This window comes from Dipodomys spectabilis, unplaced genomic scaffold, assembly GCF_019054845.1.
Source record: "Dipodomys spectabilis isolate Male_0828 unplaced genomic scaffold, ASM1905484v1 ptg000054l, whole genome shotgun sequence".
Taxonomy (NCBI): Eukaryota; Metazoa; Chordata; class Mammalia; order Rodentia; family Heteromyidae; genus Dipodomys; species Dipodomys spectabilis.
In genome coordinates, this window is record NW_024870731.1 from 16854561 (window position 1) to 16925972 (window position 71412).

A 71412-nucleotide genomic window follows, 5' to 3' on the forward strand; every position below is an offset into this window, starting at 1 on the left:
AAGAGCGAAGAGGAAGTTTGAGGTAAAAATATTTGAGAAGTGCTAATCTATGGCAAAGCAGAGACAAACATTAAATGGCATGTGGGGCATTAGGAACTAGCAGGATTTATCAGGACATTGAACATTTGAAATTTTCAGTTCTGAATAAATTTAGAAATTGGACATTTTAAATGAGGAATTGGCCTGATCTTTAGGAAAATCTCATCTTTTTTCTCTTTTTTCCTAACACACCCTCTTTACCTATATCCTCACATTGTACTGTCTTACTTGATCTATTGTACTAGAATGTAGAGATAGCAATTTCTAACAGGTCATTCTCTCCTTTATCCACATCCAGATTGACCTGTCTTGTGTTATATGCTATTAGTTGCATATAAGAGCTAATGAAGGTAGCTTTCCCAGGAAATAGTTTCTTTTCCTTTTTTGAGGCAGTTGCCAAAAGATGGCCTTGAACTCCAACAATTCACCTGGCGCAGCTTTCTAACTAGCTGGGACTATAGTTGCATACTACAACTCATGGCTATAATGTAGATTTTAACAGATAACTTGTGAAGATAATTCATTCAGTAGCTATTTGGTCAAAAGAATAGGAGGTGAAAAGTTGAAACTGACCATAAGATGTCTGAGAATATCAACAGAGATTCTCATAGACACCACAGTATTAACAAATAGGGCTCCTTAGTGTGACAGCAGCAAAAAGCTACATCACAACTGATCAACTGATGCTGCCCGGCATCCTCCTACTGTCCTGAAGAGCACAAGTGGCTAAATGTGTGGCTGATGCCTGACCTGGGTTGTATGTAGTCCTATGTCCTCTGAGAGTCAATGCAGCCTCATAAGATGGAGGCAGTGTTCCTTCCTTCCTTTTGTCAGTCCTGGGGCTTGAACTCAGGGTCTGGGTGCTATTCCTGAGCTTTATTTTCCCTCAAGATTAGTGGAGCCACAGCTCCACTTCCGGCTTTTTGGTGATTAATTGGAGATAAGAGTCTTACAGAGTTTTCTACCTGGGCTGGCTTAGAACCTGGATTCTCAGATCTCTACTTCTTGAGTAGCTAGGATTACTGGTATGAGGCATTGGTGCCCAGATGGAAGTAGTCTTTAAAACCTTCCAGGCTCAGCTGGGTGCATATGTCTCATGCCTATATTTCTAGCCACTTGGGCTGAGACCAGGAGGATTGAGGTTTGAAGTCATCCATGGAAAGAAAAGTCAATGAAATACCATCTAAAGCAAGCAAGCAAACAAACCCTGAAGCTCACAGACAAAAATTTTATTTTATTTTTATCTTTTTGCGGTACTAGAGTTTAAACTCATCTGCTTTGCTAGGTAGATACTCTACCACTTGAGCCATACTTCAAGCCTGATATAAATCTCTCTCTCTCCCTTTCTCTACAAACATCCTTCCAAACTATTTTTATTAGCATATATTAGCTACTCAAGGGGGGGGGGGGGAATTTCACTGTAAACTTTCTACCCAGTCTGCCTTCCAGCCTTCATATTAACTTCATTTTATCTGTGTAGGAGATAGTGGGGTTGATACAGAAAATAGAAAACCAAACTACAATATATTCCAATTAATCTCTCCCATGATTCTCCTCTAGTCTTCCCTTTTCTTAATACGATGTCAACAGGTTCCATTTGTTCTATTTTCATACATGTCAACAATCTATTGTTGAAAGACAGCCACATTCATTCTTTTACCCTTTTTACCATCCCCAACGTAGATTTTATATACTTTATCATTGATGAGAAGGTATCATAGTGTGATTTTTAGATTCTTTTCAAATGTAGGTGGTGGACACATTATATTGTAAAATAGATTTTACTTTTTAGAAATTTTCAGTTCACAGAACTGAATGGTAACTATTTAAGAGTTCCCCCCTACCCCCTGTCACCACAAATGCACAACTTTCTTCACTTTCAAAATCCTGCTGCACAGTGGTACATTTTGTTATCATCTATGAATCTGCAGTGACACATCCTTATCACTCAAAGCCCATAGTTAACACTAACATTTGCTGCCCCTGGGACTGGATATTCTGTGGGTTTTGGTCAAGATATACACCCATATATTCAGCATTACTTATGGTATAATTTCTCTGCTCATCCCCCAAATTCTCTGTGCTGTGTAGTCTCTTCTAACACCTAGCAAGCACTGATCTTTTTTCTGTCACCAGTTTTGCCTTTTCAGAGAGGTCATATAGTTAGTATCAGAGTGCTTTCCATTTTTATGATTTGTTAAACTTCTTCCTTCCAGACTGTTCACATTAACTTCATTTTACCTGTGTAGAAAGAGACAGTGGGGTTGATACAGAAAATGGAAAACCAAACTACAAAGATGGCCTGGGAAACTCTTGAATTAGCGTCAAGTGTTTATAACCAGGTGAAAGCCTGAAACAGGGAAAAGCCCTGAAACAGGGAAGGAAAAAGGACTTTTTTGGATCTAAAAATAAACATACAAGTCAAAATATACAAATCTTCAGTGCATGTTTTGTGGGTTCTGACATATGCACATACCTATCTGGTCCTTAAACTGAGATGCAAGGGGGCATAATCACATTGGCTGCAGGATGTGGGAACTGAGTTTAGAGATGTTTAGAGATTGTGCCTTGAGTCCAGGCAGATTAGAGGAAGGGACTGGACATTTTCAAAGCGTCCTAGGAAGCCACTGGAAGGTTTTAAACAGAATAATCAGAACTCATTTACATTTTAAAGGTACCATCACACTGGGAAGAAGAGACCCAAGGAACAGGTTTTCAATTAGCAAACTAGTTCCTTTGCAAGAGGCAATGCTAATTGGCTGTCAGAGGGTAAAGGCAAAACTCTGAAGACCTGCCCCAGCTGGAAACATTTTGAAGGTAGAATAGCTCAGATTTGTTAATGGATTGGAGCATAAAAGGCAACGAGAGAGAAGTTAGAAACCTAACATTTGCTGGTTTCCAGAACAGATGGATTCACCAAAATAGTAAGGACTGATAATGGTGAAGGAACTTGTGTATCCATACGCAGATGTGGGTGGCATGGGGAAAGAAAGTACTGCACGTGTAAGTAACACGTCTTTTATGTGACACATTCCCCATTCTATACCGAAACATTTCAGAGCAAACTGGGATCATTTTACAGTGAACGTCCACCATCTAACGTTTGGTTCTTATTATGCATCAGTTCGTGCCCACTTTATTTTTTGGAGTGCATTTGAGTTGCCGAACTGAAAACACTTGCCCCTGAATTCACCACAGCACATTTTTCTTTTGATCTAAAGTTTACGTACAAGGTGAGATGCACAAACCTGAAAGTGCCTGGTCGGTGCAAGCGCACACTATTACATTGAGAGGCAGGGCTGTATTATCAGGCCAGCGGTTGGATGCGGGAATCTACAGAGATCAGAGAGGTCTCCCTTTAAAATAGAAATTTGGAAATCATCAAAACCCCAGTATTGAAAGCTATGAGAGGAGATGGAAAACCACCACCAACCACCACCAAAGAGATGGAGAGAAAAAGTGGGTGTTCCCGGAGACCAGAGTTTGGAGCGGTCAGTCGGGAGGAGCCGCGAGGTGGACCTGTCAATCACTGAGGTGACCCGGGGGAGTCACTGGGTGGCGGTCGGGACAGGGCCGGGCGGGGCGGGGCAGGACCAGGGCCTTAGGCGGGAAGGTCAGCTAGGAGGCGGCGGAGGCGGGGCAGGACACTGGGAGGCGGCGGAGGGCGGGGCCGGAGCGGGCGAGGGGGCGGGGCCCCCGGAGGGGCGGGGCGGCGGGCCAGCGCGGCGGGGAGGGCGGAGTCGCCGCAGCGGCCGGCCGCGGGGGGGTGGTGTGTGTGTGGGGGGGGGGGGGGGAGGCGCGCGGAGGGAGGGGGTGTGCGCGGGTCACGTGGCCGTCGCTGCCCTCCCCGTCAGCCGCCTTCGCCGCCGCGGTGCGCTGGCTGCAGGAAGCCGCCGCGCCGCCGCTTTTGTTGTCAGGGACCCCGCGAAGAACGCCGCTGTCCGCCCGCTCGCCGGGGGCACCCGCCCTCCGCTTCGGGGCCTGGGTCCCGGGCGCCCGCCCGCCCCACTCATGCCGGGGGCCCGCGAGCCCCGCTGCCTGCGGCCCGGGGCGGCGCGGCGCTGAGGGGGCGGCGGCGCTGCCCGTCTGCGGGGAGCGGGCGGCCTCGGCCCCCGTCTCGAGGGCGCCATGGAGGTGAATGCGGGTAAGCGCCGGCGGCCGCGGGGGGGGGGGGGCGGCGGGGGTGGGGAGGAGGGCGTCCGGAGCCGGCGGGGGGCGGCGCGGGGGGCGGCCGCGGGGCCGGCGGGTGGGCGGCTGCGCGCCGCGAGCCCGACGCCGGCGGGTGGTCCGTCGCCCCCCCGGGCTGCCCCGCGCCCGCCCTCCGGACGCCCCGCGACGCCGCAGCGCGGCCCGGCGGCGGCCGGCCCGGCCCCCCCCCTCACATGGCCCGGCCGCGCGAGCCACGTGCGCGCTGTGTTTACGTTCCGCGGCGCGCGGGCGCCGGTTGGCTGGGCGGGCGCGTGACGCGGCATTACATAATGGAGGCTGAGGCGGCGGCGGCGGGCGGGGACACGTGAGGCCGCTCGGCTCGGTGACCCACATTCCCCGGGGCCGCAGGGACACGTGGGGGCGGCTGCGCGCGCCGCCGGGGAGCGCCGCAGCCCGGGGAAGCCCCGCCCCCTCGGGGGGCCCTCCGGGCTGTGACGTCGCCGCGATTCCCTCCTCCCCCGCGGGCTTGCACACTGCGGAGGCCGGTGCGCGTGCGCGCCAGGATCCCGCGGCGGATCCCCGAGGCTCCGCGGCGGACGACCGCGCCGCACTGCGCGGACCGCCGTAACCCGGGCGCCCGGGCTGCCGCAGCCGCGCACCTAGCCGAGCCTGCGGAGGGGCCGAGGGCCCCGGGCGCTTCGCAGCGGTGCGGGTGTTTGGGGGAAGGTTGAGATTCCTCGAGGAAGACCCCGTGGGGGGGATCCCCGCAGGAGCCCCGAGGCGACCGGGACTAGGGCGAGACTGGACAGCACCCACCGATGGGATGCCGCCTCGGCCCTCCCGGGCTGGGATTTTTCTGTAAGCCTGTAAACTGGTTAAGTGGTCACAGGTGACTCCCAGACTTTTATACAGCCAGTCATTCTTTATTTACATTAAAGAACTTAAAATCGATGGCTCTCTGACCCTGTTCTTTCGATGTTTATATCTCTTACTACATTGCCAGCGACACTGTCACAGTATCACACTGTTCTTGCCCCCTAAAACGATCGCCCTTACCTGAAGCGAATGAAGCTTTTTTTTTTTTTTTTTAACATTTTGCACACCTCTACAAATCATACTCCAGTAACAAGTGTGTTGTGAATCTTCCATTAATGGTGATAAAAATCAAGTTTTCTATGGGCCCAAGTAGGAGCCTTTGAAGGTCTTTAAAAATAATGCAATAACTTTAGTGATTAGCAAGCTTTTGCTTCAGACTCTTTTTTTTTTTAAATTTTATTTTATTTGAGAACATACTGTACAGAGGGGTTACAATTACATGGGCAGGATAATGCATACATTCCTTACCAAGCATTGCAGCCTCCTCCTTTGTTTACCCTTCACCTCCCTTCCCAGCCTCCCCCCCCCCCCCCCCCCCCCCGACTCTTTTAATCCAGCCTTTGGCATGGTTTTGGAACTTCAGATGTGCCTTGGTTCTGGTGGGTTTTCTTCTGATTTGAGCCTGTTAATCTTGACTTTGGAGGCTAGCAATGGATGACTTGCCAACTCCTTCCCTCATCCTTTTCAGTTCAGTTTGCAGTTCCAACTATTGGTCCCAGCTTGCATTCCCCATCCGTTGTTTTTCCCTTTGGGATGCAAATAGCAGAAGTGAATAGTCTAGTGACCGGGCAACTACCAACTTCCAAGTTGTCCTCTTTTGTTTTGGACCCTGCTGCAAATGAATTCTCTGGCAGACATTATTTATTTAGTTAAATTCTGGCATGTTCCTTTGCTGACTCATAGTAAACTTGCAGTCACCTAGGACCTTTTCGTGTAAAGTATTCTGAGTCTACCTTATATCTATTGTGCAAATAATTGCTTGACTTGAAGAGTAGAAATTTGCTATTGGAATTTTTGAATGTTTTTCTTTTATTTCTGTGCAAGTACTGGGGCTTGAATACAGGACCGTGCTCCCATTTTTTTTTTTTTTTAAATCATGGCTCCCTGGCCCTTTACCACTTGAGCCAACACATTCAAAAAATTTTTTTTTTCTGGCTAATTGAAGATAAGAGTCTTTCGTATTTGTCTGCCTGGGATGGCTCTGATCCTCAAATCTCAGGCCCCAGAGTAGCTAGGGTTATAGGTCTGAGCCACTGGCACCTGGCTTCCTGAATTTTCTCATGTTCGTTTTTATCCCAAGTTTGTGCTGTCACCTATTAAACTATTTTCACCATCTATCAACCGATCAATCAGAGGATACTTTGATAAGAATTTCCATTTCCTTTAACTTATTCGGTGTTGTAAGCATTGACTAGGACACTTTCCTCGAGCTTTAATATCACTTGACACACATTAGTCAGTGATAACTTTGTTTTACTGCCCTATGATTCATGACACAGTGTCTACACTTCACCCTGACTAACACAGATGAGAAACTGACTACATTTATTTATTTATGGTTGTGTAAAACAAATTCCCTCAAGTGTAAGTTCATTAATTGTACATTCTATGAACAATGAATGGCTATAATTCACATTATAAAATTAAAGGAAAATATTCCTACACAGTCTATTCTTATGTTTATAGACTTGTATATTGTGTCTTGCCAAACATGCAGGAGAGAGAACTGGAAGGATATAAGGGCAGAGAAATCTTCAGTTGTGGGGCTGGGAAGGTGGCTCAGTGGTAGAGAGCTTGCCTTGCGTGCCTGAGGCCCTGGGTTGGATTCCTCAGCACCACATGAGCAAAAAAGAAAAAAGCCGCAAGTGGTGCTGTGGCTCAAGTGATAGAGCGCTAGCCTTGAGCTGAAGAGCTGAGGGACAGTGCCCAGGCCCAGAGTTCAGGCCCCACGACCGGACCCCCCCCCCAAAAAAAAAAGAAACCTTCAGTTGTAGAAATAGCAAAATAATGTGAAGAATCAAAAGGGAAGTAGGAAGATGCATGATTAATTAGAGGCTTACTGTATTCTGAAGGCAATATAGAGGTAAGCTACAGCCACTAGGCCTACATGACACATTAAAAATAAAGAAGACAGAATAGGGGTGTTGTATTTGAGCCATTCTGATTGAACTCTTTCAGTATAAAGATGGCAGAATAACAATCACAATATCAATTGAGTGTATTCCCTTAAATGTAGCTGGCACATAATTCTGTGAATGTGCTACTGTTAACATTTTAAAGATGAAGAGCTAATTGAAGTCAAGAAAACCCAGTAAGTGTAGGAGTAAGAATTTGACCACGAAGTTCTCTTGGAGAATATAAACTGAACTATTGTGTAAAAGATGTTAGCCTACAAAACATTTAAAAGTGAATGCACAAAAATGTGTGTGAAAATGGAACAACAGGAGTCCTTTACTCCCATTTTCTTGGCGGGCAGCCAGAAATGCTGTCCCTTTCTCCCCATTTCTCCTGCTTTATTCTGGTATGCTGAAATCCTTGCTAAAACTTGAAAAAGAAGGAAAAATACCGAATAGTGAATTTTGTTGAAGTTGATTTAGAAAGGGGCCAGAGGAAATGAAGGAGTGTAATGGGTGAGTTTGAGCTGGGTACATCGGATGCATAGGCCAAAGTGGAACTCTCTTACGCAGTAATTGATGCATGGGAGGGGAAAAGTGTATGCACAATTAGACTTGCTTCCCAGCCCTCCTGATAACCTCCATCTTAAAAAAAAAAATGCACAGTTTGGTCTGGTGTTAAGGTTGAAGGAGATCTGTTCAGGATTGTAGCTGGTGGAAAAGGGCAGGTGAAGAGCCTCTTAATCCCAGCACTTAGCCCTTTCTCATTTTTTCTCTTTCATTTTCTCTCATTCTCTCATCTTGATGTTAGTTGAGCTGTTCTGTTTCTAGATGTAGCTTATGCCTTGGCTTTCTAGCAATTTACATAGAAAAAACATTTGTTTTACAAATTAAGACCCCCTTCCTCTTTTTTTGGTGTGTGTGGAGGTGCTGGAACTCAGGGCATTGGTGCTGTTCCTGAGCTTTTTTTGCTCAAGGCTAGAGCTTTACCACTTTGAGCTACAGCTCAACTTCTGATTTTCTGGTGATTATTGGAAAAAAGAGTTTCAAGGACTTTCCTGCTTGTAGAGAGAGCTGGGAAAGAGAGGTGGGAAAGAAAGAGCTAGAAAAGAGGAGAGCTGGAAAAGAGAGAAAAGAGCTAGAAAAGAGCGCGTCTGGGCCTGGGCTAGGCCTTATCTAGGGTATGGATAGAGAAAGGTGTGGCCACATCAAATTCAGATGTGACCTCAGCAGATGCAGACCTCTTCCAGGTGTGCCAGTTGCCTAGGTAACTCAGGTACTGGGTGGAGACTTTGCTGCGAGGAGGGTGGAGTCTTCTCGCCATCCAGGAGAGGACCTTACATTTTAGCCTTTTAATAATCATGAAATAGGGCGCAGATTCTCTGGCTACTTCCTGCTGACAAGGGGCGTCGACATTAGGGGTAAAAGGCTGGAATTTGGTCCCCTCCCTGAGAAGGCAGCGAGCAGCAGCTGTCCTTTGATGGTGTGAGTCCTTCGATGAAGTCTGGAGAAGTCTCATGAGGCATTGAGGGGCTGGAAAAAATACTAGAGAGCAAATAAATGGCAAGAGGAAGGACTTGGGGCTGAAAATGTTGGTAGAAATGTCCCTAGCTACTTCTGACATTTGGCGACTAGGTAGAGAAGTCAGGTGACAAAGGCAAGAATATAAATTTCTGTTCAGTTAATAGATAGACAGGTATAGATGGATGGGCAGGCTTCTTACTTCCACTGACCTCCCGGCTCTGGTTAGTTTTGAAAGGGCAGGCACAAAGTGGCTGATGTGACATCATCTCCTCTTACTCCCCTCCATTGTCCCTTGTTCCCCAGACTGGCTGAGTCTAGGTGCTTGTTGCTGGGATAGCTTTTCCCAGTTAGTATTCAAGGAGGATTGAACTCAAGGCCTGAGCACTGTCCCTGAGCAGTTCCCTTTTTTTTTGGGGGGGGTCTGGTCGTGGGGCCTGAACTCTGGGTTTGGGCGCTGTCCCTCAGCTCTTCAGCTCAAGGCTAGTGCTCTACCACTTGAGCCACAGCACCACTTCTGTCTGGCTTTTTTCTTATGTGGTGCTGAGGAATCGAACCCAGGGCCTCATGCATGCAAGGCAAGCGCTCTACCACTGAGCCACCTTCCCAGCCCTCCCTGAGCACTTCTGCTCAAGGCTAGCACTCTACCACTTTGAGTTATAGTACCACTTGCAGTGTTTGCTGGTTAGAGATAAGAGTCTTGAGCCATGCTTCCAGCCTGGCTCTTTGCAGTTAGTTGGGAGATGTCAGTCTTGTGAGTGAAGGAGAGGTGACCAGGCAGAAGCAACATCCCGACTTCCCCCAGAGCCCTCTAGAGAGAAATGGCCAAGCCCCCAAAATCAAGTGTCTTCAGCTTCAGAGGTGGAGGTGACCGGCCTTTCAGCTAAAGGCCGTAGGAGCTCTCTGGCGTGGCGCCACATCTGGACAGAGACTGAGCAACAGAGAACCGTAGAGAGTAAGTTTTACTCACCAGAGTAGAGAAGTGGTGTGGACGTGGATGTGAAGGCAGCAATGGTATCGATGCGCTGTGTCCACAGCAGACAGACCGGTTCGCAAAAGACCGTCAGAACTGTGGGTATTCCTCAGAGCAAAAAGGGAAAAACAAAGAAAAAAGAGGAAAAAAAACTGGAGAGGAATCCCACCTATCCTGACTTTAAGCCTTTTATCCGAGTCATGGCACCATTTATGTGAGGGTTTTAAAGAGAGGTAGCTGAGTAAGAACAGCACCACGCACATGGTATTCTGTTAAGGGGTAGGTTTATTCATCGTTCTGGCTGGCACCAGGCCATGTTAGCCCTCCACGCGGCTGGGAAAGACCTGGGAAAGAGGTGGGAAAGAGCTGAGAAAAAGCTAGAAAAGAGAAGAGAGAGCTGGGAAAGAGAGGTGGGAAATAGAGCTAGAAAAGAGAAGAGAGAGTTGGGAAAGAGAGAGAAAAGAGCTAGAAAAGATGGTCACCTCATTTAAAAATACAGTTTCCTAAATAGTACAACATTTAATTATTTATGCATTCTTTAAAATTACTTTGGTCTTGTCACCTTCTCTGTGTTTACCCATCTTGATCTCTGCCCTCTATGTGATCCTCAGCATTTCAGTCTTTTGTGTAAAATACCACTTATATTAATGTAGACTTTTTAGAGAAGGGATCAAGCTGGTCTGTGAGCCCTATCCCCCCGGAGACAGTTGGAAAGTTAGTGCTTTTAGGTCTACCCTATCATAGTTAAAGAGGAATTATCCATAATCCTTTCAGATGAGAAAATGAAACCTGTGATAAATTGTTTTGTCTGAATCACAAGGCAAGAAAGTATGGTCATGAGTTGACATCAGATGTCCTTTCCAGGAATTTGGGCAAACCTGGGGCAAACCAGGGGGCAGAGTTCCCTTCTCCCCCTCCAGCAGTGCTCTCCAGCAGTATGAAGTGCATATTGACTTCTGGTTTGTCTGAAGTTGACTACTGGGTAAGCCCTATCCTGGGAGCTGGCCCTGCTCCACAGTCCCTTTGAACTAAAAATAGAGACTCTGCCTTAGCTAATTTTAGCTCCAGGCCTCTGAAGTTCATTCTGTGTTTCTGGAGGTGTTGGGACTTGCTGGTTTGGGGATTTTACCTTTCTTGCTTTATCATTAAAAAACTGCAGGAAACTCTTTAATTAGGAACAACATTTCATTTCAGTCTTGTGCTAACTACAAGATTTTCCCATTTTATAGAAGGATTAGGGACAAAAAGTGACAAGTGACTTGCTTGTTTAGGTTTTTAGTAAGAGTGACAGTCTAGCTGGGCATTGGTGGTTCATGCCTATAATGCTGGCTACTCAAGAGGCTAAGATCTAAGGATCACAGTTCAAAACTAGCCTGGGAAAGACAAATTTGAGATTCTCTTACCTTCAGTTAACCAGCAAAAAGCCAGAACTGGAGGTGTGGCTCATGTGGTAGGGCACCAGGTTGAGAGGCTTGAGTGAGAGCCCGAGGCCCTGAGTTCAAGCTTCAGCATTGTGTGTGTGTGTGTGTGTGTGTGTGTGTGTGTGTGTGTGTGTGTGTGTGTGTGTGTGTGTGTGTGTGTGTGTGTGTGTGTGTGTGTGTGTGTGTGTGTGTGTGTGTGTGTGTGTGTGTGTGTCACTTTGTATTCTGGCTTAGACAGCCATAACTCTCAGCTCTGGCCCTGCTCCTTAACCTCTAACCTCTTAAGCTCTCAGCTCATCTACAAAATGGGTCAGTAGAAGCTAGTTCACAGGATTCTTCTTACAAGGATGAAGTGTGACATGAAGTTGAATCATTTCATGGTTGGCATCTGGTAGGTGAGTAGTGACCTGTAATTTTACATCTTTGTCTTTAACTGGGTGGAGCAGCCACTGTAGGAATTTGTTATGTTCTAGGAAATTAAAATTTAACACTCTTGGGTTGCTAGCCATCCTGCTGGCACCGCTTTGTTTGGTACTAAGAGTAGATGTTAAAGACAGTTAACCTAGTGTTGAAGGTTTGCTAGGAGAAGGTATCTGCTTCTAGGGGAGTCATTTTTTATTCTGTGGTATGCTTGTACTTCCTTAAGATGAATTGGCTCTGATTTGAATTGGTAGTATATAGTAATTTTTCTTAGGTTTGATTTTGGAGCTGTTGCAGTTTTTACTTTTTATTTTTTTGGTAATTAATTACATTGCTTCTCATTATGTAGCCAGTGTTTTATTTTTTTTAATTTTTTTATTATAAAGATACTATACAGAGGGTTATAGTTACATGAGCAAGGTAATGCGTACACTTCCTATTGAGCATTGTTACCCCCTCCATTGTTCTCCCCCTACCATCCTTTCCTTCCCTCCCTTCCCCGAGGTTTTGTTTTTAATTGTGATTAAGTGATTACATAATTTCCCAAATTTCACAGTATTGTGGAATAATGATGCTCATTTAAAGTCACAAGTTCATTCTAACTTTCCTGGAGCAAATTGTCTATCACAGTCTATAACATATAACTGTGTACACATATACACCATACATGTGATCAGCAGCATGGGGATATTTAGTAGTGGTTCGACCAGATGAGTGGGAGTTCTTTGTTTCTTTTTTTTTTTGTCGGTCAGTGTCTTGTTTTTGCTAGATTGGCACAATTCTGAGGAGCCACAACTCTAGCTCTGTTTTCACTGGCTATTTGAAGATAGGGTTTTGCTTCCCACCAGGCTGGTTCCTCAGTTTTGCTTCTCCTGTCATAGGTTTCCTGTTGCTGGAATCACAGTTACATGCTCCTGCTTCCAGCTTCCCTTCCTTGGAGACATATCTTTTGTACTTTTCTACCCAGGCTGATCCTTCCATGATCCTTCAAATTTGAGCTCCCATGTAGTTTGGGATGATAGATGTACAGCATGGTGCTCAGCTATGGGTTGAGAAGGGGATTTTGTGTCTTTTTGCCTAAGCTAGCCTCCAACCATGATCACACACTATTTTTTTTTTTTTTTTTTGGTCACTATTGGGGCTTGAACTCAAGGCCTGGGCGCAGTCCTTGAGTCCCTTTATGCTCAGGGCTAGTGCTCTATTACTTGAGCCACAGCTGTTACTTCTAGGGTTTTCTTAGTTTTATTGAAGATAAGAGTCTCATAGACTTTTGTGCCCAAGGTGGCTTTGATCTGCAGTCCTTGGATCTCAGCCTCCTAAGTAGCTAGGGTTATAGATAAGAGTGCCTAATCTTCACACTACTTTAACTCACTAAAATGATAGGCCTGTCTTAAAAAAATTTGGAACAGTCTTGGTAACACTGACTAGCCTTAAAATTTCTATTCTAGAGCTGGGAAGGTGGCTCAGTGGTAGAGCGCTTGCCTTGCATTCCAGAGGCCCTGGGTTCGATTCCTCAGCACCACATAAGCAAAAAGAAAAAAAAAGCCGGAAGTAGTGCTGTGGCTCAAGTGGTAGAGCGCTAGCCTTGAGCTGAAGAGCTGAGGGACAGTGCCCAGGCCTAGAGTTCAGGCCCCACAACCGGACCCCCCAAAAAAAAAAAAAAAAATCTCGGGCTGGGAAGGTGGCTCAGTGGTAGAGCGCTTGCCTTGCATGCATGAGGTCCTGGGTTCTATTCCTCAGCACCACATAAGCAAAAAGAAAAAAGCCGGAAGTGGCGCTGTGGCTCAAGTGGTAGAGTGCTAGCCTTGAGCTGAATAGCTGAGGGACAGTGCCCAGGCCCAGAGTTCAGGCCTCACGATCGGACCCCCAAAAATAAAAATAAATAAAAAAAGTAAAGTAGGGGTAGATGAGCACTGCCCCTGAGTACTTCCTACAGATACAGTAATTGATTTATGGCAATGTTCCTCAATCTAGTGTGTGTCAGAATTTCCAGAAAGGCTCAGGAAAATTATAATGCAGAAGATCTGGAGGAACTCTGAGAATTGCCATTTCTTACAGATTTCTAGGAGATATGATGCTCCTAATCTATGGTCTACTTGGTTGGTTTGACCACATTGTAGTAGGTTTAAGATTTCAGGACAGTAATAGGAGATATATAATCAATCCCTACATATGCTCAAAAAGCCACTAAGTATCTGTTCATGATGAAGGAAAGTTGTAGACCTTGGCAGAGGATAGAATTACGTATTTGGTGTGGGATTTGAGAAAATTATATATTTGGTCTTGAGGATAATCTTGTAATATCACTTTGAGGGAAGAAGTTTAAAATTATACCCGAGGATAATTTTAGCTTTTTCTTTTCTTTGGTCGGTCATGGGGCTTGAACTCTGGGCTTGGGCACTGTCCCTACGCTCTTCAGCTCAAGCTTCAAGCTCTACCGCTTTGAGCTACAGTGCCACTTCTGGTTTTCTAGTGGCTTAGTGGAAATAAGAGTCTTATGGACTTTCCTGCCCAGGCTGGCTTTGAAGCTCGATTCTCAGATTTCAGCTTCCTGAGTAGCTAGGATTACAGGCATGAGCCACCAGTGCCCTAGATGCTTTTTCTTTTTTCTTTCTTTTTTTTTTTTTGGGTCTGGTCGTGGGGCCTGAACTCTGGGCCTGGGCGCTGTCCCTCAGCTCTTCAGCTCAAGGCTAGTGCTCTACCACTTGAGCCACAGCACCACTTCTGGTGTTTTTCATTTTACTTATGTGGTGCTGAGGAATCGAACTCAGGGCCTCAGGCATGCAAGGCAAGCGCTCTACCACTGAGCCATCTTCCTAGCCCCTAGATGCTTTTTCTTAACCTGGGAGGTTTATAGGCTTTAAGAGGTATAGGCCAGTTTCTAGAGGATTATTGGTGAATTTGGGAGTTAAGTTTTGAGAATAGTTTTAGGAAGAGGATTAGCTTCAGCCTAACTGTTGCTCTCTCTCTGTCTCTCTGTCTCTCTCTTGTCTGTTCCCCTCCCCCCCTCACGCTGGTCTTGGGGCTTGAACTCAGAGCCTAAGCACTGTCCCTGAGCTTTTGTGCTCAAGGCTATTGCTCTACCACTTGGGTCAAGCTCCATTTCCGGCTTTTTGGTAGTTAATTGGAGATAAGAGTCTCATGGACTTTCTTGCTCAGGAAAGCTTTAAACCCCAATCATCTCAGCCTCCTGAGTAGGTAGGATTACAGATGTGAGCCACTGATGCCCGGCTCCAATCTTTTTTAACATGCTCCGTAACTACTGATTTGGAAAAAGAAATGGGGTGTGATCCCTTAAGATGTGTTTAGAGCCATGTGTGTCTGCAGGTACAGTGGCAGTGTAGGGTAGAGGAGGGAGTGGGAGAACCTGGTCTTAGTGGACAATTGCAGTTATCTTTAGGCTACAACAGAATGGAAAGGTTTGATAGCCACAGCTTTGTGAAGTGCCCTGTTTTAAGTACATTTTTTCTGGGGCTCCAAATGTTCCATCTGCCCTCAATTAACCTGTGTTTCAGCCAAGTGCTGAGGAGGCAATGATGAGCTCATTGTTCTGATTGTGTCAGATGAAGAAAAAAATGTAGGAGGCAAGGATTGGACCAGAACCGTTTGCTTGCTGAGGTTACTTGGATGTTTCTCATTCATTTTAGGAAATGAAAAGCTTTAGGTTTTGGTCTGCATGTGTTCAGAATAATCAACCATGTTAATGAATACATGTTAACTCCCACTATGTTAATGATGCATATTAACTCTCACCAATTTCAAGTCCCTTTTAAATGGTGAGAGTTAATATGGATTCAAGGTACTTTTTACTTTTGCTGTGAGCAAATGTTTAATATCAGTACCTGTCTCTAAAGTTAGTGACTTTACTAACAGTTTAGTAAATTAGTGTGTTCAGATGTGTAGAAATAAAAAAATATATTTTCTTATTTCTAATAGTCTCATTTCTCTTTGTAGGAGGTGTGATTGCATATATCAGCTCCTCCAGCTCAGCCTCCAGCCCTGCCTCGTGCCATAGTGAAGGTTCTGAGAATAGTTTCCAGTCCTCCTCTTCTGTTCCATCTTCTCCAAATAGCTCTAATTCTGATGCCAATGGTAATCCCAAGAATGGCGATCTCTCCAACATTGAAGGCATTCTGAAGAATGATCGAATAGATTGTTCTATGAAAACAAGCAAATCGAGTGCTCCTGGGATGACTAAGAATCACAGTGGTGTGACAAGTAAGTTAATTTAGTGTGCTAAAGGTCACTGTCATTAATAGCAGATGGGGCTTATTTTCTTAGCTTTCCATTTGGGGCCCGTTATATTTCTGGGTATAATTTTCCCTCCTTCTGGTAGTCATGTTGTGTAGTTGGGGAAGAAATCAGTGATGGCTTTAGAAGTTTCAGCATAGGGGCTGTCATGTGGTTATGTGCTCTGCCTGACAGTGCTTCTTCTTTCTTCTGGACTTCTGGTGTACTGAGTCTTGTTTCTGGAACAGAGTACTAGCTCATTATGGGAAGGGGTTTATATTAATGAAATTGGTTGGGAACATTTGGGATGAGGAAATGAAGCAGGATTGTATAACCATTTAGTGGTGGGATTTGGACTTGGACTAGAACAAGGACTAGAAGAGGAATGGTCAAGGAAGAGACCTGAGTGGCTCCTGTTGGGAAATTGAGAAAGTACAATTGCCTAAGGCGACATCTTTGAATCTTTGTTTTTGGTGTTAGAGATTGAACCCAATACCTCATGCATGTGCTCTAAGTATATTCCTAGCCCTTATTACATTTTTTGTTGATGAATTCTCTTATCTGCTTGATTTTTTTCTTAGTTTGTTTGAACATCTGATGTAAAGCAATGAAAAGTTTTCAGAGTTTCAGTGTATTTTTAAAGTTCTCAAAAAAAGAGGGGAAAAAAACCCCATAAACCCAACTCTCCCAGGTTGTATAGCGCTGCATTTAACACAAAACAATTTATTTGGTATAGGCTTCTTAAACATGTAATTTTATTGTTACTCTTAACGTGTTTTACCAAGGAGCTATTGTTTCATAAGTCAGATGAGTACATTTCTTTTGGGACAATGTTACTCTTCTTTGCTTACCTCCCAAGTTTCTCCCTCTTGTCCCTGCTCACAATTTGCATAGCTTATTTTATATATAGTGTCCATTGAGTACCATGTCTGCATTTGTTCATCCTTCCCTCTTCCATTTCTGCATCCCCTTTTGCCCCCCCCAAAAGACAGAAAGAAGAACAAATGAAACAAAACAAACAAGAAAATCCCTCAAAAGCAAAAAAAGAAAACAAAAGAAAAAATAAGCCACAAACAGAAAAACCCATGTTTCTTTTTCCTGTAACTCATTTGATAAATACTATTTAGATGTTCAGTATTCTTCTCCTAAGAGTGTCCTCCTTTAGTCTCATGGTTTGTGTGTGAATGTCTAGAGTCCTATATATTTCAGATCTAGTTCCTACATATGAGAGAAAACATGCACTGTTTGTTTCTCTGAGCTTGGCTTACCTACTTAACATGATTTGTTCTAGGATTTTTTTTAACAGCACAAAAGTAATTTATTGATGAAAAGCACTTACAAATTGAATGAAATAAACAATTTAAAAAAATATTGAATTGTTTCCTCCAGTTTTTCACTTCATGTCTGTTTGTGCCCTAGAGTTTAGCGGCATGGTTCTACTGTGTAAAGTCTGTGGGGATGTGGCGTCAGGATTCCACTATGGAGTTCATGCTTGTGAAGGCTGTAAGGTAAAGCAAGATTTTGTTTCCTTAAACTACTGGTTGTGGGGTTAAAGAAATTGGGGTTAGGTTTGTGAATTTCCACAGTTGATTATCTAGAAGGAGGTGTGAAATAAGCTGTTTCTCTTAAGTTTTAAGCATTTTACTTTTTATTGTTTTGGTTGGTCATGGGGCTTGAACTCAGGGCATAGGTGCTGACACTGAGCCTCTCTGTACTCGTTAGTGTTCTACTACTTGAGCCACTGCTCCACTTCTGGCTTTTTCTGAGTAGTTTATTGGAGATAAGAGTCTCAAGGACTTCCCTACCTAGACTGGCTTTGAACTGTGATCCTCAAATCTTAGCCTCCTGAGTAGCTAGGATTACAGGTGTGAGCCAGTAACACTCATCTTGAAAAATATTCTTTTTTTTTTTTTTTGGTCGGCCATGGGGCTTGAGCTCTGGGCCTGGGAGCTGTCCTTCAGCTCAAGGCGAGCGCTCTACCACTTGAGCTACAGCGCCACTTCCGGTTTTCTGGTGGTTTATTGGAGATAGGAGTCTCACGGTCTCTCCTGCCCGGGCTGGCTTTGAACCGCGATCCTCAGATCTCAGCCTCCTGAGTAGCTAGGATTACAGGCGTGAGCCACCAGCTCCCGGCTTGAAAAATATTCTTAATTTAGTGAAAGTATTTTTTTTCTTCATGATCTTGGTCCACATAAATTTTCTATCTTGGTTAAATTAAGGTGTGAACTATTTGTTAAACAAGAGCTTGTTCATTAACTCTTATCTAGGTGGTAGGGAAACAGGAAGGAATAAAATATCAAGGCACTGCTGTGTCTCATTAGCTTCATTTTAAACTAGAACTTTAAATTAGATCTAGCCTTGGTCATGTTAGAGTTGCTGTAATAGAATACCAGAGACTGGGTAATTTGTTAAGTTTGTTTGGCTTAGTTTTTTTTTTGTCGGTTGTGGGCCTGAACTCTGGGCCTGGGGACTGTACCTCAGCTCTTCAGCTCAAGGTTAGCACTCTACCACTTGAGCCACAGCGCCACTTTCGGCTTTTTTTTTTCCTGCTTATGTGGTGCTGAGGAATCAAACCCAGGGCCTCATGCATGCAAGGCAAGCGCTCTACCACTGAGCCACCTTCCCAGCCCCCTTGGCTCAGTTTTGAAGGCTGGGAAGTCCTACATTGAGGGGCTGCATCTGGTGAGGGCTTTCTTCCTGTTTCATAACATGATGGAAAGAGAGATAAGGCTGGGGAACGAGCATTTACACTCATAAGAAGCTGAATTTATAACAAAACCACTCTATATTAATGAAGGCAGAGCCCTTGTGACCCACTAATCATTGAGAATTTGGGGGGACACATTCAAACCCATAGCAGCTCTTACCATGTGTTTTGACATTATGACGTGTCAGATTCTAGGAGCTGAGAACAATCCCTAGGTACTTCTAAAAATGTAATATCTAAAGAAGTAAGCCAGGGGCTGGGAAGGCGGCTCAGTGGTAGAGTGCTTGCCTTGCCTGCATGAGGCCCTGGGTTCGATTCCTCATCACCACATAAGCAGAAAAAGCCAGAAGTGGTGCTGTGGCTCAACTAGTAGAGCGCTAGCCTTGAGCTGAAGAGCTGAGGGACAGTGCCCAGGTCAGAGTTCAGGACCCATGACTGACCAAAAAAAAAAAAAATCCAGGAGCCAGTGACTCATGTCTACAGTCCTAGTGATTCAAGAGGCTAAGACCTGAGCATCACAGTTTGAAGCCAGCTCATGCAGGAAAGTCTGTGAGACTCTTATATCTAGATAACCACCAAAAAGCCCAAAGTGGAGCTGAGGCTTAAGTGGTAGAGCTAGCTTTGAACAGAAAAGCTCAAGGATAGGACCCAGGTTCTGAGTTCAAGCCTAAGTATTAGCACCAAAAAGAAAAGAAGGAAGTGGTGTTGTGGCTCAGGTGGTAGAACACTAGCCTTGAGCTGAAGAGCTGAGGGACAGTGCCCAGGCCCAGAGTTCAAGCCCCACAACTGACCAAAAAAAAAGAAGAAAAAAAGAAGAAAAGAACTAATACCTAGTGAATAAAGCAATTTTGAATATAAATTGAATGTTTGAAAAGGCTATGACCAGTTTGTAAATTTAGCTGTTTCTCAGTTATCACTACTACTAGGATGTTAGTTAGAAATCCCAAATTAGATAACCTACTTATCTAGAAACCAACCAACCAATCTCTCTCTTGTCTTTTTCTTTCTTAAAATCTGATACAGTCTTTTCTTTGTCTTTTTTTTCTTTCTCTGTCTTTCTTTCCTTCCGTCTTTCTATCCTTCCTTCTTTTTGTCAAAAATATATTTCTTTTCTTTGCTTGCTTGCCTGCTCCCTCCCTCCTTTTCTTCCTCCCTCCCCCCCTTCCTCCCTTCCTTCCTTCCTTTAAAATAAAAAATGTATGTGCTGCTGGGTGCCAGTGGCTCATGCCTGTAATCCTAGCTACTTAGGAGGCTGAGATCTGAGGATCATGGCTTGTAGTCATTGTGGCCAGGAAAGTCCATGAAACAGTTAACCACCAGAAAACTGGAAGTGGCTTTGTGGCCCAAAGGGGCCTTAAGGAAAAGTTAAGCCCCAGAACTGACAAGAAAAGATGTTCATGTGAGAAAATCCATGTTCTTGCGGTTTTCTAACTTAAAGCCAGAAGCAGGAATCTAGTCTGTCAGGAATGGTGGGTAAATAAGATAATAAATATATGTGATGAGCTTTGAATATACATGATCACGGAGGAAGTACTTTCTGGGTGACTGAATGAAGTATGAGTTTGATAGCTTTTTTTTTTTTGCCAGTCCTAGGTCTTGAACTCAGGGCCTGGGCACTGTCCCAAGGCCCACTGCTCAAGGCTAGCACTCTACCACTTAAGCCACAGTGCCACTTCTGGTTTTTTCTGTTTATGTGGTACCGAGGAATTGAACCCAGGGCTTCATGCATGCTAGGTGAGCACTCTACCACTAAGCCACATTCCCAGCCCAAGTCTGATAGCTTTTTATGGTTAAATTGCTTTACAGAACTGACAGTATGTTCTATAAATGAAGCTTTTTGTTACTGCCTTAAAAATTACATAAATACATATAGACACATATTATAAAAATATGAAGTAATTGTGAAGAAGATATTCCCACTTAGCTATATATGTTTGACAAAAACATATATCTGTTAAATACCTTTTTTTTTTTTGAGATAGGGTCTTTATATATAACCCAGATTTGCCTCCACCTTGAGATCCTCCTGATTTAGCTTCCTGAGTGTGTCACCATGCCCAACTAAATTCACTTTTTTTCCCCCCTGAGAATCAAAAGCAGGACTTAATATATGCCAGGTAAGCACTCAGATCTAGCATTCTACCAGTGAGCTACACCCCAAGTTCTTTTTTCTTTTTTTTTTTTTGTCGGTCGTGGGGCTTGAACTCTGGGCTTGGGCATTGTCCTTGTGCTCTTCAGTTCAAGGCTAGCGCTCTACCGCTTGAGCCACAGCACCACTTCTGGTTTTCTAGGGGTTTATTGGAGACAAGAGTCTCACGAACTTTCCTGCCCGGGCTGGCTTTGAACCGTCATCCTCAGATTCTCTCCAGAGTAACTAGGATTACAGACATGAGCCACCGGCACCCGGCTGAACCCCCCCAAGTTCTTAAATGTGTTTAGTCTATTAAAATGTATTCAGGGGCTGGGAAGGTGGCTCAGTGGTAGAGCGCTTGCCTTGCATGCATGAGGCCCTGGGTTCGATTCCTCAGCACCACATAAGCAAAAAGAAAAAAGCCACAAGTGGCGCTGTGGCTCAAGTGGTAGAGCACTAACCTTGAGCTGAGTAGCTGAGGGACAGTGCCCAGGCCCAGAGTTCAGGCCTCACGACCTGACCCCCCCCCAAAAAAAGATGTATTCAGTGTAACTCATATTGTATCCATGGCAAGTGTATAATATCACAGTAATAAAATATAAAAATATTATAGCCCATAACCAGTATTTTTTTTTTTTTTTGGTCAGTTGTGGGGCTTGATCTCTAGGCTTGGGTGCTGTCCCTATACTCTTCAGCTCAAGGCAAGCACTCTACTGCTTGAGCCACAGCGCCACTTCAGGTTTTCTGGTGGTTTATTGGAGATAAGAGTCTCATGGACTTTTCTGCCCAGCCTGGCTTTGAACCGTGATCCTCAGCTCTCAGCCTCCTGAGTAGTTAGGATTACAAGCATGAGCCACTGATGCCCGGCCCAGTTTTGTTTTTATTGCTGCGATTTTTCTGACTTGGCCTCTTAAGTGCTAGGATTACAAGTATATGTTGCTATGCCTGCTTATCCTGCAAGTACTCAATAAAAAATTATGATATGTGTAATCAGTCCTGTATGAGGGTGGCTCCCATATATAATTCTAGCTCCTTGGAAGTCTAAGATCTGAGGATTACAATTTGAAGGCAGTCTAGGCAGACAAATTTGCAAGACCAGCAAAAGCAAGAACTGGAAGTATGGCTTAAGTGGTAGAGTGCTACTCTGATCAGAAAAGCTAAGTGAAAGGATGAGGCGCTGAGTTCAAGACCAGTACTGGCATGTTAAAAAATGTAGTCAGTTATAATTTTCAGGAAAAGTTTATTTTAAAATAATTTGCTTTTTGTTGGTCATGGGGCTTGAACTCTGGGCCTGGGTGCTGTCCCTGAACTTTCCAGCTTTTCACTTGAGCCACAGTGCCACTTCTTTTCTGGTGGTTAATTGGAGATAAGAGTCTCACAGATTTTCCTCCAGGATGACTCTGAACCACAATCTTCAGATCTTAGCCTCCGGAGTAGCTAGGATTGCAGGCGTGAGCCATTGGTACCAGACAGTTTAATATAATTTTGGTTATTGTGTTCTTATGTTTTTTGTTTTCCCTACAGCCATTAAACGGGATATCAGAGGAACTGTCATAGAGCATGTATTTGTATTGTGAAGTCAATGCAAATGCTAGCTGGGAATGGACTTTTCCTGGATCATGAGCTGGCTGTGTGTGTGTGTGTGTGTGTGTGTGTGTGTGTGTGTGTGTGTGTGTGTGTGTGTGTGTGTGTGTGTGTGTGTGTGTGTGTATGTGTATGTGTATGTTTGTGTATGTACGTATGTGTGTTTGTGCATGTGCACATTATAACACTGAATGCTGATATGTGTGTAGCCAGGAATTTCCAGTAGGTATAAGGAGGCTTTACTGATGTCAGCAGGTAGTAACCCTGGATAGACCAAACTGTGTTCCTCAGGGCTCTAGGGAGTTAGTTACAGCTGTTGAGAACATTTCCTGTCAACTTTTAAAGAATCAGTCATTAGTATTTCAAGAGGTTTGAGACTTGATAAGATAAGGTAAGGTCTGGTACCACAAATGCTGTATATTATGAAACAAGCTTTAGGTTAGCTCAAAGAATATTTAGAGGCAAGAGGAATTTTGTTCGGCACCGCATGTAGCCCATTTAAAAATCAAAGTCTGTGTCAGTGTATTTCTCTTTACCCTGGGCCAAAGTGTTTCCCAGGTTTTTCCATACATGCTAGATAGGTATGGGAGCAGTGCTTCTGAGGACTCGACCTAGATGGTTTTAAGTGGATGGGTAAATTTTTCTTTGTTCTTAGGGTTTCTTTCGGAGAAGTATTCAGCAAAACATTCAATACAAGAAGTGCCTGAAGAATGAAAATTGTTCAATCATGAGAATGAATAGGAACCGATGTCAGCAATGTCGCTTCAAAAAGTGTCTCTCTGTGGGAATGTCAAGAGATGGTATGTTCCTGGTTCAAAAAATATTTTTAAAAGTGTCTGAAGTTTGGCATGTGTTTTTCTGCATAAAGCAGAGCTATACAATAGTTACTAATGGCTCTCTCATGTTTAAGGTAAAGCACATTTCAGAAAGCTTTAGAGGACACTAAATTCATTAAGGTCAAATTTTAGCAACATCACTTCAGAAAAGCTTTTTAGCACACTTCTTTTTGTTGTTGTTTCTTGTAAAATAAACAATTTGAAGACTTATTCTCTAAAAAGGCCTTTTCTAAGAAAAAAGATTGTTTTCCTAATGTAATTCTTTACTCTGTCTTCTTAGTGTTGATTCCTTATGTGAACTACCTCTCACTGTTTTTTTTTAGCTTGTGATGCTAAAAAAGCCCATTAGTGCTTCAGGTCATACATTCTGAATACGTGCATTATATGTGTATATAGGTATGTAAAATTGAAAGAAACATTAGGGTCTGGCTTTTAGAGGGACTGGTCTAATACAGTAGTGTGAGTTCCAAATTACTAAGCATGAACTTCCTAGTTATCTCTGTAGACTATTTAGGCAATCCTTTGGTTACTACTATACCTTGCTGCTACAGAAATAAAAAATTACAATAGTGAGTTTCTAGAGTAATATATTTCAGCAATTACTGTTTCATTTTTTCAGTTGCCTAAAAATTTTATTTTTATAGCATTAGTCAGACTAGTGCTGTTGAAATGGTGGATGAATATTGTGCTTAACTCCAAAAGAATAAAACCAACAATCATTTGTGAAGGAAGAGAGGAATAGAGGCAAAGTATGAAACATGATAAGTTGCTTATCTTTGATAACGATATTGCCAAAGGTTACAACTGGATTAGTAAGGTTTTCTTGCTAGATTAGATGTATTGATTTTTTTTAATCTTCCTATAAATATTAGAATAGAAAGTAGCTTTTCTTCGGGGATAGGATTATTGGAGACACACACCTTATATGACAACCTTCTTAAAAAAATAAAGGATGCACGATCTAGTTTTTATTTATTGAGTTTAAATAAAATCTAACAAATTTATTTTCTAATTACATTTATAATAATTGTGTGTATGTATATTTTAAAGAGACTTTCTAGGAACAGAAAAGTGAGCTTAGGAGCTTGAGGGTAAGGTTTCAGAAATGAATTGATCAAGAGTCAGGCCTTCTAGGAGTGAGTGTACCTGCTGGGTTTTGTTAGTGTTAAAGGATGTGGGTAGCTGGATGCCTACTTCAGAAGAGCTCTCAGCCTTGTTAAAGGCTGGGCTGTTTTAAACAGTCTTTTTTTGTTGGTTATGGGGCTTGAACTCAGTACCTGGCTATTGTCCTTGAGCTTTTCTGCTCAAGGCTAGCACTCTACCACTTTGAGCCACAACTCCACTTCTGATTTTTGAGTGGTTAATTGGAGATAAGAATTTCACAGGGACTTTTTTGCCTGGGCCAGCTTTGAACTGTGATCCTCAGATCTCAGCTTCCTGAGTAGCTAGGATTATAGGTATGAGCTACTGGTGCCTGGCTAGTATATGTTTTTTAAAATTTATTTTTATTTTTGTTGGTCACGGGGCCTGAACTCTGGGCCTGGGCGTTGTTCCTCAGCTTTTCAGCTCAAGGCTAGTGCTCTACCACTTGAGCCACAGCACCACTTCTGGTGGTGCTGAAGAACCTCATGCCTCATGCATACAAGGCAAGCACTCTACCACTGAGCCACCTTTCCAGCCCTAGTCGATGGATTTTTTTTTTTTTTTGGGTCCGGTTGTGGGTCCTGAACTGTGGGCCTGGGCGCGGTCCCTCAGCTCAAGGCTAGCACTCTACCCCTTGAGCCACAGCGCCACTTCAGGCTTTTATCTTTTTGCTTATGTGGTGCTGAGGAATCGAACCCAGGGCCTCATGCATGCAAGGCAAGTGCTCTACCACTGAGCCACCTTCCTAGCCCTAGTTTATGGTTTTTGTATTAGTTAATTTCACACTTTGTCCACTCAGATTTTGCGTATAAAATATCTAGGAACGCTAGGTGCCAGTGGCTCATGACTAATCCTAGTTATTCAGGAGGTTGAGAGCTAAGTATTACGGTTCAAAGCCAGCCCAGGTAAAAAGTCCATGAGTTTCTTATCTCTAATAAACTATTCAGAAAAAGCTGAAAGTGGTGCTGTGGCTCAAGTGGTATAGAGCACTAGTCTTGGCACAAAGAGGCTCAGGGACGGTGCTCAGGTTCTGAGTTCAAGCCCCAGGACTGGGAAAAAAAATAATCCAGGAAGTAATCTCCTTAGCTTTGTTTTGGGGGACAAATGAAAAAATGTCTCCCTAATTCTCACTTCCTCTATTACATCAAGAACAGGTTTAAGAAATTTTGGGGGGCTAGGAAGGTAGCTCAGTGGTAGAGCGCTTGCCTTGTTTGCCTGAGGCCCTAGGTTCAATTCCTCAGCACCACATAAGCAAAAAGAAAAAAGCCAGAAGTGGCACTGTGGCTCAAGTGGTAGAGCACTAGCCTTGAGCTGAAGAGCTGAGGGACAGTGCTCAGACCCAGAGTTCAGGCCCCACGACTGGACCAAAAAAAAAAAAAAAGAAATTTTGGGCTAGAGATATGTGGATATTGTTTACTCATGTGACTAGAGGCTATAACTATCAAGTCACTTTGTTATTCTTTTGTATAAACAGCTCTTATTTAGAATATAGATGTTAAATATCTTTTTCTTCAATAGCTGTTCGATTTGGTCGTATTCCTAAGCGTGAAAAACAGAGGATGCTAATTGAAATGCAAAGTGCGATGAAGACCATGATGAACAGCCAATTCAATGGTCACTTGCAGAATGACACCTTAGTAGAACATCATGAACAGACAGCCTTACCAGCCCAGGAACAACTACAGTCCAAGCCCCAGCTGGAGCAAGAAAACATCAAAAGCTCTCCTCCTCCCTCTTCTGATTTTGCAAAGGAAGAAGTGATTGGCATGGTGACCAGAGCCCATAAGGATACCTTTATGTATAATCAAGAGCCACGAGAAAACTCACTTGAGAGCATACAGCCCCAGAGAGAACGGATTCCCAAGAACATGGAGCAATATAATTTAAACCATGACCATTGTGGCAATGGGCTTAATAGCCATTTTCCCTGTAGTGAGAGCCAGCAGCATCTTAATGGACAGTACAAAGGGAGAAACATAATGCAGTACCCACATGGGCATGCCATTTGTATTGCAAATGGACATTGTGTGAACTTTTCCAATGCTTATACTCAAAGAGTATGTGATAGAGTTCCAATAGATGGATTTTCTCAGAATGAGAACAAGAATAGCTACCTGTGCAACACTGGAGGGAGGATGCATCTGGTATAGTGAAATCAATTTTTTGCTCACCTTGTATCAAGGAAGCTTTTCTTTTATTTAGGGATATACCAACGTGGGAGGTGGGTCAGAAAGTCTAAGAGGTTTCCAGAATCAATTTTCTATAGTATTTTAGGTGAAATAATTTGAATAATATTTGCTGAATGACCGAGTTTTACACAGGAAAAGCTTGTGGTTTATTGATACTGTGATTAGGATTAAGATTTATGTAAAATAGGATTATATAGAATTGATCCTTTAATTCTTGAAAATACTTTTAGAAATTTAATTACTAAGTAACTTAGTAGCTTTGAGACTTTTCTCAAAAGGGCTGATATTTTGTCTTGCCATAGTCAGAGATTCCTAAATTTCAGTGGAGAGAGATTTTGTTGCTCTCAGTTTTTTTGAGTTGAGATGATGCTATGTTGCCCAGGATGGCCTCAAGCTCTTTGGTTGAAGCCATCTACTTGCCTCTCAACCTCCTGAGTATTGTGCCCAGCAGAGAGCTGTTTTCTTTTTTTAAAAAATTTAAAATTTTTATTATTATAAAGGTGATGTACTGAAGGGTTACAGTTATATAAGTCAAATAATGAGTACATTTCTTTTTGGACAATATCAGAGATGTTTTCTTAATCATTACAATGCAAAAGAATCTGTGGATGTAGAATATAAATGTTCTAGTATTTAGGAATATTGTAATTCCAAGATTTTCTCAGACTACATCTTTTGAGATAGGTTAATATAATTTATATCATTCAAGCTTTTTTTCATCAAGCACAATATTCTACATGAAAATACAGTTCACATTCAGCCAAAATCTCATCAAAAACATCAGTACTGCACCATTTCCAGTTTAAGCCATGAGGTCCTTTGATAGTGCTTGGTAATTTCTACTGTCAGGTAATTAAAGTCTTCTTTTTCATTTTCAAAATAGTTGACTCTGCTCCAATGTTTACATTCAGATTTGAGTCCATGGATATATGAAAGGTGATCTTCCACTTTATTAGCCTTTATGGCATCCTTAAGGAAAAATAATCAGTAAGCAATTAGGTTCTGATTTCATGGTAGTTTTCATGGGTTTAGAATCATCTTATTCCTGAATCCCATATGCATTTATTGAAAATCTAAAGGCTAGTTTTACTAACAATATATGGTATTTGTTTGTTTGTTTTGCTGTGTAGTCCAAGGCTAGTTTTACTAAGTATATGGTATTTATTTATTTATTTATGGGTATGTAGCTATGTAGCTCAAGCTGCCCCTAATACTTCTCCATCCTCCAGTTCTAGCCTCTTGATTCAGTCTTAGTGTTCTCTGGTGTATTAGGGTTTGATCTCAGGGTCTGGCATTTGCTAGAAAGGTACTCTATCATTTGAGCCAGGCCCTCAATGCTTCATTTTATTTTTGGTGCCAGTCCTAGGGTTTGAACTCAGGGCCTGGGTGCTGTCCCTGAGCTTATTTGGCTCAAACCTAGTGCTCTACCACTTGAGTCACAGCTCCACTTCTGTCTCTTTTGGTAGTTTATTGGAGATAAGAGATGGCTTTGAATCACAATCCTCAAATCTCAGCCTCCTGAGTAGCTAGATGTGAGCTACTCATGCCCAGTACCTTAGTGTTGTTATAGCTTCTTAGGCTTCCTGCCTTATTCCTTATATCTGTAGTCATTGTTTCCCTAATCATTGTTTTTGAATAAAGGTCAGTGGCCTTCTTTTAATTGTTGTTACAAAGTGAGGTACTTTATTGCATTCCTGTTGACATTGTTACTCTGTCTGTTTGGAAATAAATGAATTCTGAAATATGAAGTCAATGCAAGTATGGGTCCTAAAGTTTGTGACTTCATCTCTGTTTGGACAAATCACTGAGCCTTTCAGAGTTTCATTTTCTCATCTAAGAAATGATTATTGTGGACTTAGATTCAATTCAGTGGTAGAGCACTAGTCTATCACATGTGAGGGTTTGGAATCAATTTCTAACAGAGCAAAAAAAAAAAAAAGAAAAGGAAAGAAAGGAAGAATTACTGGCTTTAGCTGATATAGTTTAGAATCAAACAGATTTTGTTTGAAACCAGAAGACGCTGTACACCAGAAGTGTACACCAGTAAAAGCAGTTGTAGAGTCTGAAACCTGTACAATAGATTTTTCAAATAGCTGATTGATAGGGAGATTTTTTTGCTTAGGCTACTTCTTTAATAGTGAGTTAGCAGATATTTAAATTAGGTTATGGCTTATAATTCCAACTACTCTGGAAGGGAAGAGAGGAGAATCACAGTTTGAGGCCAGCCCAGGCAAAAAGTTGGAACTATATCTGAAAAACTAAAAGCAAAAAAGGACTAGGGACATAGCTCAGTGGTAGAACTTACTTGCCTTGCAAGCCTGAGACCCTGGATTCAAACCCCAGTACTACAAAACAGAAAGCCATCCTTTCCCTTTCCTTCCTCTGTTATTGCCTCTTCTTTGCCTGTCTTCCTTCTTTTATGTACTTTAGAATACTTCCATTTTTATGTTTGCTCACCTTTCATTGGTTAGAAATTATTTTTGTATACTGACCATGTGTAATTGTATATATTGCTGTGAAGCTTCCTATATTAAAGTGAGCAGCAGATGGGGAAAGGGCTAATAATAGTAGTAGATTTTACTTGAGTTTGGGAGTTATTTTAATGTTGGTGTTTCCAGTGGTTGTGATGGTGCTTTTGAAATTTCTTTACTGCCTCTCTCAGTTTAAGAGTTTTCCTGTTTTGTGTATACTAGGTTTGTCCAATGAGTAAGTCTCCATATGTGGATCCACATAAGTCGGGGCATGAGATCTGGGAAGAATTTTCCATGAGCTTCACCCCAGCAGTGAAAGAAGTGGTAGAATTTGCAAAGCGTATTCCTGGGTTCAGAGATCTCTCTCAGCATGACCAGGTCAATCTTTTAAAGGCTGGGACTTTTGAGGTAGGTTTGATTTATCCTGAATAATGATATACATGTGAACGTAAATGGAATTAAGCTCCCTTGTATCTTTAATTGATGTTAATAAAAAAGAAATGATACAGGACATACAGCATCTTGGCACTTTTGGTTTTTGCTAAGTATTTATAGTTCAGAGTCAGAAACTACCAACAAAATAATAACTGTGCTAGGATTTTAGGAGGATGTAAGGTAAATCTAGTTATCTTGGACTAGAGCTCTATTCTGTATTTATAGCATGTGAACTCTCAAGTTCAAATGTTTCCAGTTTGGATTCGGTGTTTCCTGCAGATGTAAGGCACCTAAGAGCCTAACCTGGTGTTTACTATGTTTAGCACAGAATAAGAAGGGAAAACAGTATTTTTTGTTTTTAGGAGATGATACAATATTTGAGGATTATCAGACATACCCGTGTGCCACCTAAGGTTGCTGCATTTTGCCATCTTTCTTTTCCCCTTCCCTTTCCCTTTTCTTTCCCTGTTTGCTTTGGGTTTTTTGTTTTGTTTTTCTTGGTCCAGTCGTGGGGCCTGAACTCTTGGCCTGGGCGCTGTCTCTAGCTCTTCAGCTCAAGGCTAGCACTCTACCACTTGAGCCACAGCATTACTTCCGACTTTTTTCTTTTTGCTTATGTGGTGCTGAGGAATCGAGCCCAGGGCCTCAGGCATGCAAGGCAAGCGCTCTACCACTGAGCCACCTTTCCAGCCCCTGCTTTGGGTTTTTGAGAGAAGTTCTTGTATGTCATGCAAGTTGTTCTCAAACTTAACATTCTCCTACCTCAGCCTCCTAAGTGCTGGGATTAAGGTGGGAGCATCCATGCCCTGCTCTTGGCTGCTTTTTATATGCCAATGTCTGTTGCAGAGAAACATTATGTCTGGGCTTGGGACAGCCACTGGTACTTTTGTTTGGACCAGCTGATCTGTGGCTCTCCACTTAGGGACTTTTTATTTCCTGTCTGAGGGCTTTCATGTTGCTGCTCAAGCAAAATAAGGCCTGGTACCTGCTTGGAGCCTCCTTAAGCTTAACTCTGAAGTTTGGAGAGTGGTGGTAAATTGATATCTAGTGAGTATCAACCTCAGAGAGGGGTACAAGCCATCTGTTTTAATTTTTTTTTTTTTTTTTTATCGGTTGTGGGGCTTGAACTCTGGGCCTGGGCACTGTCCCTGAGCTCTTCAGCTCAAGGCAAGCATCTACCACTTGAGCCACAGTGCCATTTCCAGTTTTCTGGTGGTTAATTGGAGATAAGAGTCTCACAAACATTCCTGCCTGGACTGGCTCTGAACTGAGATCCTCAGATCTCAGTCTCCTGAGTAGCTAGGATTGCAGGCGTGAGCCACTGGTGCCAGCTCATTTCCTTTTTTTTTTGTGCCCAACATCGCGCTATTTAGGCAAGTGCTTTACCACTGAGCTATGTCTTAGCTCTGTTGTTTCATTTCCCTCTGGGTGGTGGACCAGCTTATCAGTTCTTTTTTTTTCTTTGTTGGTCCTGGGGCTTGAACTCATGGCCTGAGTGCTGTCCTTGAGCTTTTTTACTCAAGGTTAGCACTATACCACTTTGAGCCACAGCTCCTCTTCTGGTTTTCTGGTGGTTAGTTGGAGATGAATCTCATGGACTTTCCTACCTGGGCTAGCTTCAGACTGATCTTCAGTTCTCATCCTCTTCAGTAGCTAGGATCACAGGTGTGAGCTTCTGATGCCCAGCTTTATCAGTTGTTCTTGATCCTGAGGGGTGACCTGTTGAGTAGTACACTCCAGATATTTGCTCTTCACATATGCCACTACATAGCTTATAGAGGCTTTTGCCTCAGCTGTGTTTTGTGGAGCACCTGGTCTAGAACAGAGAAGCAGCCATGTTCCTAAATATAGTAGCGATAGCATAATTAAGAGGTCGTACAGGTCAGGCTTTTCATTTTTAAAACTTTTTTTTTTTTTTTTTTGGGTGCTGGGGCATAAACTTAGAGCCTACACTTCACTTGGCTTTTTTTTTTTTTTTTTTGCTCAAGGCTGAAGCTCTACCACTTGAGCCAAACCTCCACCTCTGGCATTTTGCTGGTTAATTGGAGGTAAGAGTCTCACAGACTTTGCTGCCTGGGCTGGCTTTGAACTTGATCCTCAGATCTTAGCCTCCTGAGTAGCTAGGATTACAGACATAAACCACCAGTAACTGACTAGTTTGCTCCTTTTAGAAAGGTAGCTCTGGCCCAGAGGGGTGGAAAGACTTTTCTTGGATTACCAAAAAATTCATAAAACATCCAAGATTAGATCACAAATCCACTCCAGTATTTATATTCTTTCCCCCGTGGGTTTACTTCATTATCACTGTGTCCTAAGGTTAGCACTGTTGCCATAGAAGGCTCATTGCCTTTTGAATTATCTTGAATACCACACTTTTGGGAGTATTGCAACAGGAAGGTGTTAATACGGTGCTGCTTTGATTATGAGAGAAATGTATAACATCATCACCAGTTGGTGTAAGGGAGAGAATGCTGAAGGTAATTGTTGATTGATTTGGTTTGAATAGCAATTATGATGTGTTCTGAATACTTAATTGTGATTATTGTCCTTGAGTATAGTGTCTTTGGGTTATGACTTCTTGAAATTGTCTTAAGTAAAATTCAGTTGCCATGTTGCCTTTGCTGAATTTGATGCTTTAATGTTTCTGAATATTGTTGCATTGAATGATATTTTCTACTTGGGCACCAAGACCATGTGAAGTGCTTGGTAGTTTAAAGTGTTTCTTTAATGCCATTTCAACGGCCCATTTTTATACTCCTTGGCATTACTGCTTGCTCTGATTTTGTATTTGCATCCCAGAATCTTTTTTTTTTTTTCCTCCTGGTCCTGGGGTTTAAACTCTGGGCCTGGGTGCTATCCCTGAGCTTCTCTTGCTCAAGGCTAGTGCTCTACCATTTGAGCCACATGCCACTTCTGGCTTTTTTGAGTTTATTGGAGATAAGAGTCTCACTGATTTTCCTGCTAGGACTGGCTTTGAACCCTGATCCTCAGATCTTTGCCTCCTAAATAACTAGGTAAGAGCCACTGGAGCCCGGCTGTATCCCAGAATCTTTCAAGAAAGTTTCAGAGTGTTTCAAGACTCAATTATTTTGCTATTCGAGGCTGGAGTTTCTTTTGATGTTCTAGATTGCTGTGGTAGTGAATTTGCCTTAAGAAAATGGTTCTTAGGGAAAAATAAACTCAGTTTTCTTTTTACTATGTTCTTTTCTATGTGGAACATTTCCTAACTGACTTGAATACTATAACATTGAAATATTACCATAAAACTTCTCCAAATACATTAAAGTCTTCCTTTTTTCCAGGTTTTAATGGTACGGTTTGCATCATTATTTGATGCGAAGGAACGTACTGTCACCTTTTTAAGTGGGAAGAAATACAGTGTGGATGACTTACACTCAATGGGAGCAGGAGATCTGCTGAACTCAATGTTTGAATTTAGTGAGAAGCTCAATGCCCTCCAGCTGAGTGATGAAGAGATGAGTTTGTTTACAGCAGTAGTTCTAGTGTCTGCAGGTAAGCAAGATAGTTTGAAATGGTGTCACGTTTTGAATAATGACATTGTCTCAGAGACAATGGTAGTTTACTGGGTTCTAGCAAGCCATGTAAAAGGAGTAAAGTGTTAGGAAAAATGGACATGAACCTATTATTTTTCATAATGAAAAATTACAATACAAAGTCAAGAGGTTGTAATAGTTAAATAGTATTTATTAAGCCATGTGCTGGTATTCTAGCTACTATGAGAACTGAAGCTGAGATCTGAGGATTGTGGTTTGAAGCCATCATCCCTGAGCAGGAAAGTCTGTGAGATTCTTACCTCCAATTTAAAGCCAGAAGTGGAGCTGTAGCTCAAGTGGTAGAGTACCAGCCTTGACCAAAAAATCTCAGAGACAGTGTCTAGCCCCAGTACCAGCAGGCACGCACAAATATGTGCACACACATACACTATTGACTGCATCTGTTTCCAACCCAAGTATACCAATTCAGGCAACAGCAAGTAAAGTATAGATCATTACTTGTAGTAGTATGTTGAAAACTTAGTCCTGAATTTTCCTGGGGGCATCCAAATAAATACTATCTAGTTTCAGAAATCAGTTATTTAAAAATATTTGTTGAGATGGGCGCCGGTGGCACATGCCTGTAAGCCTACCTACTCAGGAGGCTGAGATCTGAGGATCACGGTTCAAAGCCAGCCTGGGCAGGAAAGTCCGTGAGACTCTTATCTCCAGTAAACTACTAGAATACTGGAAGTGGCGCTGTGGCTCAAGTGGTAGAGTGGTTGCCTTGAGCTGAAGAGCACAGGGACAGTGCCCAAGCCCAGAGTTCAAGCCCCATGACTGACAGAAAAAAAAAATGTTGAGGGGCTGGGAATGTCTAGTGGTATAGTGCTTGCCTTAGCATGCATGAAACCCTGGGTTTGATTCCTCAGTCCCATATAAACAGAAAAAGCCAGAAGTGGTGCTGTGGCTCAAGTGGTAGAGTGGTATCATTGAGCAATTATGCTTAGGGACAGTGCCCATAACCTGACTTCAAGTCCCAGGACTGGCAGAAAGAAACAAACAAAAATATTTGTTGAGAATTTTATATGTATAACTTTTTAAGTTTCCCATAAGCATCCTGCTCTACTCTGCAAAGGACGTGTTAGACACTGTAGAGTTATAAGTTAAGGCTCTTATTTATGTGGATAACTTTAGAGGCCTTTACATTAGTGGGATAAATAAAGATTCATGTTATTTAGAAGCATTTTTGGCTGCCTTTTCAGGCCAGCTGTATCTAAAGACCGTTTATGTCACTGAATTAATACGAAAGGAGTAAATAAGGATGTCTGTTTTCTTAGCAACATTGTAGTGCCTCTTGCATTTTATCTAGCATTACAATCTCTTGATAAGTAATTCATATTAGAGTTGACATCAAGTTTGTTTTGTAAAGGCAGAAATAATACTTGATAAAGTCTTTATTTGATGAATATGTCTTATGTGCCTAGGTACTTTGGGAAACAAAAAGCATTAAGTATCAAGCTTACTCTCCAACAATTTATGTTCTATTCTGAGAGACAAAAAGCTTTATGATGCTAAGCTATAGTTGTGTTGGGGTAAGAGATAGTTACAGAAAGGAAGATGAAATAATGTGAGGAGGCCTTGTGGAAAGGGAAAAATGGAGCTTGAATTTGAAAGTTGGGATTATTAGATATTCCTAACAATGAAAAGATGGAAAAGCATGGAAAAACCTGAGTAGGGTAGGGGAAAGAGAAGGTGGCTAGCACCTGGAGGAAAGTACAGAAAGAAGACTTTGAGCCTTATAGGCTAACAACTATAAGAAGTAGGCAGGAAGGTTTGAACTGAACTATGGGTAGTGAAAAGCCAGTGTAACATCTTAAATGAAATGATCAAACATGAACAGAGGCATGTTTACTGTTCTCTATTAAATGTTCTCCATGTAAAATGTACCCCATTTATCTTGGGTGGATTAGATAGCAGGTCTCTAGAGCTGAAGAACCTGATTATGAGGCTGTTGAAATAGGAGTGGATTTTCCTGAAGTAAGGTGTGGGAACGGAGACTTTCTTTTTTCTTTTCTTTTCTTTTTTTTTTGGGGGGGTCCGGTTGTGGGGCCTGAACTCTGGGCCTGGGCGCTGTCCCTCAGCTCTTCAGCTCAAGGCTAGCGCTGTGCCACTTGAGCCACAGCACCACTTCCGGCTTTTTTCTTATGTGGTGCTGAGGAATCGAACCCAGGGCCTCGAGCATGCAAGGCAAGTGCTCTACCACTGAGCCACCTTCCCAGCTTTTTTTTTTTTTGGTTGTGGGACTTGAACTCTGGGCCTGAGCGCTGTCCCTCAGCTCTTCAGCTCAAGGTGAGCGTTCTACCACTTGAGCTACAGCGCCACTTCTGGTTTTCTAGTGGTTTATTGGAGATAAGAGTTTCACAGACTTTCCTGCCTGGGCTGGCTTTGAACCACGATCCTCAGATCTCAGCCTCCTCAGTAGCTAGGATTACAGGCGTGCGCCGGGCATGGAACGGAGACTTTCTGAAGTAAGTTATCCTAGAGATAATTCAGATAAAGATGTGAAGGTAAGATGGGCAGCAATGGCTCACACCTGTAATCCTGGCTACTCAGAGACGGAGATCTGAGGATCATGGTTTTAAGCCAGCCCCAGGCAGAAAAATCTGAGTGACTTTTATCTCCACTTAACAAGAGAACTGGAAGTGGAGCTATATCTCAAAGTTGTAGAGTGTTGAATGAAAAAGCTCAGGGACAGCAATCAGGCCCTGAGTTCAAGCCCCAGGATGGACAAAAACAAACAAAAAACACTGTGCCTGAAGCCATTATGCTGGAAGTCATACTGCTTACTTTGTGTTTTCCACTAGACATATTTTATTTTTTATATTTGAGATAAGGTCTCACTCTGTGTCCCCGACTGGCCTCAAGATCATTGTTCTCTTGCCTCAGCCTGATTGGGATTACTGGTGTGTGCAGCAGTTTGCTTTAATCATATCCTAAAAACCTTTTCTTCTGATTGTAAAATTCATATGGATTATTTTTGAAAATACATAAAATTCAAGGTGAAAAAAAAAACGTTACCATTTCCAAAAGAGATCAGAGTTTTTGTTGTGTTAGTTTTGCTTTGAGTAGAGGACAAAATCTAACTCAGCCTGGCCTCAAAGTCAGGATACTTCTTGCTTAACCTTCTGATTGCTGGAATTGCTGTTGACTTCAACAGTAACGTGAGGGTTCTTACTCACTTTCCTGTCCATCTGTCTCCAGCTGTTTATGCTCTGTGATATATAATTTTTTTGAAATAAGAACAAAAGAATTATTATAGAATAATAAAATATATTCTCATTATGTATTATGTTCTTATGTCTATTTATGAAAATAATATTCATATATAAATGTACTGTTCATGTCACATTAAAATTTTTACTCATTAGCTAGCTAGGTGCCTAGCTAATGGCACATATCTGTAATCTTAGTCACACAGTGGGGCTGAGATCTAAGGCTTGTGGTTCAAAGCCAGACTAGGCAGGAAAGCTCATTAGACTGTTATTTCTGGTCAATCACCAAAAAGCCAGAAGTGGAGCTGTGGCTCAAGTGGCAAAAAAGTTCACTCTGGTCCTGAGTTCAAGCCCCAGGACCAGCTCCAAAAGAAAAAAATTATTTTTCTCTTTAGAAGTCACCTGTTTATTTAATTTATTTATTTACTTTTTTTGGTGCCAGATCTGGGGCTTGAACTTAGGATATGATCATTCTCCCTGAACTTTTGTGCTTATAGAAAGTGCTGGGTTTTTTGTTGTTGTTGTTGTTTGTTTGTTTTGGTGCTTAATTGGAGATAAGAGTCTCAAGGACATTGTTGCCTGGGCTGGCTTCAGACTGAAATCCTTAGATCTCAACCTCCTGAGTAGCTAGGTTGACAGGCATAATCCATTAACAATGCCAGACTATTTCTTAATTTTGACTGTATTCTGGTTTTGAACTCAGAGGCAACTTGTTAGGCAAGTAATCTATGACTTCGGCCATGCAATCTTAGCCTTTTTTTTTTTTTTTTTTTACATTAGTTGTTTTTCAGTTAAGTTCTTGTGCTTTTGCTGAGACCAGTTTTGGACTGTAATCCTTCTACCTCCAACACCCTTGTAGCTGAGATTACATGTGTAATACCACACCCAGTTTGTTTTTTGAGATAGGGTCTTGATTTTGCCTGGGCTGGCCTTACAAACTGCAATTCTCCTGTCTATACCTCCTAACTAGTTGGGATTACAGGTGTCAGCCACTGCCCCTTGATCATGCCTATTTTTTTCTTTTTGCCAGTTCTAGGGCTTGAACTCAGGACTTGGGCACTGACCCTGAGCTGCTTTTGCTCAAGGCTAGCACTCTACCACTTGAACCATAGCCTACTTCTGTTTTTTTCTGTTTATGTGGTACTGAGGAATTGAATTCCAGGGCTTCATGCATGCTAGGCCAGCACTGTACCACTAAGCCACATTCCCAGCCTTTTTTTTTTTTTTTGGTGCTGGTCCTTGGGCTTAATCTCACAGCCTGGGTGCTATCACTGAGCTTTTTTGTTCAAGGCTAGCCTTTTACCACTTACCTGCCTGGGCTAGTCTGGAACCTGGCTACACCTGCGTGTGTGTGTGTGTGTGTGTGTGTGTGTGTGTGTGTGTGTGTGTGTGTGTGTGTGTGTGTGTCTGTCTCTGTGTGTCTGTGTCTGTCTGTGTCTGTATCCTTAAACTCAGGGCCTGGCACTGTCACTGAACTTTTGCTCAAGGCGAGCACTCTACTAGGCTTTTTGGTAGTTTATTGGAGATAAGTGTCATGAACTTTCCTGCCGAGCTGGCTTTGAACTGTGATCCTCAGATTTCAGCCTCGTTGGGTAGCTAGGATTACAGGTATGAGTCACAGTGCCCGGCTACACCTGCTCTTTTTTTTTTTTGGGGGGGGGGGGGGGTGTGGGTCCGGTCATGGGGCTTCAACTCTGGGCCTGGGCGCTGTCCCTCAGCTCTTCTGCTCAAGGCTAGCGCTCTACCACTTGAGCCACAGCGCCACTTCTGGCTTTTTTCTTTTTTGCTTATGTGGTGCTAAGGAATCGAACCCAGGGCCTCAGGCATGCAAGGCAAGCGCTCTACCATTGAGCCATCTTCCCAGCCCAACACCTGCTGTTTTTAAAGCAGATGTTTGTAGACAGGAAAATAAAATTCAAAAGCTACAGAAAACATCACAAAATAAAAAGTTTCCATTCTGATTCTCTACCATATTCCTCAAAAGACTAGATTTCTGTCTTTTTAATTTACTAATGGTGAGCATTTATAAATGTAATGTTTCTACTTCTTTTTAAGTAGTATGTATAACCAATAAAGAAAAGTGCCCTCATTTTCCCCCCTTACTTTTTATGTTCTTTTTTTTTCATTTTCTTTATTCACATTTTTTGATTCTTTTACATTACTTCCCTTAGATAATTTAGGTAGAATTTCTTTATACAAAGAGTTATTATTGTCTTGTGTCATGGCTTCCGTGTAATCAAGAGTTAAGAGTCTTTATATCAGTTTCAAAATTGAAATGTCAGGGGTCATGTTTGAAGTCTTCTTATGAAGTGTTCACAGTGGGGTTGAAATAGCAGCAAGGGCAGTTTTTTTCCCCATTAATTTTTTTAAAATTGTTATTATAAAGTTGATTTACAGAGGGGTTACAGTTACGTAACTCAGGTAAAGAGTACATTTATTTTTGGACAATGTCACCCCTCCCCTCACTCCCAGTTTTTCCTTCCCATCCCCACCCAGAAGTTGTATAGTTCATTTTCAAAATAGTGTCTAGTGTCAGTTTCCAAGGGTAGTTTTTGACCTGAGCATCTGAAGCTTAAAGCAGAGGTGTTCCATGTATCAAGGAGCAAGTGGATTCATGTATTTTTCTATGTCAATTGTGTAGAATTAAGCAATATTACAGTTCAGAATATACTTTAGAAATTTTTTCTGTTTTTGGCTTTCCTTAGGATCCATAGTTGCCTTAAACAATTTTTAAAATTTATTTTGCTGGGTGTTGGTGGCTCACACCAGAAATACTAACTATTCATGAAGCTGAGATCTGAGGATCATGGTTCATAGCTAGTCAGGGCAGAAAAATCCTTAAGACTCTTAACTCCAATTATCCAGTAAAAAGCAGTTGAGCACCAGCCTTCAGCGAAAAGCTAAGGTTCAGCTCCTAGGCTATGAGTTTAAGCCCTAGTCCTGGCACACAAAAAAATTAATTTTGGATTTGTCAAAAAAATGCTAAGGAATTCCTAAGTCTCATTGCTGTTGTCCTCACAGCAGAGCTGTTGTGAGTTAAGACATGTTATCCTCATTTATACAGGTAAGGAAATTGAGGAACAGACAGGTTAAGTAATTTGTTTAATATCACATTGAATAATTTCACATTCAGAATCATATATGCTAGCCAGGTATTTGGACATTAATTTGACTTCAAAGTCTTTCCTCTATATTGCTTGTGAAGAAATAGCTATAGCTGATAAGGGACAATGGAAGGAAGATTACTCTTGAAAGGTAGGCTTTTTTCCAGGTCATATGAAGTGACAGAGTCATTTACAGTTGGAGGTTAGGATTGTAGGTGTGAGGGCAAGATGGAGATTTCAGTTTTATTTATAGCAGTGTCTTAGAGTAAGTGAATGTGCAAAGAAATTTGGTGAGTGCTGGGGTTGGGCATGTAATGAAGAACCAGCTAAGGTATGAGCAACCTCCTGGCTATGAATGGTGAAGGAATGTACCCTTGTTTATTAGTGTACTGCTGAGAAGCTGGATTCTACCTTGGTCTGCATTCAGTGTTACAGTCTCTAGCACATTATTGTCTATCATCCACATTTGGAATTTTGGGTTCTTTGGCTTTAAAATTGAAAAGACTGGTTTTAGAAATGAAGGCTGTAGAAAAAATTTGTATGATTTACAATTTTAGGTATAGGCATTCATTTCCTTGAGGGTTCTGAATGTAGAAAGCTTACCACATTTTATGACAGATCTAGTATGACAGCTAGTATTAGGAATACTAGCTCCCATTGGAATGTCCTTTCCCAGTTAGCATTTCTTTCTTTCTTTTTTTTTTTTTTTTGTTCATTGACATTATTTTGAGAGGATTACTGACATTCTTCTCAATCTTTGGTATGCCAATCACTGATGATAAGTCACAAACTATTACTTTCTGTCAAAATGTGAGCTCCTCAAAGGAAGGGGTTTTATTCACTCTTTGGCTTGCCAGTAGCCTGGAGAATATAAGCCAGCACATACATTCAATGTTTGGATAATTTGATGAAATGCAAGGATTTTTTTAAAAGCTAATTACTTTAAATCTGGGTGACAGTGGCTCTTGTCTGTAATTCTGGCTACTCAGGAGGCTGAGATCTGAGGCTCTTGCTTCAAAGCCAGCCCAGGCAGGAAAGTCCATGAGACTCATCTCCAATAAGCCACTCAGAAAACCAGAAGTGGCACTGTGTCTCAAGCGGTAGAGTGCTAACCTTGAGCTCAAGAGCTGAGGGACAGTGCCCAGGCCCAGAGTTCAAGCTCCATGACTGACCAAAAAAAAAAAAAAAAAAAAAAAAGGCTAATTACTTTAAATGTGTCCAGGTAGCACATGTTTGCAATTATAGCACTAGGGAAGTTGAGGTAGGAGGATAGGGAGTTTTACTTGGGCTACACAACAAGAGAATCTTGCTGAAAAAACCAAAGGCTGATTCCTTAGCATGTACAAGGTCTTGGGTTTGTCACTGGATCATGAATGAGAGGTTACCTCACCTTTCTAGTTCCTATGTAAAATCACAGGTCCTTGAGATTCACTCTTGAAAAGCATTTCAAGATGTCTCACTAAAAGGATTGTCTCACAGGTAATTATTTGACTATTGAAGTGAAGAGAACCTCCCAAAAGTGCTAATAAAAGCTTTTAGGGATGGGAATGTGGCTTAGTGGTAGAGTGCTTGGCTAACATGCATGAAGTCCTGGGTTCGATTCCTCACTACCACACAAACAGAAAAAGCTGGAAGTGGCGGTGTGGTTCAAGTGGTATAGTGCTAGCCTTGAACAAAAGCAGCTCAGGGACAGTAGCCAGGCCCTGAGTTCAAGCTCCAGGACTAGCGGAAAAAAAAAAAAAAAAGAAAAAAGCTTTAAATATTTTTTGCAAGATTATTCTTATTGGTCAAAGTCAGATGTCAAGAGAAGTGATTTTTTTTTTGTCAGTCTCGTGTGTCTGTCAGAAAAATTTGATTGTATAAACCAAGTCAATATTCAGTTTGTTTCTTTTCCTAAACAAATTAGCACATGGTAGTAAATGTTAGATTTTTTAAGTGAAAGATAAGCCTATTTCTACCATTTTTGCTGCATTTAATCACATGTGGTATTTATTTTGTCCTTGTTCTGAGTGCTTGTGTGCTGGCCTTAAAAGACTAACAGTCTTATTTTTTTTTAAAAACTGTTTATAGTGTCCTTTACAACAGTGAAAGGGTATGCGTTGGTTCTCGTAGAAAACACCTCTTCTTTTTTTAAACAGTTGTAAAGAATTTATTTAGTAAAGAGAAAGTAACGGCCACTTAGGAGAGTGAGCAGCAGGACCCAGAAACCAGTTATCCACCAGACCAGCTGTTTTGTACTGTCCCTCCCACAAACACTTCTTTGTAAGTCAGAATCACACTTCCCTATGCTGGGGCCATCGCACATTTCTTGTGCACTACTGCCTCCTTTTGTAAAGAGAGGGAATAACTTCTGCTGATGAGGAAAGTTAAGGGAGAACTACAGGGCTGATGTTAAGACATTTTATTGCTAGTTTGTGTGAAATAATCTGTTAACATTTTGTGTGAAGAAATATTGTAGACAGTATAATAAACGAGAGTGAGTAATATAACTAGTATGATAAAAGTTAATGGTGTATTAGTTATCTATTACAGCATAATAATTGATTGCAAAATTTAGCTTAAAAATGCTTCAATTTTTTTTTTTTTTGTGCCAGTCCTGGGGTTTGAACTCATAGCCTGGGCACTGTCCCTGAGATGCTTTTGCTCAAGGCCTGCACTCTACCAGTTGAGCCACAGTACCACTTCTGGCTTTTTCTGTCTGTGTGGTACTGAGGAATCGAACCCAGGGCTTCCTGCATGCTAGGCAAGCACTCTACCACTAAGTCACATTCCTAGCCCAAATGCTTCAAATTTGAGAGAAGATGTGACATTGTCCAAAAAGAAACGTACTCATTATCTGACTTATGTAATTGTAACCCCTCTGTGCATCATTCTTATTACAACAATAAAAAATAAAAAATTTTAAAAATGCTTCAAACTGAAGTTAAAGGCATGGCTCAGTTGGTAGTATGCCAGCCAATGAGCAAAAGTGTCACATACTGAGTGGACCAAAAAGAAAAAGAAAAAAGCCAGGCGCTGGTGGCTCACGCCTGTAATCCTAGCTACTCAGGAGGCTGAGATCTGAGGATCGCAGTTCAAAGCCAGCCCGGGCAGGAGAGACCGTGAGACTCCTATCTCCAATAAACCACCAGAAAACCGGAAGTGGCGCTATAGCTCAAGTGGTAGAGTGCTCGCCTTGAGCTGAAGAGCTGAGGGACAGCGCCCAGGCCCAGAGTTCAAGCCCCACGGCCGACAAAAAAAAAAGAAAAAGAAAAACGTTTCTGATGAAGAAAAAAAATGCTTCAAGTGTTTATCATTTCACAGTTTAGAGGAAATGTGGGTGTGGTATAGAAACATACTCCTCGCTCAGGGCTTCTTAGGAGGTTGTAGCCAAGCAGTAGACAGGACTTTGCAGGCATGAGTAGGGAAAAACCTGCTTCCTGGGTTAGGTGGTTGTTGGTAGGAGTCAGGTACTTGAAAAGGTATTGAGCTGAGCATCTCAGGTCCTGCAAGTGGCTGGAGACTACTTGCAGTTTCTACTGTGGTTCTCGCTACAAGGCTGCTCAAAACATGGTAGATGTCTTTTCTCAGTGGGTGAGTGAGTGAATGAGTATCTAATAATATAGGAGATACAGGTGTTTGTGTGTTTCCTTTTTGTATATATGTGTGTGTGCTGGTCCTGGGGCTTGAACTCAGGGCCTAGACTTTGTCCCTTAGCTTTTTGCTCAAGGCTAACACTCTACACTTGATCCATTGCACTTCTTCTGGGTGTTCTTTTTTTCTTACTTCGATAAGCATCTCTGACTTTTCAGCCCAGGTTGGCTTTGAACCTCAGTCCTTACATCCCAGCCTTCTAAGGAGCTAGGATTACAGATGTAATAGGAAACTTGCCATTGAGATTTTAAAAAGAGAGACAGTTATATTTGCCTTTGTTTCTAATGTGTAAAACTTTTAAGTCCATAGTGAGATTAAGGAGAAAGGATTGCATTTATGAATGTGCATTATAATGTGTCCTCTTTTATATTTCTCTGTCCCTCGATTTCTGTTAGATCGATCTGGAATTGAAAATGTCAACTCTGTGGAAGCTTTGCAAGAAACCCTCATTCGTGCACTCAGGACCTTAATAATGAAAAACCATCCAAATGAGGCCTCTATTTTTACGAAACTACTTCTAAAGTTGCCAGATCTTCGATCATTAAACAACATGCACTCTGAGGAGCTTTTGGCCTTTAAAGTTCACCCATAAGGCCTTTGTTTATTTGAACATGAACTGAGGCTAACTGTACATTTTGTGCTAAATGCTTATTTATATGTGTATACCATATGTGGAAGTAGGACAGACCTTTAAGACAATACAAGATTGTAGGCTATCTCTGTAATCACGCAATAGCTATTTGGACCGAGAACTCTTCAGCCATGATTAGACATTGACTGCATCTCCCCAAAAGACCAATCAGCTGTGTTGCACTTAAGACTGGAGAAGTTATACTGAGTTATCACACTGAATGTTAGACTTTCATCTGCCAAAACCAAAAACCATTTGATCTCCCTGTGGTATAAATACAACACACAATGACAAGTATAGGAAGACTTAGAAATTGATAACTGTAGTGGAAGTTCTGTTGGATGATGGAAATCTTAGTATCACTACAAGACTGTATTTGAAGACCTGGGGAGCTGGAAAATCTCCCATGTTTGTGTTTTATTCTGCCACTGTTAAAGTGTATGATCTTCGACAGTTACTTGGTTGTGGAAAGTACAAATTAATAGTGTCCCCAATGCCCCGCCTCATACAGCTACTAAAAAATGTTTATAAAAAATATTTACCTCTTGAGAGATAGACACTATGTAAATAAGGTAACATTTTTGTTATTGTAATTACTCATAATAACATTCTTTTCTTCTTTATAAGCATTTCTGAGAAAGCATTTCACAGTCTACACCAATCTATTATTTAGAGTTCCTGTATATGTGTGGGGTCACTGGTTCACACAATGTCCAAGTTTATGGACACATCAATGCATAGTATGTGTACATAGTGAATATAGTTATACATAGATATATTTCTTCACAATATTTTAAACTGTGAAGAACTTTATCATATGATAAACTTAAAGGGTGTCAAAGGACCCACATTAGGTGCATTGAACCTGTTGATGACATAACCATTGCTTTAAAATATAGACAATAGAATATTAAATTTATGCTTTTTGTTTATTTAAGCAACACTTAATGTAAAGGTGCAACAGGCAGTCCAAATTTCAAAAAATATGTATCACAGAATTCTTCTTTGGTAAAAAATCAAGGTACTAGTTGTTTAGAAGTTCACTCAGATAGTTATACTAAGAATGAGCAGTTGTGTTGTTACTTACCCCTTATACATAGGCTGCAGCCTGATGAGATTCCTTCTGGAGAATCGTGTTTAAGGAAACTGTTTACTATGTTTGCACCTATGTGTGCACATGTGCTATTCTGAGTCAGCATATTTTCCCCTACATAACACTACAGAGATTTTGTCAAGTTAGATTTAATCTGTCATTTGAATAAATCAGGTAGTGTGTGACCTACAGGCTTAGAAAAGGTATAGTTGAAGACTTCACCCACATGTCGGCCTTACTAAGTAAGACCAGCACTGTTTGTAACAGTGGGAAAAAATAATTGGTGATTTTATGTATGTTTTTTATTTTTCTGGAATACAGAAATTGGATATTCTGGTAAGATTTTCATCAACATAATATTTGGACTGTTATGAAAAGTGCAGAAATGTTCATTCATTTTACTCCACTAAGCCTGTTACTTTTATGACGTGAACAGAATGCCTTATTTTATAGTCTTATTCTAACTTGTTGCTGCTGGGATTTGAATTTCTGTGGCACTAGTTAAGGAGGCTTAAAGAAGAGAAACCTCTTTTAAAAGAGGAAAGGAGATGGTGATATCTTTGGGGCTTATCTTAAATAGGTGTGACTTATGGGATATACACTTGTAGTTTTTGTGACTTCTTTACACCATAGCATTATCTTTTTTTAAAATATTTTTTTCCTAGAATAAACTGCATAGTTCTCTTCTATGGGAGATAGAAATGGCTTTTGAAGTAATAGTGAAAAACCTCAAAAGATTATGTTAATTCTTAATTTTTGCCTTTTGCATAAGCGTCTTTATAACATGTATCTTTAAAACAATTATGTCTTTAGGAATGTGTACCCAGAACAGTGTTAGTATTGCTTATTAAACTTTAGTTAGGTTCATTATATACGTGTGTACATTCATATGTAGACATAGATTTGTGTATTGTCTTGTGACATTTTATTTGAATAGATCTTCCTGTAGCTAATGGAAAACAAGTTTAATAGTTCATATGTCACTCATAGTATTTTTACATTTTAAAATAGCCCAAACATGAATTCTAAAATTAAACCAGCAGCCTATTACAAGCACATTCTTTGATTGAGACCTGGTTACAAAGGCAAAGAAGATAACCAGGTTAGGGAACTTCTGAGTCGGTGGGACACTGTTGATTAATTAATGTACTGTATGTATTAAGTGATGCTTTAACTCTGGTTTTATATTTTCAAGTTTAAATATGGGCATTATGTCAGCAAACTTAAGGGCATTATGTCAGCAAGCTAAGCCATTTTTTTCCTGTGCTTTAAATGTATCTCTACATGATAGGAGAGGAGATTCCAGCTTTTAGAGAGAAATAGCTGAGAGAAAGGGGAAACATCTTGCATTGAAGTTTGTCCTTTTGTTGATGGTTTAGTTAAAGATAAAAGAAATTAGGACGAAATTTAAGTGGGTTAAAGTACATAGTTTTCACATCTACATTTCAGGAATTGCCATTGTAATTCAGTAAGAGATAATTTATTTTATGTGAACATCATTGCAAAGTAAGGAGTAGAAGCTCAGCTACATTTATTACTGTGCATGAGAGCAAATGCTATCTCAATTGTTCTTTTGCTTTTTCCAATATAAAGTTTGCTGAATGTACAAGAAGAGTTTATCACTTAGGATAGTAATTTTTTTAGGGGTTAGGGGGAGGGACTCTGTCAGGAAACCATTACCTATAAACTAAAATGATCTTGGTTTGATCAAAAAAAGAAAACTACTCAAAACTAATACAGAAAAATAAAATGGCTTATTGTTTAAAAAAGTGATAGAAATATATTGCTGACAGGGTATTAGTTAAGTTTATTTTCTACAACTGTAATTGATGAAGACATGGATAAAATCTTCATGTCTCTGTGAAGTCATCTGTACATGGGGGGAGAGGATAATAAAAATTATTTCTAACCAAGAATGGGTTTTGTTGTCTCTCTGCATTGATGTGTTTATAAAGCCAGGTAGAGTTTAATTATCTTCCCCCTGAGCATAGCAAGACCTCTCATACAAATCTTTGATTCAGCATGGAGTCATGTTTGACAGTACATTTTATGGCCAGATGGCACATCTGCAATCCCAGCTACTCCCAGTAGAGAACAGGAGGATTGTTGTTTGGTGTCAACCAGGCAAAAAAATAGGCCCTATTTCGGCCAACAAACTGAACACGTCTGAACTAGACATAGGTAGGAGGATCATGCCAAAAAGTGGAAAGCTCCACCGCTCAATTAGTGAAATGCTCTAAGTACTTCCCTGTTCATGCCCAACACCTCCCTGTTCCCCCCAAAAGTTTTGCTTTTTTTTTTTTTTAATAGTTTTAGACATTCTAGAAAGGACTATAGCTGTTTTCTCTGATGCTAATGGTGGGTTTGGTTTTGTTTTTTGATATGCCTTTTAGAAATACAGATATATTTTATTTTCTTAACATTGTTATTTTAGAGCTGATATACAGAGGGGTTACATTTACATGTGTCAGGTAATAAATACATTTCCTTTCAGACAGTTCATCTGTTCCCTCATCTACCATTCCCTCTCTCCCGTCTCCACCCATGAGTTGTGTAGGTTACTTTATCAATGTCTAGTGCGCTCTACTGCTGTACTTTTTTACCCACTTTACTCAGATTCTGTTTCCCCCTCCAATCTCCCCACAGATACACATGTGGATACAATGTATATAATGCAAAGAATACAGAGACATCAGAAATAGAACATTGAAAAAGTCCTTTGCTTCCATATCTTGGGAGTTCGTTTCAGTATGCATATTTATATGTACATATGAAGAGGTGCTTGGGTATTGCAACTTTGTGATTCTCTCAAAACTATCGCCTTTTGGTCTCACTGTATGTATCTAGAATCATGTAACTTGTCATATCTCAGTGTGTTTTAGATCTAACCAGCATATCTGAGAGAACATGCTGTTTGTCTCTCTGATCTTGACTTACCTCACTTAACACGATTTGTTCTAGTTCCATTCATTTCCCTGCAAATGACATCCTATCTATTGGCTCTGTAAAATTCCACTGTATATAAGTACCACATTTTTTTTTTTTTTGATCCACTCATGTATTGTGGGACATCTGGGTTTCCATATCGTGGCTATTGTGAATAGTGCAGCAGTGAACACAGGTGTATAAGTGTTCTTATGATATCCTGGTTCATGATGCTCAGGGTAGATGTCTAGAAGAAATATGGCTGGGTCATAGGGATGTTTAGTTTTTTGAGGAACCTCCAAACTGCTTCCAGAGTGGTTCTATTAGTTTCCATTCTCACCAGCAGTGCAGTAGGGTTCCCTCTTTCCTCATATCCCTGCCAGCATTTGTTGTTTGAATGAAAATGTTGACCAATCTAATGGGGATGAGATGGAATCTCAGGGTTGTTTTGATATGCATTTCTTTTATGGCCAGGAATGATGAGCATTTCCTCATGTGTTTCTTTGCCATTCTCAGAGACTTCTGAGAAATCTCTATAGCTCCCTGGCCCATTTAGTAATTGGTGTATTAAGTTTGGGAGTGCTTAGTTTCTTGAGCTCCCTATATATATTGGATATTAGGCCTTTGATTTATTGCTGGTAAAGATCTTATCCAAATTGGTTGGCCATCTTTCTAGTTTAGTAATTATGTCCTTAGCTGTGCAGAAACTTTTTATTTTAAGGTAGTCCCACTTGTTGAGTCTCTCTCCTATCTGTTGGGCTCCTGAAACTATTCAATAGGTTCCTGCTTATACCTATAAGTTCTAATGTCTCTCCTACTCTCTTCTTGCAGTAGTTTAGAGTTTTGACTCTGATGTTGAGGTGTTTGATCCACTTTGAGTTGATGTTAGTGCATGGTGACAAGCAGGGATCCACTTCTAGTTTTCTGCATATGGCTGCCCAATTTTCCCAACACCAATAGTTGAAGAGGCTGTGGTTTTTTTTTTTTTTCCCCACTGTATGTCTTTGGCTCCTTTGTCAAATATCAGGTGACTGTAAGTGTGTGGTTTTATTTCTGAGTCTCTTCTAGTCTGTTCCATTGATCTTTGGGTCTATTTTTGTGCCAATACCAAGCTGTTTTCTTGTTGTTGTTTGTTTGTTGTTTTTTACTGTGGCTCTGAAGTAGAGTTTGAAATCTGGTATTGTGATAACTCCTGCACTTTTTTTTTTTGGCCTAGAATTACTTTGCCTAGTCTTTGTTGTTCTACGTGAATTTTTGGATTGCGTCCTCTATCTCAGTAAAGAAGGTTTTGATGGGAATTTGTATATCCTTTTTTGCAATATGGCCACTTTTACAATATTAATTCTACCAATCCATGAACATGGAAGGTCTTTGTATTTCCTGGTGTACTCTTTGATTTCTTTCTTCAGATTTTAATAGTTTTTGCTATAAAGATCTTGTACATCTTTGGTTAGGCTAATTTTAGGTATTTTATTTTGAGGCTGTTGCCATGGAGTTCTTTCCATGATTTCCCTTTCTGCTTATACATTGTTGATAGACAGAAAGGCTACTGATATTTGTGGGTTAATTTTGTATCCTGCTACTTGGTGGAAGTGGTTGATCAGCTCTAGGAGTTTGGGGGTGGAGTTTTTTGGGTCCTTTAGGTATTAGATCATCTCATCTGCAAATAGGAATAGTTTAATTTCTTCTTTCCCTGTGTGAATCCCTTTTATGTCCTTTTCTTGCCTTATTGATATGATTAAGAATTCCAGAACTATATTGAGGAGTGGAGAATGGGCATCCTTGCCTTGTTCCTGATTTTAGGGGAAGTGGTTTTAGTTTTTCCCCTCTTAGTGTGATATTGGCTGTTTGGTCTGCCATACATAGCCTTTATTGTTTTAAGGAATGTTCCTTCTATTCCTAGTTTCTCTAAAGCTTTTAATATGAGTGGATATTGTATTTTGTTGAAGGCTTTTATTTGCATCTGTTAGATGATCATGTACTTCTTGTTCTTCATTCTGTTGATGTGGTGAATTACATTTATTGATTTGGATTTGTTAAGACAGCCTTGTATCTGTGGGATGAAGCCTACTTGGTCATAATGTCTGATTTTTAAAAAATTTGTTTCTGGATTCTGTTGACTAAATTTTATTGAAGAGCTTTGCATCTGTATTCATCAGAGAAATTGGTCTGTATTTCTGTCTCTCTCTCTCTTATTTTTATTTTTGACAGTCCTAGGGCTTGAACTCAGAACTAAAGGCATGGGCACTATACCTGAGCTTCTTTTGCTCAAGACTAGCACTGTACCTCTTGAGCTGTAGTGCCACTTCCAGTTTATTCTGTTTATGTGGTACTGAGGAATTGAACCCAGGGTTTCATGAATGCAATTCAAGCACTCTACCACATTCCCAGCTAGTCTATCTTTTTGTTGTTGTTGTTGGTCATGGGGCCTGAACTCTGGGCCTAGGTGCTGTCCCTCAGCTCTTCAGCTCAAGGCTAACACTCTACCACTTGAGCCACAGTGCCACTATGTGGTGCTGAGGAATCGAACCCAGGGCCTCATGCATACAAGGCAAGCACTACACCACTGAGCCACCTTCCCAGCCCCTCCTTGTGAATTTTTAGTGTTCTAGTTCTAGGATCATATTTTGTACTAATAGGAATAACCTGACTTCTTCACCCAATAATTATATGCTAATCATTAGAGTAGTGAGAATGGACATCCTGTCTTCTTCCTGATTTTACAGGAAATACTTTCACTTTTTCTCCATTCAATGTATTGGCTATGAGTTTGCCATTCATAGCCTTTGTTCTGTTGGTATATAGTAGGAACCTACTATATCTCATTTCTTCAGTGCTTTTTATCATGAAGGGAAACTGAATTTTGTCCAGAATTTTTCTTACATCGTTTGGACCATTTGATTGTTTCCTTAATTGTATTATGTGCTATTTCATGTTTATTGATTTACCTATGTTGAACCATTTTTGTGTACCTGGAATGGAATCAACATGGTCATAGTGTATGATCTCCTTAATATGTTGTTGAATTTGAGGATTTTTGTGTCTGTGCTCATCAAGGATAATTGGTCTGTAGTTTTCCTTTATGGTTGTGTTCCTATCTCATTTTGGTATCAGGAAATAGTTGCTTCATAGAATTAGTTTGGAAGCATTCTTTGCTTTCTTTTTTTAATTTTTTCTTTTTCCAGGCCTGAGTCTTGAACTCAGGACCTGGGCACTGTCCCTGAGCTTCTTTTGCTCAGAGCTAGCACTCTACCACTTGAGCCACAGCACGCCTTCTGGCTCAGTATGTGGTACTGAGGAATTGAACCCAGAGCTTCATGCATGCTAGGCAAGCACTCTACCACTAAGCCACATTCCCAGCCTGCTTTCTTTTTTTAATGGAATAGTTAGAGGAGTATTGATGTTAGTTCTTTTTTAATGGTCTGGTAGAATTTAGCAGGGAATCCATCTGGCTCTGGGTTTTCTTTGTTAGGAGACTTACTGCTTCAGTGTCATTGCTTTATTAAAATCCATGTAGGTTTTTGTTTTTTTTTTTTTGGTCAGTCATGGTGCCTGAACTCTGGGCCTAGACGCTGTTCCTGAGCTCTGCAGCTCAAGGCTAGTGCTCTACCACTTGAGCCAGAGCACCACTTACAGCTTTTTTTGCTTATGTGGTGCTGAGGAATCGAGCCCAGGGCCACATGCGCACAAGGCAAGCACTCTACCACTGAGCCACCTTCCAGCCCTGTTTATATTTTATGATATTGGGTATTGAAATCAGGGCCTTCACTTATTATGCAAGGGCTCTGCCACTTTAGCAACCTGACCAGTAGTCCTGTTTAGGTTGTTTATAGTCTCTTGGTTCAGTTTTTCTAGGTCAGATGTCTAGATGTTTACCTATTTCTTTCTAGATATTCCAACTTATTTGGATTTAAATTTGCAAAATATATCTTAGTGATTCCTTGGATTCCAATGAAATGTGTCTGTTATCCCCCCCTTTCCCCTCTAATTTTATTAATTTGGGTCTTCTCTCAGTTTGGCTAATCAGTCATGTTTATATTTTCAAAGAACCAACTTTTCTGTTATTTGTCTTTTTTTTTTTTTTTTTTTATAGTTTTGTTGTTCTTTTATAGTTTCCAGTTCATTAATTCTTGCCCCAAACTTCGTTATTTCTTTCTGTCTACTAATTTTAGGTTTGGCTTATTCTTGTTTTTCTAAGATGTGGCGTATCAGTAAGTCATTTACAGGCAGCAGTAGATCTCTAATTGTTTTTTTAATAAGTAATTTGTTATTTTAAAGGTAATATACAGAGGGATTATAATTACCTGAGTCAGGTAATGAGTGTCTTTGGTTTCTTCACACTCTCCCAGTTCCTCCCTCCTATCTCCACCCATGAGTTGTATAGTTCACTTTCTTTTGTGTCCCATGGGCTTTACTGCTTCTAATCATCTTTAATGTAGAAATTTATAGCTATACAGTTTCCTTTCAGAACTACTTTAGTTGTGTCCCACAGATGTGTGTGTGTGTGAGATCTATCTATCTATCTATCTTTTTACTGGGGTTTGAACTCATGACCTGGAACTTGAGAGGCAAGCAAACACTCCATCATTTGAGTCACACATCCAGCCCGATATGTTGTGTTTCTGTTTTCATTAGCTTGAAGCAACTTTTCATTTTCCCTCCTTATTTCTTCAATAACCTACTAATCATTCAAAAATAATTGTAATCTCTGTGTGTGTAGGTGTGTGTGGTTTCTGTGTTTACTCTTGCTGTTGATTTCTAGTTCAGCTCATTGGAATCTGATAAGATGCAATAAATTATTTAAATTGTTTTTGTATTTGTTAAGACTTTGTGGCCTAAAATATGATCTCCTTTGGAGAATGTTTCATGAGTGTGTATTTTGCTGCACAGTGTGTATTTTGCAGTTATTGTAATATTCTGTAGATGTGTATTAAGTCCACTTTACACATCATGTATTTTAACTCTAATTTGTTTAGCTTTTAGATGGCCTGCTTATTTGTGATATTTAAGTCACCCATGTATAGAGACTTGTCTTATCCTTTATTTCTAGTGATATATGTTTTATGAAGTTATATATGCTGATGCTCAGTGCACATATATTTGAAATAATCATATATATGTATAATTATTGTATTATTTTCTTTACCAGTCTGTGTTTTTTTTTTTTGTTTGTTTTTTGTTTTTGTTTTTTGTGTGTGTGTGTGTGCTGGGGCTTGAACTCAGAGCCTGGGCGCTGTCCCTAAGTTTCTTTTGCTTAAGACTAGCCTCTTCCACTTGAGTAACAGAGCCACTTCTGGCTCTGTGGTACTGAGAATTGAACCCAGGGCTTCATGCGTGCTAGGCAAGCATTCTACCACTGAGTCACATTCCCAGCCAGTCTGATTTTTAACTGAAGAATTAAGACCATATTCAGGATTATAATTGAAAGATATAAACTAATTCCTATCATTATGTTGTTTTTCTAATAGTTATTTCCCAATTCTTATTTATTTCTCTATTGTTTTAGAGGGTTTTATTTCTTCCTGTGTTCTTGTGGTTGCATTTATCTCCCTCTTTAAGGTTTCTTTCTGCAATGTTGTGGCTTAAGTTGGAAAGTCTTTATTTCTCTTTTTATTTGGAAGGATGACTTTACTGGAAATAGTAATTTTGGTTGGCAGTATTGTTGATGACAGAATATATTAGGGCACACTCACTTTTCCTCTGTCAACAATGTGTGGTCTGAAAGGGCTATGGAAGAAAACTATAGGTTGGCCCTTTAAAAGTACAGAGTCCAGTCTTTGTTGTTTCTCTCTGCTGTTGCTGTAAGGTTTGATAACCAGGAATGGGTCTTCAAGGCCTCCTAGCTATGCCTATGTGGATTTGGGTCATGACTGTTTTTTTTTTTTCTATATTTTTTGAGTTAAAGCATTGGCTGAAGTTTATGTGAAGATGGATTGTATGAGGTGTGCTGTTAGCTACATGGGGAATATATTCATAACACTTAGCAATTATAACAGGAATGGGGAGGCTAGATATCACATAAATAAAAAGGTTTTGAAAGATGACAAAAGAAAAACAAGAAGAAATGGAAAGCAAGAAAAGGATTAGTCTAGAAGTCAGTAGGGGGCTGGGAATGTGGCTTAGTGGTAGATGCTTGCCTTTCATTCATGAAGCCCTGGGTTCGATTCCTCAGTACCATATAAAAACAAAAAGCTGGAAGTGTGCTGTGGCTCAAGTGGTAGAGTGTTAGCCTTGAGCAAAAGAAGCTCAGGGACAGTGCCCAGGTCCCTGAGTTCAAGCCCAGGACTGGCAAAAAAAAAATTAAGTAGGGAGAATGTAGAAGAAAGGTGGAACCTGATGGCTATAATTAAAAGTATAGACTTAACAAAATCTATCATTAGAAAAGGAGGAAGAGGGCTGGGAAGGTGGCTCAGTGGGAGAGTGCTTGCCTTGCCTGCCTGAGGCCCTGGGTTCAATTCCTCAGCACCACATAAGCAAAAAGAAAAAAAGCCGGAAGTGGCGCTGTGGCTCAAGTGGCACAGCACTAGCCTTGAGCTGAAGAGCTGAAAGACAGCGCCCAGGCCCAGAGTTCAGGCCCCACAACCGGACCCCCCCCCAAAAAAAAAAAAGAAAAGGAGGAAGAGACAGTAACAATGATGGTGGCAGCACCACCAGCAGCAACAAAAACCATCTCTCAAAAGCATAAAATGTGCTTATAATCTCAGCACTCAGGAGACTGAGAATGGAGGATTCTGAGTTTGAGGTCAAACCTGGGTTACATAGTAGGATCTTGTCTCCCAAGCCCAAAAGAATAACACCTATATCTGATTCTGAGAAAACACACATACAACCCTCTCCCCAAAAGACAAAATGAAAGGGGAAAAATATATAGGAACCAGACAGCAAACACAAAAAAGTTTTATTTTCTTCTTTTTTAAAAAATTGATATTAGGTGATTACATAAATTTCTTTTTTTCTTTTTTTGTTGGTTGTGGGGCTTGAACTCTGGGGTGGGGGCGCTGGCTGTCCCTGTGCTCTGTCAAGGTGAGCACTCTACTACTGCTTGAGCCACAGCGCCACTTCCGGTTTTCTAGTAGTTTATTGGAGATAAGAGTCTCATGGACTTTCCTGCCCAGGCTGGCTTTGAACCGTGATCCTCAGATCTCAGCCTCCTGAGTAGCTAGGATTACAGGCTTGAGCCACCGGTGTCAGGTAATTACATAAATTTCACATATTTCACAGTATTGCGGAATAGTGAGAGTTAAAGTCAAAACACATTAACCTTCACAAGGCAAATTGTCATTATCATGGTCTATAAAGTTGGTGAATTCTATGAGCTTTGACAGTACAATTATTTCTTCCACATCAGGTGATACTTATGTTTCTTTCCTTTGCTTAGTGTAATATGTTTCTTCTTTCCCTCTCATTCCTCTCTTCCCATCACTGTCCTTTGGTTGCTTAGTTCATTTTCATCTATGTGTGAAGCTGATGGGCCCCTCTGTTGTATGTTTTCCCGTTTTCCACTGATTCTGTGTCCTCCTCCTAGCTTCCCTCCGTTGCGTGCATATGTATACACCATATATGTGGTCAATAACATGGAGTCATTTAGCAATGATATGACAAAATGAGTGGCAATCCTTTGTTTCTCGAGTCCTGCTTACTTTGCCATATGTCCTTGCATTTTGGCTTCAGCATCCACATATCAGGGAGACCACGTGCCATTTGTCTCTTTGCTCTTGGCTTACCTTGCTCAAAATGATTTGATCTAGTTCTATCCATTGCCCTGCAGATGCCATTATTTTGTCCTTTCTAATGGCTGCATAATATTCCATTGTATATAGGTACCACAATTTTTGGATCCACTCATCAGTAGTGGGACATCTGGGTTGTTTCCATATCTTGGCTATTGTGAACAGTGCTGGAATAAACATGGAGGTGCATGTGTCCTTGTATCCTGGTTCCTGTTGCTCAGGGTAGATGCCTCAGTGGTATATGGCTGGGTCATAGGGGACGTCTATATTTAGCTTTCCGAGGTACCTCCAGACTGTTTTCCAAAGTGGTTGTATTAGTGTACATTCCCACCAGCAATGCAGTAGGGTTCCTCTTTCTCCGCATTCCCTCCAGCATTTGTCGTTGGCTGAATTGAGGATGTGGGGCATTCTGATTGGGGTACAAAAAAAGTCTTTTTTCTTTTTTTTTTGGTCATGGTGCTTGACTCTGGGCCTGGGTGCTGTCCCTCAGCTCTTCAGTTCAAGGCTAGCGCTCTACCACTTGAACCACAGCGCCACTTCCAGTTTTCCGGTGGCTTATTGGAGATAAGAATCTCATGGATTGGGGCTGGGAAGGTGGCTCAGTGTTAGAGTGCTTGCCTTGCATGCATGAGGCCCTGGGTTCAATTCCTCAGCACCACATAAGCAAAAAAGAAAAAGCCGGAAGTGGCGCTGTGGCTCAAGTGGTAGAGCGCTAGCCTTGAGCTGAAGAGCTGAGGGACAGCACCCAGGCCCAGGGTTCAGGCCCCACGACCGGCCCCAAAAACAAAATTAAAAAAAAAAAAAAAAAAGAATCTCATGGATTAATGAGTTCAAAGCATAACACTGTGTCAATGTTAACAATTGTCAAATGAGTATTCATAAAAATTATTACACTTGAATAAAAAAAAAAGAGTCTCATGGGCTTCCCTGCCTGGGCTGGCTTTGAAGCATGATCCTCAGATCTCAGCCTCCTGAGTAGCTAGGATTATAGGTGTGAGCCACCAATGCCTGGCTCAAAAAAAGTCTTTTAACAATGTGTTTTCTCCACTAGGTGGGTGTGGGGCAAGAGTGCACTTGTTCACTACTTCTGCCAGTCTGCACTGTGTGTGTGTGTGTGTGTGTGTGTGTGTGTGTGTGTGTGTGCCAGCCAGTCCTGGAGCTTGAAGTCAGGGCTTGGCGCTGTCCTTGAGCTTTTTTTGCTCCTTGGCTAACACTCTACCACTTCAGCTAAGGCTCTACTTCTGGCTTTTTGGTAGTTAATTGGAAGTAAGGGCCTCACAGACTTTCATACTCAGGCTGGCTTTGAACCACAAGCCTCAGCTCTCAGCCCCTGAGTAGCTAGGATTACAGGCATGAGCCACCAGTGGCTGGCCAGTCTGCATTTCTTGCTGTCTTCTTGGGACAGAGCAAAGTCTAGGGGATAAAGATTCTTGGGATCTAGCTGGCTGGAAGGCTTTTTCTTTTTCTTTCCTACTCCCTAGCATGAGGTAGTACAGAACACAAATTATGTCTCCTGTTTTCTCCGGACAGATTAGCTGGATGGACCTGCAGGCCCAATTAGCATTGTGTTCCATCTGAGGCACTGCGGGCCCCAGCTGCCAGCCACCTTAGCAGGGTGGAGGATGCCCCTGGGCTTATCTGTCCCACGGCCTGTGGCTGTTGTTTCTGGGGTGCAGGCCCCTGCACCCAGCCACCTGTTCCTGTGCTGCGTCCTTGGCTGCTGGTCCTCAGTCTTAGAGAGGAAGTGAACATCACTCCTTTGTGTCTCTGACCTGCTTTCAGTGTGCTTGCTTTTGTGGCATTGGTTCCACTGTGCCAAGAGATGGATTCTGGCCGGGATACCACAGGAATGCCTGCTGTGAGTCTCCAGGAAAGGAAAATGGAAGGATGTTCCCCAAAGCAGCGAGGCTGGGCCCGATGACCTTCTCAAGATGGCTTTCTTATGGCATCATTTGACCACGAGGAAAGCAGAGGCCTTCCCAAGTTCCAGCGGGCCTCGCAGTGACCAGAGCAGCCGTAGGCCAGTCTGTTCCGTACCTGTCCTGTGCCAGTTTTGCCTACTCTGTCTCTTCTTCTCTGTTAGCTTCTTTCTCTCTGCCATTCCAGCTAGGCTTCTTTGTGCTGTTCCTCATCTTCTGGTCCAATCACCAGAGTCCCTGGGTCTCTCCAAGTCTGTCTGTCTGTCTGTCCAATATTAAACTTCACTGTGTTCCCTCAGTTGCCACCTTGCAGAGGTGCTCATTTCTCTGCCTTATGATAGTTTGTAGTAGGCCATCGTGGCTCTGGCTGCTCCTTTTGAAAGCTGTTTTAGTTAATAAGATTTTCAAGGAATAGATGAATGGTTTACTTATTTATCAATGTCATCTTTGTTGAATAGCTAGGTAGCAGTGTTTTTTGTTGTTGTTCATTTTCAAAATAAGATTGTGAGGAAAGCCAGGGAGCTATCTAGATAGTGTTGGTACAAGAAGTGCTTAAAATCTGGCTCCCCTCCACTCCCCCCCACCCAAAACATTGACTCCTTACTTGGGCTCATCATATAACTAGGAGCAGGGTGAAGGCTAGGCATCCCAGCCTCTTAACTCAATACCATCTCTTAATTCAAGCAGCAGTAGCTCACCTGCTAGTCATCAATGATTTGTAACGAGGCTTACCCGACCCATCTTGTCACACTAGATTGTCAAGCCATCTGATTCCACCTCCGACCAACTCAGAACCTGACTCAAGACTATTTTAATTATGCATACCTTTCTTATAACCCTCATCCCCCCCATCATTTCTCTATAAAACCTAAAGCTACGTCTGAAACCCAAAGATACTCTAACATGGCATGCCTGTGCCATATAGTAAATCTCTTTCCTCTCCTCTCCCCTCCCCTTCCCACCCCTCCCTTCCCTTCTTTTCCCCTCCCTTCCCCCCTCCTCTCCTCTCCTATCTCTCTCTCTTTCTCTCTCCTTTTTCTCTCCTCTCTCTGTTGTGGGGTTTGAACTCAGGGCCTGGGCGCTATCCCTGAGCCTCTTGTGCTCAACACTAACACTCTACCACTTGAGCCACAGCACACTTGCTGTTTTTGAGTGGTTAATTAGAGATAAAGTGTCTTGCATCTTGTATATACATTTTTCTAATTTGGGGAGGGGAAAGGAAATAACAAAATGTTGAAATAAGGATACAGGAGGACCCATTATAACAATGAGATGTACAAGACAGTAGGTAAAAATGAACTTTACAACTTTGCGGGGGTGGGGGTGGGAATTGGGGTGGGAGAGGGGAGGGAGGCGTTGGGAAGGTGAGGAGGATAGGGACGGTAGGGAAAAAATAAAGGAGAGGGTAACAACGCTCCATAGGAAATGGACTCATTACCTTACTCATGTAACTGTAACCCCTCTGTACAGTATCTTTACAATAAAAAATATATATTAAGAAAAAAAATTTTAGAAAAGAGTCTCATGGGGACTTTTCTGCCTGGGCTGGTTTCAAACCGTGGATTATAGGCATGAGCCACCTGTGTCTGCCTACCATGTCTCTTTATTTGCCGTACATGGTGAGAGGCTAGATCTGATATGTGGAATTCCTGGCGTTTGGGTGTGGGGCTCCAAACTGATTTCCTTGGGGTGGAGAATTGTGTGCACATGGATCATTGGACCCCAATTACAGCACCTTCAAGAGTAAATTTCAGGCACTGATGTTCTAGGCATTGTGTACTACAGTTGACTTGTAAGGGCTCATGAGATCTGTAACCTTTCCAGAAATTTAGGAAGCTAGTGATAAAAGCAGCCATTAACAAAGATTAAGTTATATAAGCTTCCAATGTGATGAATTAAAGAATTTAAAATAATTCTTATCACTTCATAATTATTACGCTCAGCTTTTCTGTTATTTGTGTTTTTGAGGATGACACTCTGTGTGTGTGTGTGTGTGTGTGTGTGTGTGTGTGTGTGTGTGCGCGCGCGCATGCCTGTACTGGGGTTTAACTTCAGGGCCTGGACATTGTCTCTGACCTCTTGTGCTCAAGGCTAGCACTTTGAGCCACAGCTCCATTTCCAGCTTTTTGATGGTTAATTGAAGATAAGTGTGTCAAGGACCTTCCTGTCTGAGTTGGCTTTGAACCATGATCCTCAGATCTCAGCCTCCTGAGTAGCTAGAATTAAAGGCACAAACCAACAGTGACTGGTGGGGATAACTCTTTATCTGCATAGCGATAATATTTCATAGTATGGTATTCGTGCACATCTCTTTTCTGCTGATGATGGTGCATTTGTGGCTTAGAATTGGTTAGGGTTAGGTTATTTATACCAAGGAAATAAAGGTTTGGTTTATTATTTTGATTGTGTAGACTTAACATGATGACAACAATGTTAATTCAGGTTAAACATTAAATTGTGTGTGTGTACTGCAATATTGTGGATAGCACAGAAAACTGAAAAAGATTCCAGTATTAGAAAATTTGGTTTTGTTCACATATTGATAAATAAGTCAAGTGCTAACATATTCATTGTTTCATGTTGTGTTTTACTAATGTACATTAAATATCAACCTGTGAAAGCAATTGTAGCTTTGGCAAAAATCAACTATTCTATGAGAATCAAAAATTAGTTATATAGGGCTGGGAAGGTGGCTCAGTGGTAGAGTGCTTGCCTTGCATGCCTTAGGCCCTGGGTTGGATTCCTCAGAACCACATAAGCAAAAAGAAAAAAAGCCGGGAGTGGTGCTATGGCTCAAGCAGTTAAAAGCAGGCTCTGAGCAGGGCGCCGGTGGCTCACATCTTGGAGTCTCTTCTTTGGAAGAGTGGTTTTGAGTAAATCTAACTTAATCTTTATGTCTGTGGAGATAAAACTTGTCAATTGAGATTGTGAAACAGGATAGTCAAGGGCTCACTACATAATAGGAATTAATGTGTCAGTTCCCAGAAGGCCCTGAGAGGATTCATCTCTGCTCCCACAGGCCAGATTGGGTCATGCTGCAGGGAGCCTGGAGAAACAAGCATCTTGCATTTTTAAGCCTCCATAGACAGTCATAGGTTCTTCTAGAAGGAAGTTATTGGGGAATTGCATAGGCAGCCTACAGTTCTATCTGGTAGATGGAATAAGATTAGCTTCTACTTTGTGAGCTCTGTATTGGTGCCATTGGCAATGGTGACTGAAGCAACTGTGGCATAATGGTGACAGAGGAATAATGCTACCCGCAGAGAGCAGGTGACCCGCTGCAAGGCTGGGTCAGGCCAGATTATAGATGAAGTCTCCCGTTTTTGTTTTTTCCTTTTACTTTTATTTTTCAAGTGTTATTATAAAGGTTACTGTTTCATAAGGCAGGTAATGATTACATGTTTTGGACAATGTCACCCTTTCATGTTCTGTCTCTCTCTTTGCTGTCCTGGCCCACAAGCTGTATAGTTCATTTTCAAGCACAGTGTCTACTGAGTACCACTGCTGTATTTGTTTTTCCTTTGACCTTTTTTTTCTACTTCCTTAGTCACTTGCACCAGGGGCTTCTCCAGTGGCTGTTCATGAAAGCCAATTTTGAAGCCTGAGGTTCTTTGTGAATTGCCATGTTGGGAGCAGTGACTTTGTATCAGGAAATGCTGGGTGAGAACTCATTCCACATCCACAGAGGCTTGTTCTGTCTTAATTTCTTTCTTTCTTTCTTTCTTTCTTTCTTTCTTTCTTTCTTTCTTTCTTTCTTTCTTTCTTTCTTTCCTTCTTTCCTTCTTTCCTTCTTTCCTTCTTTCCTTCTTTCCTTCTTTCCTTCTTTCTTTCTTTCTTTCTTTCTTTCTTTCTTTCTTTCTTTCTTTCTTTCTTTCCTTCTTTCTTTCTTTCTTTCTTTCTTTCTTTCTTTCTTTCTTTCTTTCTTTCTTTCTTTCTTTCTTTCTTTCTTTCTTTCTTTCTTTCTTTCTTTCTTTCTTTCTCTTTCTCTCTCCTCCTGTCTCAGCCTCCTGAGGACTGGGACTACAGGCATGGCTTAAGGGGGAATTTGAATACCCAGAGCTTGATTTTGGAAAGGGTATGGATTTTGGGCTGGTGTGTTCTCCTGGCACAAGGAGAGGGGACAGCCAGAGCAGGGCTAGAGTTGGTGGTTTAAAGTAGATGGTATATCAGCCTCAAAAATTGTGGCCCCAGACAGGGCCCAGAATTGTGAGTTGTTGAAGGAAGGTAAAAGTGGAGCTTCTTAGTCCTACATCTCTGACTGGTATGAATGAATACCTTTACCTTTTATTACTGCCTAACTTCTCAGAAAAGGAGAGCCTCTGATGTAATTGAACAAATCCCAGGATGCTCATTCATGAGCCATGATTTAGGGTAGACAGAGTTGCTGGACCTTCCAGTTGTGTGTCTGCAGGGTGCAGCTTTGATGGCTGTGTTCTCTGTGGGGGCATGCACACTGGGCAGCCTCCCTTCCCTAGCTCTTTTTGCAGTTTCTCATTTGGGAGCATATAGAGACCAAAGACTAGTTATCAAGGTTTTCAGCTGTATCTTCCAAAATAAAAACCATTTGAATGAATATCATTCAAATTGATGTATATTTTACTGGGATTATAATCTTACATGCTTGTGTGTGTGTGTGTGTGTGTGTGTGTGTGTGTGTGTGTGTGTACATGTGCGCACACGTGCGCATGAGCGCACACCAAGCTCCTTATTTAAAACCTATTATGGTCATAGGCCTTTTCCAAGCAAGTGGACGTGTTCATGCATATGCTGCAGTAAAGTCTGGAATTGCTCGCCTGCCCTTGCTGCTTTATGGGATGTGTGGCTAGTGGGAGAATTCAGGGGCCACTGAGGAGGCTTGAAATTGAACTCCCTCAGAAACTTGTTGTCCTTTCCTTTCTGAGGGCTTTTAAAAGTAGCCCTGTTTTATTCCAGCATAGGAAAGGATTCTGGGTGTTTGTATTTTTAAGCACTCAAAGCTAGACCATATAAAAGCAGATACTTGTTATCAAGAGGCAGCTCACTTTGCTAGGGACTTTCATGGTTGCTTTTCCATTCAATAGATAGTGAATTATGAGTTGCTATGGAAACCTAACTATTTCCAATGCTGCCTGGACCTTAAAGACACAGAAACCACATTTGTTTGTCTCTCCTAGAGCTGACATTGTCATAAAATAGCACCTAGCAAAGTGAATGCTGTGCTGGCCTCTTTACCCTTGTCTTCTTACATGTTTCCTATTTACCAGACCCCTGAATAAGCCAGTCCCTTATACTTTAATTTGGTCTCTGGAGTTCTTTCGAGAAAATAACTACATTTCTGAGTCCCATGCAAGTTTGTCACTTTTGTTGGAGAGGTAAAAACTTTGCCACTATGGCATCTATGTAGTTAATGACCTCCAAATGTATGGTGTGACAAATGACAGACTTTATTCATTTAACTTGAAACATCAGAGGGTTTAAAAAAAAACCCAGAAGTTAAATTCTTTTTTTTCTTAAAATTTAAATTTATTTTTAACTGATTCATGAAACAAAAAACTGTACATATTAGTGGGGTATAATGTGATACATGTATAAGTACAATGATTTTCAAATCTGCTTAAACCTCTTTGCCTCCTCAAACATATATTGCTTCTTTATGGAGAAACTCATTCAAAGTGCTTCCTTCTAGGTTTTCATAATCTGCAGGACCATATCATTATCAATAGCCTGCCAGGAAATAACACACCAGAACTTTATCAGGCATCATGGCCAGTAAGGACCTTTACCTCATAGCAGGGTAGGACAGACAAACCACTGTTACCACTGACCGCCAATGTTTATCTGGGTCTTTGAAAAGAGGTGTCTATTCACACACAGTTTCCTGAGAAGGCAATGTTGAAGTATACAGAGTTTAGGTCAATTAAGGAATTTAACAGTTCCATTTACTTATGACTCCTAAGACTTCACTATATTATGTATATAATGTATTTCAATGGAAAAATTATGTCATGTGTCTTTGAATCTATCTCTGGCATTTTATTTCCTTGCTAAAGCTTTAAATATATTAAAAAAATAAATAGAAAACATTACCACATTCTAGGAAATCTACTGTGTAACTTACAATCTTCCTATTCAAATTCAAATACTTATAAAAACATAAAATTAATACATTCTTGAAAATAAAGTAGACACAAAGGCCAATCATCCATGCTAAGTGAAACGAACCCCAAGATAGGGACACAAGTGGTTTTTTTTCTTCCTTGCTATTGTTTCTAACGTATTTTTTTTTTTTTTGGTCTGGTCGTGGGGCCTGAACTCTGGGCCTGGGCGCTGTCCCTCAGCTCTTCAGCTCAAGGCTAGTGCTCTACCACTTGAGCCACAGTGCCACTTCCAGCTTTTTTTTTTTTTTCTGCTTATGTGGTGCTGAGGAATCAAACCCAGGGCCTCATGCATGCAAGGCAAGCACTCTACCACTGAGCCACCTTCCCAGCCCATGTTTCTAACGTATTTATAAGGTACTGTGTGATTTTTTTTGTTGCTTTGTATGTCCGTCCCCCATGGTATAACCCCTGTTTTCAGTGTATTTGATATTGGTATAATTTGGGGAGGGGAAGGGAAAAAATAAAATGTTTAACTAGAGATACATATTGACCCATTGCAACAATGAGATGTATAAGACGCTATGTCAAAAAACAAACTTCAAGGTGGGGGTGCTGTAGTTGAGGAGGTGGGAGGGAAGGGATGGTAGGGGAAAAACAGAGGAGGAGGCAACAATGCTGGATAAGAAATGTACTCATTACCTTGCTCAGGTAACTGTAACCCCTCTGTACAGTATTTTCACAATAAATTGTTTTTAAGAGGCCAATCATCCATAATGTGCCAATGTTCATAAGGTCATTGGACATATTTTTTTTTTCTTTTTGGGCTGGTTCTGGGGCTTGAACTTAGGATCTCATGCTCTTACTTTTTTTTTCTTTTTGGGCTGGTTCTGGGGCTTGAACTTAGGATCTCATGCTCTTACTTTTTTTTTTTCTTTTTGGGCTGGTTCTGGGGCTTGAACTTAGGATCTCATGCTCTTACTTCTTCTTTCCCTCAAGGCTGGCCCTCTACCACATGAGCCACACCTCTACTTCCAGCTTTTGTTGTTGTTGCTGTTTTTGTTGTCTTTTCCTTTTGTCTTGTTTGTTAGTTTGTCTTTGGTAGGGTAAGAGGGAGCACAGAAAAGTTGGAAGAAAAGGTGACCAAATACAACAGGGTTTCTGGCTAGACACTATGTGAAAAATGAACTATACATCTTGTGGGTAAGGACAGGAGGGAAAATCTGGGAGAGAGTGAGGGAAGGGGAGATACAGTTCAAAAAGAATTGTACTCATTACCTGACTCATGTAACTGCAATTCCTCTGTATATTACCTCTACAATAACAGTGATTATATATATTTTTTCACATAGTGTATAGTGAGTACCCTTGTTGTATTTGTTCACCCTTTGTCCCACCTTTTCTGTTATTTTAAGGTAGGGTTTTGCTTAATGTCAGAGCTGGCTTGGGCTGCAATCCTCTGATTTGTGCTTGCCTTTGTTATTGGGATGACAGATGCACACCACTATGCTAAGACATTGATTGTAATGGACTATCATGAAGTTCTCTGTGCCTGGGCTGTCTTTGAATTGCCTTGTCCTTGAATTGTCCTAATCTCTACTTTCCAAGTGGCTAGGATAACAGACTTGAACCACTGAACCCTACTTGCACTAAAGAAATTAAGAACCTAGTATTCTAGGGGGAGAGTTATGTTTTGCAAAGTTTAGGGGTATTTAAGAGTCTAGGAGGAGAAAATTGTTAAGAAATTTAGTCTAAGAATCATTTGACCTATGAAATACCTCCTATGAAAAAAGAATGTTGCTAAGTACAATGGCTCATGCCTGCAATCCTAATTACTTGGGATGCAGGGATCAAAGGATTGTGGTTTGAAGCCACCCTAGATTGGGACTCCATCTCAATCAATAAGCTAGGCATGATGGCTTATGCCATGATCTTAGTCAGGTGTGAGGGCATAGGTAGAAATTTTATCTGTAAAATGACTGAAGCATACAAGGGCTGAGAGCATGGCTCACGTTTTGGAGAGCTTGCCTAGCATGCACAAGGCTCTGAGTTAAAATTCCACTAACAACCTTCCTCAAATAAATAAAAAGAATGTCAGTGTCATGAGGTGTAATGAATGGAAATATACTTGATGGAAAGTGAATTCCATTTTCCTTGGGCTTAGAAATGAAGAAGAAAAACTTAAGACAATATTAAACATTATAAACTCCCAAATATATTTGGTTAAAAAGAATTTCAAACCCCTAAGTCATTCTAGATACCAGATGACTCCAAAATCCTGTCATGCTTTTTCATTTCGAGTTCATATCACTAAGGCTAATTTATTACCTGAATCTTGCAGAAGGTGATTATAAATCCTTCCTTATGTCAGTGAGAATAAATATTTTCAGATGAAAAGTGAACATTTTGATGGCTTTCCTTTACTATGAATAAATTATAGAGACTGTACAGCAGGTTTCATAAAGTGACCCCTTAGAAAGATTTTAACTGCTAGACACTGGTGGCTTACACCTATAATCCTAGCTACACAGGAGGCTAAGATCTGAGGATCATGGTTCAAAGCCATCCTGGGCAGAAAAATCTGAGAGACTCTTACTTCCGGTTAACCACCAAAAAGACAGAAGTAGAGCTGCAGCTTAAGTGATAGAGTGCCAGCCTTGAGTGAAAAAGCTAAGGAGCAACACTCAGCCTCTGAGTTCAAGCCCTATTAAGGACATACACACACAGAGATCTAACTGAGAGGTGAACGTGGCTAGACTTCAGCATCTGAAAAGTATAGCTTCATGTCTTCCTTAGACAGAACCCTGGAAATAACTGAAACAGCATTGCCTCTGGGACAATGCTTTGATCTTTAAAGACCTTTCTGATATCAATTCTGGCTTTAGGAACAGATGAGGAGAAATGATAGGCTGTCCACAAAGTTGTCAAGAAATTCTCTAACCTAACCCATTAAAGAAAGAAAGGAATCACGTTTACCATATTTTTTTTTTAAAAAGTAATGTGTTTTGTGTGTGTGTGTGTGTGTGTGTGTGTGTGCGTGCGTGCGCGTGCGCACGTGTGTGTAATTATATCCACCTGCTGTATTCCAAAACAGAAGCCAGTCTGTTCTTCTATCATTTTTTCCGAAACTGGAAGTATGACTAGAAGTTAATTATTTATGATTGTAATACTCAATAGTTGTAGACTGGTATGGTAGCTGTTTATTTACAACATTCCCCCAATTGTTGTAGACTTGTATAGTAGGTTATTTATTTAACTCATGATTCTGAAGTTCATATTTTGATGTGGTCTGGGCTTAATTGAGAAGATGTGGTCTAGGTGGTCTGGCTGGGCTAGCTGGGATGCTCAAAATCTCTCTCCTTGAGGTCACTTACCCTTCCTTTCATGGACTGTTTGGGCTCAGTGTATCAGCTCAGTGGGAGAAGAGAAGGAGAAGACTTTTCTACTTCTCTTCTTGTTTTTTTTTTTTTTTTTCCCAGTCCTGGTTCTTGAACTCAGAGCCTGGGCACTGTCCCTGAGCTTCTTTTGCTCAAGGCTAGTGCTCTATCACTTGAGCCACAGTGCCATTTGTGGCTTTTTCTGTGTATGTGGTACTGAGGACTTGAACCCAGGGCTTTATGCAGGCTAGCAAGCACTCTACCACTAAGCCACATTCTCATTCCTCCCCCCCCCCCCCTTTTGTCATGGGCTTTGAACTCTGGGCCTGGGCGTTGTCCCTCAACTTTTCTACTCAAGGCTTGCGCTCTACCACTTGAGCCACAGCACCACTTCTGGTTTTCTCATAGCTTATTGGAGATAAGAGTCTCATGGACTTTCCTGCCCAGGATGGCTTCGAACTGCGATCCTCAGATCTTAGCCTTCTGAATAGTTAGGATTATAGGCGTGAGTTACTGGCACCCTGCTCTGTATATTTTTAATTTTTTTTAAATTATAAAGATACTGTACAGAGGGGTTACAGTTACATGAATAAGGTAATGAGTACATTTCCTATTGAGCATTGTTACCTCCTCCTTTGTTTTTCCCCTACTATCCTCCCTGCCAAACCCCCCTTCCTGCCCCAAGTTGTTTTCAACAAACTGCTAATCATTGATTTTTTTTTTTTAACCTGCTAAGTAGCTAGGATTACAGGTTTGAGCCTCTGTACTGGTTTTGTTTTGGTGATGATAGCCATTCTAAGGTGAGTTGGAATTTAGTACAATCTTGAGTTGCATTTCTTTTATGCTAAGGTTAGTGAACATTTCTTCATGATTTGCTATTTATACTTCTTTTGAGAAGCATCTGTTCATTTGCTCCCTAATTGGATTATTTGCTCTTTTGGTTTTTAATTTTTTTCTGAGTTTTTTATATGTATTCTAAAGATCAATCCCGATGAATAGATGTCAAAGACTTTCTCCCATTCTGTAGGTGGTCTCTTCATTCTGGTCATTGTTTCATGTGTAGAAACTTTTATTTGCTTGAACTCTGGGCCTGGGTGCTGTCTCTTCAGCTCAAGGCTAGCACTCTACCACTTGAGCCACAGAGCCACTTCCGGTTTTCTGGTGGTTAATTGGAGATGAGAGTTTCATGGACTTTTCCTGTCTGGGCTGGCTTTCAACCGTGATCCTCTGATCTCAGCCTCGCGTGTAGCTAGGATTATAGGCATGAGCTACTGGCACTCAGCTAGCAACTTTTTTTTTCTTTAGTCCTGGGGCTTGAACTCAGAGCCTGGGCACTGTCCCTAAGCCTCTCTGTGCTCAAGGTTACCGCTCTACCACTTGAGCCATAGCACCAGGTTTGACTTTTTCTGTTTATGTGGTACTGAGGAATCGAACCCAGGGCTTCATGCATTCTAGGCAAGTACTCTACCAATAAGCCACATTCCCAGACCTCATGTGTAGAATCTTTTTAATTTGATGTAAATGAAATTTGTCAATTTCATTTAGTGATACTGGAGTTTGAATTTGAACTCAGGACCTCATGCTTGCTAGACACTTGAGCCATGCTCCGGTCTTTTTGTGCTTTTTTCCCCCTGGAGTTGTCATGGACTGTGATCATCTTACTTGTGCCTGAGTAGCTGAGATTACAGGTGTGAACCATTGCATCCTGCTCCATTTGTCAAATTTTGCCCTTATTTCCTGAGCAGTTGTCATTCCTGGCTTGTTTTTGTGGTGTTGAGGATTGATCTCAAGGCATACTGACATGCTCACAGCATAGGGGCTTGGTCATGGGTATACTGCAAGCTGATAATTAACAAAACACTGGGCAAGCTCACAAGCAGCCAGGCTGGAGGACATGCTGACTCCACCCATAGTCAACATGCTCTACCCGTGGACCAGATGGCTCAATGACCTCATCCAGGGTCCACCCCCCTTCCCTCCCCTCCCCAGCCTCTTGAGTGCTAGAGTATGCCATGCCAGACTTTTATCTAAAAATATTTTTTGAATACCTATTCTATGCAAGGCATTTTGCTAAGTAATTGATAGATGGTAAAAAAAAATTGTATTACGCTATGGTGTAGTTCTTAGTGATAATGAAGGATGTCTGGTTGAGGAATGGTATCAAGAATGTTACACCAAAGGGCACTGGTGGCTCACCTCTGTAATCTTAGCTACTCAGGAGGCTGAGTTCTGAGGATCATAGTTTGAAACCAGCCCAGACAAGAAACTCAGTGAGACTCTTATCTCCAAGTAACCAGAAAAAAAAAAAGTGAAGGTGTGGTTCAAGTTTTAGAGAGCTAGCCTTGAGAGAAAAAGTCAGACAAGAGTATGAACGAGGCCCTGAGTTCAATTCCCATTACCAGCACACACAGACACAGACACAGACACAGACCCCCCCCCCCCCCGACAAGAATGTTACACCAGTCATTTCTGAAGAATATATTGGTAAGACTATGCCCCCCAAACCCAATTCTACCTCTGCTGCCAAACCAGAGGCAGCATGACCTGCTAATTCTCACCCAGCAGGCGGTGCTGTAGCACCAGGGATTGTATTCCAAGTACCGATTTAGCAAAACAAGGACTTTTTTGGTTAATGTTTGTTTTCCAGGCTAAAAAGGAAAGCTGTTAGGAAAAATAAACAGTTTATCAGGCATTGTGACAAAGACATTTGAGGGGAAAGACAAGCTGTCACTTCAAGGACAGGAAGAAAAATCCCTACATCTGTAGAAACACAAGATCTGTGCCTCATTAAAAACAACAACAACAAAACATGAATGAGGAGAAAAAGAAAAAAAATATCAGAAATGAAAGGGACAATTAAGAGAAGAGAAGACAATTAAAATCATCCTCAAGCAAAGTTTGGGGTGTACAGCCTTGGAGGGATGTGAGAAGCCCTGTGGAAATTGGAAAAAGAACAGAAATAGGCTTGGAGACCATCTTAGTATTCAGATCGCTGTGCACTCGCTCCAGGAACCAGGCTCCAGTAGACTCCGCTCCAGCCCTCCTACAGTTTGGTAAATGTCTGTAGTTTGAGGTCCTTCAGCACCTATGACAAGTTCCAGATTTCTGGATCCAAAAAAATGCTTCCTAGCAAGCCAAATTTAGTAGAATTGGGACAGCTGAAATAGGAATTAAGTTTTAGTTAGAGGGACTAGAGGTAGGAGTTGTGAAAGGAAAAACTAGTCAAAGGAGAACGCATGTACTGTGGAAATCATGGAATTTTGGAAGCATTGCTTGTGATGGGTTAGGATGGTTGCTTCCAAGTTAGGCTTCCCTTCTACTTTTTTTTTTTTTTTTGGCCAGTCCTGGGGCTTAAACTCAGAGCCGGGCACTGCCCTGAGCTTCTTTTGCTCAAGGTTAGCACTCTACCACTTGAGCCACAGCACCACTTCTGGACTTTTCTGTTTATGTGGTGTTGAGGAATCAAATCCAGGGTTTCATGCATGCTAGGCAAGCACTCTACTACTGAGCCACATTCCCAGTCCCATTTAACCATTAAAATGAGTACTTTTCAGCTAGATGCTGGTGACTTGTGACTTGTAGTCCTAGCTGCTCAAGGAGGCCAAGATCTGGAGGACAGGCTGGACAGTCAGTAAAATCTGTAAGATTTCATTTCCTAAACAACTAGCAAAAAGTTAGGCTGGAGGTATAGCTCAAGGGGTAGAGTACCAGCCAAGTGTAAGGCCTTGAGTTCAAGCCCTAGCACCAGGGCTTGAGAAAAAAAAAGGCTTTTCTCCAGAAGAAACTTTTCTACATTTTTCTTTCTGTATCAGATTGCTACCAACCTGTTGGCTGTGATCCTTAACTACACTAGAATTGTGGGGAAGTGAGGAGAAGCTCTTTCAGTACTGGCAATCCAGGGTTTGAGTGCTCAAAGCCCTGGGGCTAGCACAGCAGACCTTGAGGCTTACACCCCTGAGGGAGGTAGGGGGATTTGCTTCATGCTTTAGAAAACAGAGACTCGTGGCTCTAGGCAGTCACAGGCTTTTTGCTCTGGGCTTTAATCTGACCCTTGGCAGCTATTGTATTCCTTGGCTCTCAGCAGCAGTGGGTGGTGGAACTGGACAGCTGCAAACACAGCAAGTGGCTCCTTCTAGTGTTGTTGTATTCACAGGCCTGGGGCACAGCAAGCTTCTGCCATGCAGTGAAGAGTGTTGTAGCTCTTGGGCTTCGGGTGCCTGAGACTTTGGCCCTTAAGGATTGGCAGCTCTCTGGAGCTCTCGCAGCAACCGGGCCTTGCGTGCGTGCGTGCGTGCGTGCGTGTGTGTGTGTGTGTCCTTGCATGTGTGTGTGTGTGTGTGTGAGTTCTTGCTAGCCCTCACTGTCTCTGTGATGCAGACAGGGTGTCTGCACCCTGTTGTTCTGCTCCAGCTGTTCTCTCGAGTTCTTCAGCCGTCCTTCAGTCCTTACTGTCACTATCTTTGCTGCCACAGCTGGGAGGGCAGCTTTGGCTACCCTGGCTGCTGCCATCACTTGCTGTGGCTGCCCCTCGGTGCCATTTCTGCCTTCTGTTCTTTTGTGTTTTCAGCTCAGCCCTCTACTAATGAGAAAGATCATAGCAGGTGAGGAAGCAACCCCCCCCCCCCCACACCCCCACTTCCAGCTCTTTTGGTAGCTAATTGGAGATAAGAGTCAAAGAATAAATCTCTGTCCAGGCTGGCTTTCAACTACAATCCTCAGAGCTCAGCTTCCTGAGTAGCTACAATGATAGGCACGGGCCACCAGTGCCCAGCTACCAATGGGCTTTTTCTTTTTTAGCTTTTAATTTTAAGTAGTCGTACAAAGAGGCTACAATTCCATTAGTCAGGTTATGAGTACAATGCATATTGATCAATGTCATTCCTTCCATTGTTCTTGCCCATTATTCCTCTTCCCATCC

General features: G+C 41.6%; 1 protein-coding gene across 3 annotated transcripts; it reads left to right on the forward strand.

The window, feature by feature from the left end:
• Positions 1 to 4093: 4093 nt before the first annotated feature.
• Positions 4094 to 58679, forward strand: Nr1d2 (nuclear receptor subfamily 1 group D member 2). Of its 3 annotated transcripts, XR_006147434.1 has the most exons (10): positions 4094 to 4183; positions 15468 to 15731; positions 17163 to 17251; positions 22821 to 22965; positions 25663 to 26288; positions 29027 to 29212; positions 32542 to 32752; positions 43141 to 43748; positions 48229 to 48234; positions 56219 to 56229. XR_006147434.1 is itself a non-coding variant. In XM_042679745.1 (8 exons), the coding sequence occupies exons 1-8, from the start codon at positions 4168 to 4170 to the stop codon at positions 43335 to 43337; spliced, it is 1734 nt and encodes a 577-aa protein (XP_042535679.1). In that variant the 5' UTR covers positions 4094 to 4167; the 3' UTR covers positions 43338 to 46382. The 3 variants fall into 3 exon arrangements, 1 of the variants encoding a protein (XP_042535679.1); XR_006147435.1 differs by lacking the exons at positions 48229 to 48234; positions 56219 to 56229 and adding an exon at positions 58670 to 58679; XM_042679745.1 differs by lacking the exons at positions 48229 to 48234; positions 56219 to 56229 and having other exon boundaries at positions 43141 to 46382.
• Positions 58680 to 71412: the final 12733 nt, after the last annotated feature.

Excerpts from the sequence above, each read along its gene's own strand:
- Nr1d2 (XM_042679745.1), top strand. Across the intron at positions 26,289-29,026 it reads CTGGAGGGAGGATGCATCTG|GTTTGTCCAATGAGTAAGTC; the intron begins GTATAGTGAAAT and ends TGTGTATACTAG. Across the intron at positions 32,753-43,140 it reads AGTAGTTCTAGTGTCTGCAG|ATCGATCTGGAATTGAAAAT; the intron begins GTAAGCAAGATA and ends GATTTCTGTTAG.